At 34.1% G+C, this 72,089-nt stretch overlaps 2 protein-coding genes across 5 annotated transcripts; one reads left to right on the forward strand and one right to left on the reverse strand.

Annotated features, from left to right (window-relative positions):
• Positions 1 to 32,332: 32,332 nt before the first annotated feature.
• Positions 32,333 to 40,470, reverse strand: LOC149544307 (protein TOPLESS-RELATED PROTEIN 2-like). Of its 4 annotated transcripts, none has more exons than XM_089798779.1 (16): positions 40,047 to 40,470; positions 38,315 to 38,430; positions 38,016 to 38,195; positions 37,466 to 37,579; positions 37,203 to 37,361; positions 36,559 to 36,730; positions 36,287 to 36,422; positions 35,974 to 36,086; positions 34,738 to 34,884; positions 34,519 to 34,629; positions 34,240 to 34,419; positions 33,805 to 33,939; positions 33,603 to 33,692; positions 33,317 to 33,505; positions 32,985 to 33,154; positions 32,333 to 32,787 (listed from the first exon to the last, which is right to left on the reverse strand). In XM_089798779.1, exons 2-16 carry the CDS (start codon positions 38,395 to 38,397, stop codon positions 32,655 to 32,657), a joined length of 2,112 nt encoding a protein of 703 aa, XP_089654905.1. In that variant the 5' UTR covers positions 38,398 to 38,430; positions 40,047 to 40,470; the 3' UTR covers positions 32,333 to 32,654. The 4 variants fall into 4 exon arrangements, with proteins under 4 accessions (XP_089654905.1, XP_089654906.1, XP_089654904.1 ...); XM_089798780.1 differs by having other exon boundaries at positions 35,974 to 36,083; positions 40,047 to 40,355; XM_089798778.1 differs by having other exon boundaries at positions 33,317 to 33,469; positions 38,315 to 38,490; positions 40,047 to 40,266.
• A 27,426-nt stretch (positions 40,471 to 67,896) lies between these two features.
• On the forward strand, positions 67,897 to 72,072 carry LOC149544308 (uncharacterized). Its single transcript, XM_089795951.1, has 2 exons — positions 67,897 to 69,423; positions 69,919 to 72,072. The coding sequence occupies exons 1-2, from the start codon at positions 67,897 to 67,899 to the stop codon at positions 72,070 to 72,072; spliced, it is 3,681 nt and encodes a 1,226-aa protein (XP_089652077.1).
• The last annotated feature ends 17 nt before the right edge of the window (positions 72,073 to 72,089 follow it).

Below are 72,089 nucleotides of genomic sequence, written 5' to 3' on the forward strand. Positions count from 1 at the left end.
AGAATGCAATACAAGGAAATGTTACTGTCTTTGGCCCTTAAAAGGACAACATCAATGTGAAATTAAACTAATTTCTTAAATAATGTAAATATAGATTCTATATAAACACAATTAACCCAATTAAGATGTAAATCTAGGGAAAAGTTATGAAAGAAAATAAAATATAAATGACACATCTTGAAATGTATAGATGAAGATGTATTTTTGCTCCAAAACTCATAGATATGTATTATATCTGAATAACCATCTACAAATCTCTGATTGAAACAAAGAAAGGGAAAAAATCCAAAAATATCCTCATAATATGAGACTAAAGGACTAGGTAAACTTAGGAAGAAGTATTATGACTAGGTTGACGTAGTTCAATGATTTGCAACTGACGACTCTAGAAATATTTCAAACAATAGGTTCCAAATCTGTAATCCTTTTTACTCCCAACCTATAAATAAAAATAGAAAAGAAAGGTTTGACGATTGGGGTTTGATGAGGGCTTTCCTTGGTCAAACCCTAGTTTAATGAATTAACCATAATTGAGAAATTTAAATGTAAATAACTGAAAGAAAAGATAAATATTAGGGTTCACTTTTCTTGTATGTGTGTAAATTTAGTGTAGATCTCAAATTAGGAATGTAGGGTATCTCCACTCTTTGCAATAGATCTACCACAATCCCATCATGGTGCCATGGATATAAAAGTGCATCGATGAAGAAGATGATGAATGCTTCAATGTACATCTACTTCCTTGATGGAAAACAACGAGCCAGATCTTGAAGAGGAAATTCTTACAAAGGATCCTTCAATGCTAGATAGAAATCTCGTTGCTTAAATACTTGAAAAAATTGAATACTTGAATTCCTTGAATGCAAAATGTAGAATTATTCACTTGAGAGAAAGAGTTTTAGATGTTAGAATTGAATTGTGAATTTGATTATGAAAATGAAGCCTCTAAGTATCCTTATAAATGATTTTTTGGGTGGGAAAAATATATAAGTTGATTGGGTAATGGTAAAAGACTAATTAAACTCATGAGGCCTTTAGGGCCTCGAGCTTTGGAACTATTGGGGACTAGAATGACTTGGTCTAGGACTAGGTTGACCTGGGAGGACTAGGTTGACCTAAGTTGACCTGGTCCTGGAGGTCATGTCCTAGGTTCCATAGAAAGAAGGGGTAGGTTTCAAAAAGATAAGGGTGGAAAGAGGAAGAAGAGGAGGCAAAAGGAGATTGAGCACAACCATATCCATGGTCCATAGAGCTATTTATGAAGTGGGAGATAAAAAGGTCTTAAAAGGAAATTGTATCCATTTTAATAAAATACACGTAACATGACTCAATGTTTTTAATCCTCTAGTGTCCTTTAAAGATTCAACAATCTCATCAACTTTTTCAGGTCTCTTTCTTCTAGCCACTCTAAATTAGTTGATGTCATCTTAGCTAGTCTTGTCACTATCTTCTTTAATAATTAATTTTTGTCTCCTTATTTTTATTTTTTGGCTTGAGGATGCGTGTCCATCCTTCCTCATTTGATACATTTTTTTTTGTGATTGGGTAGGTTTGATAATAATCGCAACTCCTTTTCTAGTAGGTGGGTTCGTAAGTGTGGCATCTCTTTTCCTAAAGCATGTTGCCTTTAGACTATGTGGTGTAGTTGTTTGTTTTATTTTCCCTGTCTTATCATCAAGTACTACCACCTCATGTTTTTTCCATCTAACTTATTCACTATCATCTTCTCATTTTTCATTGGTTAACATTAGTATCAACTTACCTTATCCTTTACTAAGTGCTCCTTCCAAATTATCAATCATTTTCCTTTTCTTCTTTTCAATTATAGAAGCCAATATATCAATTTTGATTCTATTTATATCTTTCTCATGTGTATCAAAAGGTCTAGCCTTCCTATTCACAGGATCATTCAAGAAAGCTTCAATAGCCTTTATTGTTTGATCAATGTCAGTTTCATACTACATGGGTTCCAACTATGCAACCTTTAGTTCAATAAATTGAATCAATGTAGTGTCATTAACCTCAAGAAAAAAATGTCATCTCTATATTTTTCAAGTAGTTGTGGAGTAATCCTAAACCTCTAATGCATTCTCTTTTTGAATTAATTAAAGTGTCTAGACATAACACTCTTAAAGTTTTCATCCAAAATTTCAATATATCTATTTATTTGATAAATAATGAACCTATTCACATCCCAATTAATATTACCAATAGTGGGGAAAATAGTTCTACAAATAGAATCATATACATACCAATAAAGAATCATATCTGCAAGAGTTGGTCTTTTCTACCCAAATAGTTTTCATATTTTCTTCAAATTTCCTCAACAACAACTTGGCTAAGTCTAGCTTCAAACACTTCTTCACAACTTTATATATGAGATCAATGACATTGTATGGAACACTATTCGACCAGATAGATTGGTAGATCTTGTATGCCATAACAAAGGTTCCAAATCTTGTTTTAGGATCGGTTATAGTTGCAACTTTCAAACCTCTTCCATCCCATATTGTACCAATGTGATCTTATATTTCTTTCCTTGGAGAGACCCTAATTTCTTTGGCCTTCTCGATGACTAGATAATTGGTGGCCATATAGATAACACATTTTGTGATTTTGACAGGCTCATCAAGCCACATTGTTGAATTTTGCACTCTATTCAATATAATTTGTATCCATTACATTTTAAACACCTTGGGAAAATGAAGAACATGGGTCAATTCATTTGTCTCTAGATGTTCATGCTTGTCTTTGAGCCAACCTTCCACACATAGTTTATTGTAAATCTATTGTAGTTCATAATCACTCACTTTTGCTATCTTGAAATGTATAAATTCTTAAATATTTTAGACCAAAAAAACCCTTGAGGGTGTTGATGAAAAAGCTCCAACAATTTTTGTGGCTACTTTAGGGTATAAGTTATATTTTAGCTACTCACAATATTCATTATAAGTAAACTTCACTTTACTAAACTTTGAGGTCTTTACATGTGCAGAGATGGATGTCATTGTAGAAATACAAGAACTTGGTTTTCAAAAAATGTTAAAACTTGTTCAATTTTCTCACATCTTCTACCAAATTCATTTGCACAAAGAAACTCTTTGTCAAATTCACCCACTTAAGCTCGAAATCTAATAGTACACAACTATAGCTCAAATTCTCTCAATTTTCTTTGTTAACTCATAAATGCAAGGTGAAGAATAAATAGTTTGAGCCCTAATTTATAGATAAAAGTGACTTTATGTGTTAGGTAGAGAATAATAAATCCTTTTTAGTATAAATTTGATCTACACACTAACTTTCCAACTTCCACTCAGCCTCTATCTAACACTCGATCAAGAAACACTTCCTTCATCAACTCAATTTACTTGTGATTCATTATATTTACATCATATTCTTGGTTAACTCTCAACTTTGACTGACTATCATACTTTGTAGAGCTCACTTCCTTCACTAAATTTCTCCTTTACATGAGTTTTCCTTATGTATCTTGTAATATTTAGATACAAACTTCATTTCAACATTACAAGGAACTGATGTGCAATATAACAATTATAATACAGTTCGCATACCTTATGATATAATTTAGTTGGTAGTAGTGGCTTTTCCTAATCCATTGGATGAGGTGTCGCCAACTATTAAAAAAAATTGTTTTACTTTTATCTATCTTCTTTCTCCATGTCTTACCCATCTAATTACATATCTCATTGGTATTAACTTTTCTCTTGCCTCTAGTATCTTCTTCGTTAGATGTTGATACCTAATACCTATAGTCTTTATTTAAAATACTAACCTTATGATAATGAAAACATCTCATTCTTATGTTCCCCTAGTTTTTAGGTCTTCCTTCAAAGTAAAACCTCACGCAATTGGTTGCAATGTGATCATTTCTTCCACATGGTGTGTAGGTAATCCTCGTTTTGTAGTCCCAATTGTTAGTATTACCTTTATGGCTTGGTACCTAGTTATATTTCTTCTGAGATCTATAATCTTGTGACTTGTGTCCAAACTTAGTATGTGTGTAAAAATAGCTATTAAACTCATATTACTTAGAAGAGTTATTAAACTTGGATCTGAATTCATATTCTTGATGACCATACTTATTGCAATTATAGTAGTAGCCATCAAATTTAGGTGTAACAATAGTCTTATATACCTTGATCTTGCATAAATTAGTTGTGTGTCTAGGTTTTCCATAGTGATAGCATGTAGGCTTCTTTGTCTTTGGGTTTTCATATGCATTCCTTTGTTCAACTTATTTTAATGACTCTCCTTTCTCAATTGTAGAGATCTCAGTAAAGCCTAGTCAAGTAGTATCTCTTGGTCTTCTCTATTCTCTCAACTATTCATCTAGTCCCCTCATACTTTCTTTTGATATTTTCATCCTTTCATTTGTGTGCTTCTTAATATTCAATTCATTCCTTAGCTTTTCATTCTCACATATCAACTCAACAATTTCTTCCATCTTTTCTCAATCTCATGGTTTGCACTAAGTACCTGATTTACCAAATCATAGTGATTCTAGGTCAATCTTATGATTTCATCATCCTTTGCATCTAGTCTTGTATTGATTTTTCAATTATCATATTCAACCATTCTTTTTTCATCTTCTACTTGTCTTTTTGCTTTAATATTTCACACATCCTTTTATATTAGGCTTCTTGTTCTATTTTCAATGATTTCATCTACTTAGTTAAGTTTTTATTCTTCTCCATCAAATTTGATATTGCAGCTTTAGATTCATCAAACATAATTCATCAAAAAGTTCCTCAATCACTTCTTCCTAATGTGTTGTGTCACTCATTTGATGTGCTAATTCCTTCCTTCTATTCAATGACTACTTTAAATTTTCTTTCATTTCATTGATTTGACCTAGGGCATTCCTTAGTTCAAACATCTAATTCTCAATAGTTTTATCAAGTCAATGCCTTTTCATCTCTCAGATATTTCCTCTAGAGTGATAGAACTCCTTAACGAAAGAACTAGCTCTTATATTAATTTCTGTAATATATAGGAAAGGCGGGATGCTAGGGAGTGGGGGGTTGAAGTAGTGTCCTTAGAAACTTCTAAACCCTTTCAAAATGGATTAGCCCTTAAATGATTTTTTAACTTGTTAGTCATGCATAATATAACATCATAAATTGAAAGGAAATTTAACATGACTATTCATAAGCACATAAACATAAAACCATCACACATGACACAAAGATTTTGGTCACATAGAAACCCTTTCTTTGAGGGAAAATAGTGGTTGGGATGGTAACCAAAAATCCTTTACTATTGCAACAAGAGGTTTTCTATTAGGGATTTCAAAAGGTGTCACTTGTGGTGACTTACTTAATTAGGAATAATATAATAGGATCTGTCAAAATCCACCTTTCTCAAGGATTTTGCAATACTTATACAATGTATGCACTCAATTTAGAGATTTACAAAAATATTATTAGGTCTACCCTATTAAAGGATTTATATGCTAAAATTGTAAGAAAGTATAAATGAATCTAATTTGATTGAGTGCAACTTATTTTTCTTTCTAAATCTCTCTTTTTCTCAGCACTTTATACCTCATGTGACTGATATATCCAATACTTTCCTTTGTTATTGCATGGTACTCTTCCCTATAGTATATTCACCTCTTCATTCCATCAACTTAACCCTTCTCAATATAACAACAACAATAACAACCTTAAACTTCTTCTCTATAGGCCATTATAAAGAAATACTTTGCATCTTCAATCCATGACCTAATTAGGGTTTAAGAGACTTTTGGAATATGTCATTGATCAAAATCTATCCTTGTCATCTCCTTTACCTTCTTTTTATTTTGTTACTTGACATTCTGCCTTAGGATCATCATTAAACAAATCTCTCTTCCCAATAAATCTTACCAAATATTCTTCTCAATTTGTGTAGAAAATTTTTCCCACTTAGTAGAATTTAAATACATAGATTTATATGGAATTCTAAGCTTTTAGTTTCTTCCTATATGACTTAGTAAACACTATATTCTTTCTTGGTAAGGGTATTGACATTCAGTAAACATAATGCTTAGTTATGCTCATCTCACTTGATCAAGCCTTCACTTGACATATACATATATGCTCGCTACATATAGTGCTCAGTTATAGCTATTCCACACTTATTTTTTTGTTCCCTCTTGACTCAATCATTACACTATGGCTCAGTAACAATGTTCACTGATCAATATCCTCTATACTCACTGACTATCCTTTTGCACTAATGAGAACAATTGATGTATATACGAGTAATACCTTGTTGCTACTACTTTGGAACTTCACCAACAAGAGAATGAGATAGGTTTAGGCTCAGGGGATGAGGATAACTCCAAGAGACTATATAGGTTTCTTGATTAAACATTACATGTGGATGTTGCTATCTAAGTTGTTGTAATCCAAATGCAAGGAGAAATGAGGTCCTTTCCTCTAGTCATTATAGTTTCCATTTTGTTATGTTTAGCCTTATTGCCTTATGTGGTTGGACACTTTTGACTATATGATGATGATGAAATCTCTTAGTAGTAGCAGTAGTATTAATAATTTTTTAATCATCTTTAGTAGTAAAACGAACTATGACTGTCATGGTTTATAGTTTGTTAAACTTGTTGTTCATGGTGGTTGATGTGATGTTTTTGCTCCTTTTAATATCAAAAAATAATAATTAAACTTATCTATTGTAGATATATTTTGTCATGAATAATTTAAAGTAGTTTGATTATCACATGCTATATAAATTAATTTTTTATCTAATATATAAATTATTTGAAGATATATAAATTATATACTTTTATTAATATAATTATATAATTCTTATAATATATCTTTATACAAAAAAACTTATAATTGCAAACTTAAAAATAAATTAGAATATAAATATTTCCTTTTATATAGCCTATGTTAAAATTATTTAATCTTATATAATATAATTTTATTAATAAAAATATTTTTAATCTTATAATCAAATATTATTGTATCAATTCAAATCTTATCTAATGTTTAAACCATATTCTTAGAGTTGTGTATTATCACATTTAAGAATTTTCATTTACTATAAAATGTTACAAAAATTTGAAAATATTTTTTAAAATTTAAATATTTTTAAACAATTGAAATAATGTTCTATTTTAAATGTTTATACAATCCCTAATTTTTTCTATATTATTGTATAGTATATTGCTATTATATTATATTTGTTGTATAATAATTTTCTATATATTTATGATCATAATGTCATTAAGCTTCAAAAAAATGATTTATCCTTATTAAGTGGAGAGGCTCTCTAAATTGGTAGCAATCTTCAATGTAAACATTTTTCATTTTTTTAAAAATTTGACATTCATTTACTTATCAGAGAAATAAAGTAGAATCTTAACAGTTACAAAGACTAAATATAATTAAAAACTAGAAAGTTGCATGTAATGGATAGTTTAACTCAATGTGAACTGGTGGTTTTTTTATTTATAACCATGCATTTGTTCCACTTTCCAAAATATGGTTTACAATCTTCTTATGATTATGCTAGCATAAAATAAAAATAAATTCAAAACATTTATTACCATTGCTTATTTTATTTCTATAAATTTTTTATTGCTATAATTTTCTTTAATTTGTATATTTCATGTTTGGATGTGATGAAGTAAATCATTCTCTAAATTTGATTTGTTGGAGTTTTTCAGTCTCATAAGACTAAGAAAGAGTTTTAAAATTTAAGATTTCTATGTATATTTTTTTGGATAGATTTAAGATTTCTATGTATTAAGGGATAATATATATAAAACAAATAAACTTATACTAATTATGTTGAAATTGGATACCTCTTGGCTTATTTTTCAAAAAAAATGAATTAAATTTTTAGGTATGCTAGTTTATGTTCCTTTCTAAACAAAGAAATATTATAATATATATTTGCATTTATTAATATTGGTTAAATTATTTATTTCAATTGATTTTAGGATTTTAATTTATAAGTATTTTAAATTTGATATATAGTATTATAAAAAAAAATTGAAATAAAAATTACAACCTTGACTTTTGGAAGCATGTTTTATTTGAAAAGATTAGAAACTATATGTCACAATCTTCAATTACATGTCACAAAAGGTAAAAAATTGTTGAAAATGATGCATTAATTTTGTGTCGGCAAGAGACCACTGCCATTGTCAATGTGAGTTTTTGATAAGACCTTTGGGATGATCACTTCTTGACATCAGCTAAAAATATGCTTTAACCTAAATTATAGGCACAAAAGCTTATGCCCCCAATTTGTTGATTCTTAGGTAGGGGACACATGGGCTAGGGCTCTATCTTTGTGAGGTGACCCCATGATAACTTTTTAAAGGGGATAAAGGTTTATTTGGAATCTTTTCCTATAAAATAGAGCCCCAACTTTTTAGCCCTCTCAGGTTAAGTGGGTGAAAATGGGGCGGGTTGAGAATAGACCAGCTTAGGGAAGGATTTTTCCATTTGTCAACAAGCTCTTCAACTTCCCACCAAAATGAAATAGTCTTTTTATTTTTAAAATTTATGAGACAACTAGATTCCTTTATTTTAGGAGCTAATTTTCTAAAAAGATGATTCAATATAAAATTCATAGGACCACTCCCTATAAATATTCTTAAAAGCTCATAGTAGCAACCACTCTATTTTTAAGGAAGGGCGTGCCCATAGGACCCAACCTTATTTCTTAATTTTCCTACTCTTCCTTCCTTAGAGACTGGAGATGCCAAATGGTTTATTTGTAGTGTTCATTAGCGGTTGATTATCTACATATTCCATCATTAGGTCTATTTTAGGATTCTACTCTAGGCATGGGTTGGGTATTTCAAAGATATGGGCATGTTGTAGGAAGATGCTTTCGAAGCACTCCAGCCTCAACCTGCCATTGAAAATTTATCTAATAATTGAAAGAATTAGCTCCTTAGATTTCTCTCTATTGTAGGGCTTGTTTGATAGGATATCTCCTACAAAGTTGATTTTCATGTATAGGGACTTGTGAGGAGTGTATGTGGAATCACATATGAATTTGATTGATGGAAATCTATGTGGCAATTAGGAATTTTAAACAAAATCTTCTCACATAGTGCTTTTAATGAATACATTTTTTCCCTCCATGATGGAAGTCAACAAACGTGTACGTATAAGCTTCATAGATTCACCATTTTTGTACGTGTTATCATGTCTAGGTTCTATGTCCAAGTTGATCCTAGCCATTAGAGCTATATTTGCACTACTAAACATATTCATCCCCTATTCCAATGTCTTAGACTTCCAGCTAGTGCATTTATATAGTAGCTGAATATGTAGATGCCGCTAAACAATACAATGAATGCATGTGTTGCCTATGTTCTTTTCAGTCTGACAATTTTTATTTAGGGCAAGAAAATAATATGAAGACATACAGACTTATGATAACTATTAGGGAATTGGATATCTGATAGTTTTTATATAGGGAAAGAAAATGAATATGAATCCATAAAGATTTATGACCAATGGTAGGAATTGAATGAAACTTGTCTTTCCTTAAATGTTTATTGTAGAATTTGTTGTTGACATGATAGAAAAAAATTGATTTAGTTGTTACACACTAATGGAGGTTAGAATAATATTTACAGAAACTTGTTGAATGACTCAAAAAGGGTGAAATCTATTGTTATAGTTGTGGAGCATCAACATGCATACCTTTATGTGCTAAACCTTCAAAATTTATTGCAATGATATGATGTTATTTCATACTTCAAGTTGGCCTATGAGTTAATTTGAAGACCTTATACAAAAAGTTGCTATACTTATCCTATCAAATAAATTAACAATGTCTATTTTCCTTTATTTTATAGACTACTATTTGTAAATTCCAATCTAGTAGCTTCTCAACTCACTGCCCTGTGACACAAAAGGTCAATTATAGCATATGCACTAGTTCAAAAAAAAATTATTTAACTAGATTCTATGTGCTTGATTCAAAAATCTCATAGAAAAATTTACTCATTCAACTTCATACACAAAATTTAAAGCTAGTTTCTATTTAGTATTTTCTTTTTTTTGATGGAGGGTTTAGACCTACGAGGCAACCTCAAGATGCATGAAGCCTGTGAGTTACTAACTAGTGAAGGCCACCACATAGATGATTTAGGGACCCAATACGGGCCCACTCATGCCTAAAACCTCTTTGGCTTAGAGCCAAGGACCAAGGGGCATCCACCCCATCAAAATCACCTAGGGCACGATCCTAGCCTCATCCCTTATAGTGTCAAAGCCTTGCACTCATAAAGAGTTGATCCCTAGTGGGATATTCACTATTTTCATATTTCATATTTTAGATAATCAAATTCTAGGTGTTGCTTCTAAAAATGCATATTAACAATAGTATAAAAATCAACTATGACAGAAAAAATGATTATACTACACACACAAGACCTGAATAACCAACACAAAATACTATTAATCAATGACGCTGACATATGCATGGGAGGATGTCATTCTATAGAAATTGATACAATATGTGAACCAGACATTGCACATACGAGCCAATGTCATAATACCACATTCATTGTGATCTCTTAAAGTCATCATGCATAAGACATGCAACTAAGATAAATTTTGTGCCAATCCAAAATGCTAACAAAATGAGCATTTTTTCATGTCATGTGGTACTATAGATGAGAGGCACTAATTATGAACAAATGTCTTCAAGATAGAATTCAACCAAAGAATAAATCAATGCATACTTGTGCACCATAACTGCACTCACCAAGCCATACACCATTTGTGAAACACTACATTTCCAAAAAAAACATACATAAGATAGATAGAACATTTCTAGATGCTTTCTCTTCACTACCAATTGTAAGTGACAAAGAAAATTGAAATAGGACAATTGATTTGTAGACAATGTTTGAAAGTTGTCTCATGTGGCAAAGTACACCTCTTTTCTACATCTTGGAACATAAGGCAACCCACGAATAAATGTTGTTCACATGTTAACTTTACTAGAGGAAATACTTGTCTCTTTCCATATTTTTTTAGATTACGATAAAAATAGGTTTTGAAGGGACCCCGAAACCCTTTAAAAAAAGAAAAAAAGATAAAGCATTAAAGTCCACTAGGCTTTACAAGGACCTGAAACCTACTAAGAAACAACATCAAAATTAGGTTTTACAGGGACCTAAAACCACATAGAATATCCAATAAAAGTACCTAGGTTTTACAAGAACCTAGAACCTAGTTTAAAGACCAAAAAAAAACCAATAAATAGGACCAAAAACACAAACCATTAACTGTAACTAGCAAAAAAGACCAAAAGCTGAGACAAAAACCAAAGATCAAAACCCAATGAGAGCTACTACTATAGCTCTTTGATCATTTTAACAACCTCTTTTCTAATCTTTGCAGTGTCTTGAATGGAATCAATAATTGAAACACTAGCAGCCTCCTGAGCCTGCTTCTTAGAACTCTACCTGGTTCTCTTGCTTGGACCCCTTAGTGATATGATCTCTTCATTTGTGTGTTTTCCAAGATTGGTAGTAGCAGCACAGATACTTGAAGTCACCTATTCCATTTTATTACCACTTTCCTTAATAAGCATTCAGAGGTTTTGTTCATAATCCTTGAGTTTTTTTGGGATGTTTCCCACCTGCACTTCTAGCTAGCTAATTTTGGCATGGTCAGTATCATGGTTTTGTTGCACAATATCCATTTTCTTTTTCAAGCCCATAATTTTGTTATATATCCATGAATCAACTTGGAGAATGGAATTGACTTTTTTCTTAGCAGAGTGCAAAAAGGAAAGCATAGTTTCCCTCTGTAGAGAATCATTCTTGTCCTCTTCCACAACCTCTCTAGTAGGAGAAGCAATCTTATCTGTCTGTTCCTCCTCCCTTATCACAGTAGGGTCCTCATTTTTGTCCTATTCCACAACCTCTCTGGTGGGTGAAGCTATCTTAATAGTTTGATCCTCCTCCCTTATAGTAATAGGGTCCTCTTTAGCCTTTTCCATCTCTTCTTCACTAGCATCAATATCACTTTGATTACCCTCATCACCAGTATTACCCTATTCTATGTTTTCTTCATTGTTTTCTTCCTTATCCTCTTTCCCACTTTTTCCTTTTCTCTCTGAGTAACCTTCCATATTAGAACTAAAATCTCCAATATCTATGTTTTCCTCTTCCTCTAGAGTATCATCCTCTCTCCTTTTAGATTTCTCAGACTCAGTGTTTAGTTCCACCTTGTCCTTTTGAGAATGTGAGGATTTTTTCCTGAGAATCCTCTTCTTACCCTTAACATTCTCTTCATTCTTATTCTTTTTAGAATGAGAATTAGTAACAGAGCCCTTATTTTTATCTAATGAAGGAGTGGAAACAATGGACTTGCTTTTACAGTAACCCTCAATAAGGAGAATTAAACCTTCATGTAAAATAGGACATTACTCCTTCTTCCTATGAGCATGCAGACTTTGAAGCAATGAAAAACACAAATATAAAGGAAAAGAAAGTCTACCCCTGTGTTTGAAATGATTAAGAAAGACAAAATTAAGTTTATGTACTCTTTTATTTCTACTATCTAGAATGAAATGCTCATGGGTATAGGAAAGCACATCTCGCCAAATTTCCTTTATCTGCTCCACATTGTAGAAATCTCCACTTTTTTCTAGATTTTTCTCCTCACCATCTATTTTATGAAATTTTTTGAAAGCAGCATTAGAAATGTTGGTTTTTTTAGTGACTTTATGCCTTCTGTGGGTAAACTCGTGATCTCAGCTATGAAGTCCTTCATCAATTTCATAGCAACACCATGCAAAGAGACCCTATCCTCAGTCCAATTTTTGAAAAAGGCCATGGTGACATGTAGTTTGAACTTGTGAAGGCATTCCAAATAATTGGTCACCTTCCCCTTCTACAAAATCTTCCAAACATCTGTCCTAGCCTTCCATTCATCGTAATTTTTGGGTTCTTATTTTCATGGCTCACCTCCCATTTTTAGAGAATTATAGAGAATGCCTAAAACCAAAAGCAAGTGAAAGCCAAAAGCAAACAAGTTAAATAAATACCAAATTTTCATCACATCACATGAAACCTGTTTTAGAGATGATACGTACAAATCCCACCTTGTAATCACATAAATGTACCTCCTCGAGGAAGGAACACTAACAACCATAGGCCCACTACCAAAAATTATTAAATTTCTAATCTTGGCATATCTTTCCCACCTTCACATGAGTAACATCATAATTTATAAGGGCTTTAAGTTCAACGTTCTTGTATAGCTCACCAATCCACATCATTTTATAACCCATCTGGACTACATAATTGGCAACCCAATCAGCTACCCCATTAGCCTCACGATAAGTGTGGGATATTATGACTTTTTCAAATGTATTAATTAGAGATTTAATCTCCATGACCGTTGCCTCAATCGACCAAGTAATTGAATTTTTTTTATTGAGTATGTTAATTATATTTAATGAGTCACCTACCAACCATAGTTTAGGGTAACCTGAATTAGTTGCTAACTTCATAGTGCATAGAGCAACAATAGCTTCAGCAATATGTCTATTAGAATTACCTATAGGAATTGCAATGGCATCAATAATATTGCCAACATGATCTCTTAAGACCCCTCCACATCCTACTCTTCCCAGATTGCCCTTTGCAAAGCCATCAAAGTTCCCTTTAATATATCCATTAGGGGGAGTGTTCCATCTAGAAATTAATCTTGGGTTATCAATTTTCAAATTAGGACCTTGTGATCACAAAGGATTGTCAATTTGAAAAGTTTGAATAGCTTTCCTCTGAGATTTGAAATTTTCCTTTATTGCTTTAACAATATTTTATCCAAGCACCCATCCTGGAAAATCTTTATTTCTAAAGATTCTATTATTTCTTTCTTTCTAGATACCCCACTAGAGATGGGGAAGAGTTATTTTCCATAGCAGTTAAACATCAGGATCCCTAGGACACTTCCAACTTTTAGAACAAAGTTCAACATTATTTTGATGAACCCAAGATATATTCCAGTAGTTGAGAATCTCAACCCAAACTTGTTGACTACAAGAATAGTTCAAGAACAAATGGTCTCTGTCTTCAAATCCATTTTTACATAAGGTACATCTATTTACCACATTAATACCTCTTTTTTACAGATTATCTTGGGTGAGAATTTTATTTTGAAGCATAATCTAGTAAAAAATGTTTATTTTAGGTATGAAACCATTAATCCAAGCTTGTGACCAAAAAGGATGATTACCCTTCTCCCTAGAAGTAAAGAGAGTAGAAACTTTGAATTGACTACTAGGATTAGCATTCCATATCATCTCATCCTTATAAGTAGGATATAGAGAAAAAGCATTCAAACTTAATTGTATGTTATTGAAGCCTTGATCAATATTAGTCAAATTCACCCAAGAATTGTTATGCCAGTAATGACTCACTAAAATGTCATACCTTTGCTTACATATGTCAATTTGAGTAGTATCTTGAAAGTCTTCCAGTAGAGGATGATCCATTAACCAAACATTTTCCCAAAATCTCACCTTTTGCCTATTTCCAAATTTTGAGGAGCAACCCTTTCCAAGAGTATTCTTTGTCCCCTAAACTGCATCCCATATGGCAGATGGATGAAGGACATCGGGAGAAGAAAGGAAATCAGCTAGACTATTAACATTGAAAAGGTACTTATGTTTCCATATGGTACTCCATTCATTGTCATCATGATAAGTTCTCCAACCTCGTTTAGCCAATAGAGCTCTATTCATACTTCTTATTGTCTTGATTCCCAGTCCACCTTCTCTGATAGGCTTACATACTTGGTCCTAAGTAATCAAAGGAAACCTCTTTTTTCCTTTGTCCCAGTCCATAAAAAATTCCTCTAAATTTTTTCAATAGTATCTACAAATTTCACTAGAATTCTAAAAAGGCTCAAAGCATAAGTTGGTATACTTTGAAGACAAGCTTTGAAAAGAGTTAATTTACCTCCTTATCTTAAAAGATTTCCTTTCCAACCTGCCAACTTCGTATTGAATTTATTTATGAGATCTTCCCAAAAGGAATCATGAACTTTCAAACTTAAAGGTAGATCCAAATAGATAGAAGGGAAGGATCCAATAGAACACCCAAGGATATTAGCAATTTTATTCTATCTAGGAATAGGGGTGTTAATAGAAAACACAACACTTTTATTCCAATTAATCAATTGACCCGAAGTTGAAGAATACAAATTTAGAGCTTGCTTTGGGTTTCTGGCTTCATTGACTTCAGATTTACCCATAAAGATTGTATCATCAACAAACTGACCATGAGAGCAAATAAGAGGTTGGAAAGAAGGCTGCAAACCTTTAATAGCACCGTTTTGAACCAAATCCCCTATGTATCTCCCCAAACAATTAACCATAATAACAAAAAGAATGGGGGATAAAGGGTCTCTCTGTCTCAGACCACAAGAAGGATTGAAAAAATGAGAAGAACTACCATTGACCAAGACAGCTATAGAAGAGGTTGAAATCAACTGATAAATAGCTCCAACAACCTTATGGTCAAAACCAAAACCATATAATATTTTAGATAGGAATGCCCATTCAACTATATCATAGGCCTTAGCAATGTCTACTTTCATAATAAAACCGTGATTATTGGAACATGACAAAGAATGAATATTCTCATGGGTTGAGATAACAGAATTAAGAATTTGTCTACCTGGGATGAAGCCATTTTTCTAATCAACAATAATTGAAGGAATCACCAAAAGTAATCTAGAAGTAAGGACTTTGGAAATAATCTTATAGAAAGAATTACAAAGGCTGATCAGTCTAAACTAATCAGAAGAATTAGCTCCAACCTTCTTGGGAATCAAACAGAGTAATGTCGAATTGATTTCCTTTAGCATTTGTTTTGCTCCATAAAATTCCTTCACATCATCATAAACATCTTTTCCAACAAGTTTCCATAATTTCTGAAAGAAAAACATGGGAAAACCATCTGGACCAGGTGCTTTTTCTTCTCCTAGAGAAAAAACAACTTTGAAAATTTCTTCATCTTTGGGAATAGAGCTTAACAATTTATTTTGTTCCTTCAAAACTAAAGGTGGAATCACTTTGAGAAAATCAACCTAGTGGTCTAGATTAATATTAGGATCAACTGTCATTAAAGAAGAGAAAAAGGCAACCATTTCTTCCATAATGTCTTTATCCTCAGTAATTTTGAGATCCCCCTTTTTCAGATGTGAAATGTGAGTTTTAGCTCTATGCTTGAGGGTAGAGAGATGAAAGAATCTAGTATTTTTGTCACCTTTGCTCAACCATATCAATCATGATCTTTGTCTCCAGTAGATTTCTTCTTTAGTAATGATGTCATGATATTGGGCCAACTTATCATTTTCTTCTATAATAAGGTCAGGAGTGTATCCTTCCTTCTAAATTTTATCCTAAATTTTTTGGATGTCTTCTTTGATAGCAGATTTATTCTCAAAAATATTACCAAAATAATTTTTGTTCCATATTTTAACTTCTTTTTTAACATTTTTGAGCTTGGAAGCTACTCTATAGAGAGCAGTACCTTCAATGTCTATATTGCACCATTTAGCCAGTTTTCTTTCAAACTGAGGATGCTACAACCACATATTTTCAAATCTAAAAGGAATTTTTTTCTTGAAGTTTATCTTTACATCATTAAAGATTAGAGGAAAGTGATCTGACCCAATCTTCTGACAGGCTTCCAACTTACAAATAAAATATTTTTTCCAGTCAGGAGAGATAAGAGCATGGCCAAGAGGAGCCTAAATACATTCATTACCAACTCTCTTGTTACTCCAAGTAAACTAGATTCCATGGAGGTCCATATCCATTAAACCCTCCTTGTTAATGAAATCCATAAGATCCAATCTACCTTCCAGTTGACTCACATTTCCTCCCTTTTTCTCATGGTCATAGAGAGGAACATTAAAATCACCCATAATGATCCATTGACCAAGATAATGCTTACTTTTTATATTGGAGAGAGTTTCCTAGACCTTTTTTCTAAGGTTCTTATTGTTGGGAGCATATATATTGACAATATACCAATCTTCCTTACGATCAATGCTAGTGATTTTGGCTACCATTAGATATTTACTAGCATTCAAAATGGTTCCCAAATAATAGTTTTTCTTCCATAACATCAGAGTTCCCCCTGAAGCACCTTCTGAACTACTAGCATTTATTGAGTAATTTTTAAAGGATTTAATCTATTCAACCTTCTCTTTATCCATCTTTGTTTCTTGCAATAAAAGTAAATTTTACTTTTGCTCTCTAACAAAATTCCTAACAACATCAACCTTTTGGATGCTATTCAACCCCCTAATATTCCAAGTTATAATTTTCATTACTATTTTTTAGGGGTAAAATCTAGAATAGTTGCTTGTCTTCCATCAGCAATATTCTGCATACTCTCTAATTCTTTGGTTTTCCTAGAGGATCTTCTTATAGGTTTATCTAGGATACCAACATTTGGTTTCACCTTTGTTTGCTGATCCATTCTACTTCCAGATTTTTCCAGGGTATGATCAATAGGTTTCAACTTAACTTATTGATCCACTTTAGTTCTTCTAGTCTCTACCCCCTTAGAAACTGTATTGGTCTTTTTTTCATCCTTTTTCCTTTGATTTGGTTTATGCTTTGAGTCTTTTCCTTCCTCCTTTGAAACTTCTAGGATAAGATCATTCCTAAAAGGAACAATATCTTTACACTCAGTAATATCCGTCTCCTCTAACAAATCTCCAGAGTCAACCAGGATTTCCCCTTCCTCAAGAATCTCCTTCTCATCTAAATCTCCCCATCGATCTTCCATCCTTTGATAAATAACAATTTGTTTCGATAAATCTGCCAAGTCTTCTATTTTTTGTTCTGGCCTCACAAATTGAAACATGGATCCATTATCACCTTTTCTAGAGTTCTCTTTCTCAAGTTGTAGCACAAGTTTATTCCCCATAGATCTATTCCTTTCCTTTTGACTATTCTCGAAATCTTTATCAATGGCTTCATCTTGAGCTTTTGAAACCATGATCTCCTCCTCTTTCAGGTGAGAAACTTTAGGTTTACACACTTTCTTCTAAACTTTAGCCTTCTTCACTTCCTTTTCAGTTCTTGAATGATTCTTACTTTTATTGGGACAATTTTTAACCAAATGACCCTATTTTTTATAGGCATAGCAAGAATTTGGAAGATCTTCAAACATAATTTCTTGTGTTTTCTTTCCAAGCTTGGAAATTAATTCCACCTTTTCTAGAAGATGATTCAGATTTGTCATCTTAACATAAAGTCTAGCACTATGAAGTTTGGTTTTGGCAACCGTAGCATTATCCAAAGCCACTAGTTCACCAAATGAGCTAGCAATACCTTTAAAAATATCTTCATGCCAAAATTCTAAAGGGGGGCTAGGGAGTCTAGCCCAAATTAGGGTGGTTAAGAAAAAAGAGTTAGATAAATCCATATTAGGCTCCCATTTTTTAATAGTGAGAGAACTTTTCCCAAATGATCATAAGCCTCCATAGTGAACCAGATTCATATCTTCCTTATAGTTGAAAATAAATGAGAAAAAGTTATTCATCATGGGAGCAGTATCAACATCCCCTTTAATAACCCATTTTCGTTTGACCATTTTCCTCAGAGAATCTAAATCTGGTCTAACCCCTAAAAATTTGCCCACTAGGGTAAAATCCATGGAAGACAGAAAAATCAACTAAAGGATTCGGGATAAAGATTTGAAACTCACCTTTCTGCCAACAAGATTTAGCGGTCATCGATGGAAAGGATGATTTACCATTAGGTTTTTTTCCAAAAAGAGAAGACCAAGTCCTTTGCTCTGAAAACCCTACCTTTGGCTCTTCAGAAAACTTTTCCTTATTGGTCTCAACAATAACCAAAGGGGTTTTATCCTTCTCGAAAACCTATCTCGGTGCATGAACTACAGAAGGGGAGTTCAAGAGAGGGTCTCAGACCCCACAACATGTGCCTGAATCACATATAGACTTGTCCATATTGGCCATAAAGATACTTTTTGTCCCATCATTCTTTGGTAGATTCTTCTCAGTACCCCCTCCAGTTCCTCTAGGATCTATACCTATTGCCAAATTCTCCCCAACCAGTTTCCCGCCTTCCTACGAACCAAATAATTCAAAAAATGTGAGAGCACCCATCCTCATTCATCCTTTTGTCTCTTTCCATATTGCTTTTCCATAAATCAAATAATTAAAATACAAAGGATTGTGATTTGACTTAAATGGAACAATCATTAATGTACCTATAGGCATTGATAAAGTGCAACCAACATCACCCAAAAAAATAGATGAAAACAAAATAGTTGAAGCCAAACTAAAATAGAAAATGGAAAATTAAAAAATGTGTATGCTCAAGGAAATTTCAGACATTCTTGTGTAATGAATGCCCCTGAAAAGTTTAGCAACAACACTATTGCATAGAGAACAAAACATATACAAAAACCAAGATTGGGAAACTTTTCACCAAAGGATAATATGAAATATAAATAAGTATTCAAGAAAATCCAAAACTTGATGACATGTCTAAGCTTAAAGATAAATCAATATTTGAATCACTTATCCATCAATCAAAGACCTAGACTATTACATCCCAAATTTTGACCTAATTTTAAATTTTCTCATAGCCATTAGATTGAATGGATTTTTTTTTTCATAATCATGTGAAGTAGGTAGTTATTTATATCCGTTGTATTTGTTTTTGTTTTTTTTTAAAGAGGGATAAATGCTTTGACCTAGAGCTATGAACCAGTGAGGCCACAAAAAAGGGATCTCATCCCCATTAGATTTGAACATTGATGGCAAGGATAACAACTCAACAACTTAACCATCACAACATGTCACTATTTACCCATTGTATTAATTGTTAATGAAGATGGTCGTTATCCATTATTTGTCATGTGATGTTTAGCAATTGCTTGATTTTTGAATTATGGTTAATAATTAAATTCTTTTAAATATTTATATGAAAATTTATTATTATGGAACTTGTTATTATGGTGGAAGCATTTCACTAGTGATTGCAAGAGAAGATGAAAGGGGAAGCATTGCTAAATGGGATCAACGAAATGGGATACTAGCTTAGTCTAGTCAATAGAATTGACAAGTATGACCTTAAATTACCTTGGTAAGGACCTAATGACTTGAACTTCAAGATAAAACTGAAGGACCCACATGAGCTAGTGAATAAATAATTTAAAAAACATAAAATAATATATACCTAAGTACACATAGATATAAACATAAAGTGACACCATAATATTATTGTCTTTACAATAAAATTATCCTACCTCATTAATATATCTATGTGTAAGTAGATAGATATAAACCATAATTTTTTTTTTCTAATTTATAGCCTTCAAATCTTCTTCCATCCTTTTATTCTTTTTTCCTGTTTGAAATTGATTGAACACTTCGCATTTTAATTGGCATTCAAAAGCCAAGATATTTCTTTATGTTATGGCTTCTTGGAAGCCAAGGAGTCATGCTACTCTTTATATTTTGAAGTCAAAGGAGATGGAAGGCAGCATTACTCTTATTTTCTTACATCACCCGACTTCCTTGTTTATGCATACGACTTATGTATTCATCATTGCCTTCTTACATTTAATCGACAACCTTTTCTTAGTGTCGATATCACTATTGTTATCAATTTATAACCATAACATTTTTCCTTCCCATAATTTCTTGAACATATAGTTATTCTACCAAAAATCGTGAGCAACCTAATACTAGGATTGCATTCAAGATCTTTGCAAGCAAAGGTGAGGTAGGTTGCTAAGTGTCTAGCAAAACTCCATTTTTAGATTAATCTAGGTTATGTGGATATCCAAATCCAACATTGCAATATGATTTTTCTTGATCAAATGTTACAACGAAACTAAATCTTCTCTAAATTAGATTTGTTTATGGCAGTTTAAAGCCAAGTAACCATGTTATGAAATCATGATTTATTATGCCATTGGAGATTAGAGTTTAACAATATTTTATGCAAATCTTTAAGAACATCTTCAAATCACAGATTGTGATAAGTTAGAATATATATATATATATATATATATACATATATATATATATGTATATATATATGTATATATATATATATGTATATATATATATATATATATATATATATGTATACATATATATATGTATATATATATATATATGTATATATGTATATATATATATATATGTGTATATATATATATATGTATGTATATATATATATATATGTATATATGTATATATATGTATATATATGTATATATATGTATATGTATGTATATATATGTATATATATATATATATGTATATGTATGTATATATATATATATATGTATGTATATATATATATGTATGTATATATATATATATGTATGTATATATATGTATATATACATATATATATATACATATACATATATATATGTATATGTATATACATATACATATACATATACATATATATATACATATATACATATGTATATATGTATATGTATATATATATGTATATGTATATGTATATATGTATATATGTATATATATATCATAAATTAGTTGAGAATCAATAGATAGAGTCGATTTCTCTGAGATTTGGGCACCTAAGACGTACCAGATGTATAGCTATTAAAAAGGTGAAGAGATGAGACAAAATTTGTAATGACATAGAAATAAAAGTCAGATATGATGAATTAAAAAACTAAAATCATTTTATTAATAGCTCATACTCGTCCTTATTATTGTCTCTTGTTGTCAAGTCAAACGGTGATGATCAGGTCACTAAACCCAGTAGAAAACCTTGGCCATGTTCATTTAAAGACATGTTTTTCATCTATGATCACTTGATGTCAGTGGTGTCAGTTATGCAGACATGTCAGTCCATAACTATGTGGACATTGTAAACACTAGAATGCTCAATTGGATGAACTAAAAGTATCCCAAGCCTGATCCTGGGGTAGAGAGAGTCTTTCTAATTCAATAGATTGTGTGGGGATAAGTACGGTACAAGGTTGGGAGGTTAAGCTTAAGTCAATGCTTCTCCTCTTACCAAAATTTTAGGCTTGCAAAACCAACTAAAGACCCATTGGATAATACTTGTATGTTTTCTTTCTCTTCTTTCCATGTTAAGTATTTAGTTTACTTGTATGTAGAAAAAGATAGTTAATCATTATTAGATTTGTAGTTAAATTTAGTTAAGCTGATAATTGCTATAGTTATTTTAGTGAATTGATATTTCAATTGATCATTGATATAATTATTTTAGTTAATCATTATTCTAGTTATTTCAGTTATCATTGATACAGTTATTCTCAGTTAATTGTTAATTGAGTTATTTCAATTGATCATTTATACAGTTATTTTTAGTTAATCATTAATCTAGTTATTTCTGTTAATCATTGATATAGTTATCTTAGATGAACATGGTTATTTCAGTTAATCATTGAAGGTTAAAATTGTTAATGTCCCATGAAAAGGAATTCAATTGTCTATTCAATAATTGTTGAGAAAATCTCATTATAAATCGTCTTTGTTTTTATTATGAAAAACCATTTGTTACATATAGTACCAAAGCATGTTGTGTTTGACATTGAACCTAGGGCACACTACTTACTAGTAAACCTTAAAGTTGTTATAATAAATGTACAAGATGCAAGTACATAAAACACCTCACAAGAAGGCTCGACATCCCATCTTCTTGTACTTAATTAAAAATATGCCAAACTTTGATTATACTTGCTGCTCTATGCCCAAAGATAATGAAACTCTGAACCAGGCCTTGCAACGAAAGAAGAAGGAAAGAGTCAGGTGGACTCCTAATAAACCAGCATATAAGAACAAACTAATTCAAAATTGGAATGCTTGGCAGGGCAACTCTCTTCTACATTTCCACAAATCTTGGATGGTGCGAGATATGTACAAATATGAATCGGAACTAAATGCTGAAAATTAAATTCCATGATGTAAACATCCTTAGTAGAGGAAATTTTTGTAAATAAGGCTGTCATGAATGTAGCAACAAAAAGTGCTAAAGTTAATTAAATAAATTTATTTATTCATGTGTTATATGCACTTGCAAAACTCTTTTAATTTGTTGTAGGCATACTTAAAAATATGTATACAATAAATTAACAACAAATTTTGTAAATTTCCAGGTTAAACTAGTAAACAAACAAAATGAGCAACAATGAGAATGTTGCAGGTCATGACATGGTCCATGAAAATACACAATCATCCATTGATTTATTACTTCAAATTTCGCAAGAAACACAATTGAAGTTGGGTAATATAGAAAAAAGAATGAATGAGATAGTAGCCTAAATGGGGCATAACCAAGAGGAAATGTAGTCATTACCTCCTCTCAGAATAGAGATAGAAGTCTTCGAATACAACAAGAAAACCTCTTCACCCACTCAAACTAAAAAAAAAGAAACAATAAATAGTGAGTGATCTATTCACAGATACTAAGAAGATCAAACCACCCAAATTTTTTCGTTCTAAATTCAAAGAGGATGCAAAGGCTTCGTTAACTGAAATGGAACAATACTTTGGAATTAGAAGCTTTTTAGAAACTTCAAAAGCAGTTTGGGGAACATATCACATTACTGGAGAAGCCGCTACATGGTGGGAAAACCCCAAGGTTGAGCAAAACATTAAAACCACTGAAATTACCTAGGAAAAATTTGTAACCATTTTTAGGAATCATTGATTACCTCAAAACTTTTATGACAAAAAATTGTTGGATTTCCAAAACGTGAAGAAGGGAGATATGACTATACACAAGTACTGAGAGAAATTTACCTGACTACTGAAGTATGTACCACCATGTCAACAAGATAGAAATCTAAAAGTGAGAAAATTCATCGTGGGTCTAAATAATAGAATAGGAGGAGCAGTTGATGTTCTCACTCCTCGAACCATGGAAGAAGCTATAGAGAAGGCTATCCAACAGGAATACAAAATCAAGAGAGATGACACCATTCGAGATAATAAAAGGAAAGCAAATTGGAATACAATAGGTACAGATACTAGATAGCAGAAGAAACAGTTTAAGGATTATAAGTTTGGTAAGCTAGAATCAAAAGGAAATAGAATCAAGGATTTCAAAAGTAATTTCAGTACAAGTAAAAATAATAAGAGCAATCAAAAGAAGGGGCCACCTTTAGAATGTTACAATTGTAGGGAGATCATTATTCTAATAAATGCCTCATCAAACCCAACACCAATCACCTGCATCGACCACCTCTTCCACAACAACATCATTTTTATCAGCAAAGAATCCATGCAACCCTTGACAATAGACAAGTAAAACAACAGGTAGGCCTAATTGAAACTCTAGGTAAGATCTATAGGAATGCTACCTCTATTTTAATTGATATTGGAGCTTCTAAATGTTTTATATCGCATAAACTATTAAGTAGATTTCCAAAGAGATCTAGTTTTATGAAAAAACCATGGACAATTGAGTATGCAAACTAGTCAAGGGCTAAGGTAGAGCAATGCATGTTTGAGGCTCGGGTTGACTTTCCAAATTTCTCCACTGAATTGAATTTGTATGTAGCACCTCTTGGGTCTTACAACATTATTATAGGCATTAATTGGCTCAGTGAGCATACGGACAAGGTGGATTGTCTTGTTAACATTATAGATTGCCTGGATGACCAAGGCAAACCAACAAGCATTATAGGGATTAAACATGAAATTAAATCAAAATAGATTTCTACCATGCAACTTAAGAAATGTAGAAGAAAAGGCTATGAGATTTTTGCAATAAGAGTCAAAGATATGAGAGATCCTATAAACACCACTTATGGAGATGACTACATTTTTGAAGATGGGAAAATTAGAGAAAAGTGAGAGGAATCTTTCAAAGAAAAATATCCCTACTTAAAGAATTATCAAGATGTGTTTCCCAAAGAACTCTCCAATCTACCACCATCCCAAGTCTTTGATTTTACTATAGATTTATTACTAGGAGCACAACCCATTTCTCATGCACCTTATCGAATGACCACCATCGAATTAATGGAGTTGCAAATACAATTACAAGATATGTCAAATAAGAAATTGATTCAGCCCAATGTATTGCCATGGGGAGCCCCAATATTGTTTGTTAGGAAGAAGGAAAAAACCATGAGCTTATGCATAGATTACAAAATGCTCAATAAGGTTACTATCAAGAATCGGTATCCACTTCTTAAAATTGACAATCTCTTTGATCAAATGAAAGACACAATACCATTTTCAAAAATTGATTTGAGGTTAGAATATCACCAACTTCATATTAAGGAAAAAGATATTCAAAAAACTGCATTCAGAACCAAGTATGGGCATTATGAATTCATAGTGTTAACTTTCGGGTTAACCAATGCTTTAGCATCTTTTATGAACTTAATGAATAGCATATTCCAAGATTGCCTAGATAAGTTTGTGTTGATCTTTATAGATGATATTCTAATCTTTTCAAAGAATGAGGACGAATATCAAGAACATCTGGAAAAAGTCTTACAAAGGTTAAGAGAACATAAATTATATGAAAAATTGTCTAAGTACACTTTCTATCAAAATAAAATTTAGTATTTAGGACACATTATATTAGCTCAGGGAATAGCTATAGATCCATCAAAAATCAAAGCAATTAAGGAATGACCTATACCTTAAAATGTAATAGAAGTTAAAAGTTTCATGGGATTGGTAGGGTTCAATAGGAAGTTTGTTAGAAATTTCTTCAAGATAGCCTACTCGATTACATCACTTCAGAGAAAGGAAGGAAGTTTGTATGGACAGAAAAGTGTCAATCAACTTTTGAATACTTGAAGGAAAAGTTAACCGCAACACCCATATTAAGAGTATGTGACCCACAAAAGAAATTTGTTGTTATAACTAATGCATTTGGAGAAGGAGTAGGAAGTCTGCTAGTGCAGGATGAGTAGGTAATTGCATATGAATCTAGGAAATTAAAGAATTATGAATAGAATCACGCTTCTCATGATTTGAAATTAGTTGCTATTGTTCATGCTCTTCAACTGTAGAGACATTATTTGATTGGAAAACCTTTTGATCTATGATATAACAATAATGGCCTAAAATATATTTTTACTCAACCAAATCTTAATGCTAGACAAAGAAGATGGTTGGAATTTTTAGTAGACTATGAATTTGACATAAGTTACATCAAAGGCAAGGAAAACAAAGTGATAGATGCCTTAAGTAGGAGGAGACACATTTTTGCAATGGATACTATAAATTTCAGATTAAAGGACTAGATTTTACAACATCTAGAGCATGATGAATTTTATGCAAAGATCAACCTAGCTCTCATCAGAGACCCACAAGACTCCAAGTATTCAAAATTTAGGATAAAAGAGGATGGCTTGTTAAGATATTATAATAGGATTTATATACCTAACAAAACATAACTTCAAAGAATGATTTTGGAAAAATCTCATTTAGCTCCATATTCAGGATACCTTGGAGTAACTGAAATGTTGTTAAATATAAAACCTCTATATTTTTGGAAAGGAATGAAAAGGGAGATAACAGAATTTGTGGTAGGATGCTTGGAATGCCAAAGAGTAGAAGTTGAACATTGATACCCAGCCAGTCTTTTGCACCCAAACAAGGTACCATAATAGAAACGACAGATAATCTCCATGGATTTTATACAAGGATTTCCTATGACATGGAATAGACACAATACCATTCTGGTAGTAGTAGATAGATTGACAAAAGTTGCTCATTTTATACAAAGAAATCTAACAGATGGAGCACTAGAAATCGCTCATAAATTCATAAAGGAAAATTTCAAATTGCATGGAGTTCCATAGAAAATTATTTCAAATAGGGATGTTAGGATAACTTCCAGATTTTGGAAAACATTATTTCCAACATTAGGTACTAAACTAAACATTAGTTCAACTTATCATCCTGAGATAAATGGTCAAATAGAAAGAGTAAATTGAAAATTAGAAGATCTTTTGAGAGTACCGATGGGAAATGTATTTACCTTTGGTAGAATTTGCTTATAACAATTCCTAGCAATCCACCATTAAAATCGCCCCCTTTGAGACTCTATATGGTGAGAAATGTAGAACTCATGTGAGCCAGAATCGATTGGAAGATAAGATTATTGTTGGGCCTGAAATGCTTAACGAAATGGAAGAACAAAAAATCCAAATTCATTAGAGATTGAAGGAAGCCAATGATAGAGAGAAAAGTTATGCATATGCAAAAAAAACATCTACGAAATTCTTAGTAGGAGAAAAGGCATTATTAAGAGTAAAACCTTAGGAGAGTACTATCAAGTTTGGTAAGAATGCCAAGTTAGCCCCAAGGTATGTGGGACCCTTTGAAATATTAGAAATTGTAAACCCAGTAGGCTATAGAATTGTCTTACGACTAGCCCTTGCAAGAATGCATGATGTCTTCCATGTGTCATACATTAAAAAATACATTACTCAACATGATCATGTAATTGATTGGAACCTATAATAGGTGTGAGAACCAAGGGTGGTGGAAATAGAACCACTCAGAATACTCGAAGTGTGCAAGCTATGCTTACAAAATCGAGAGGTGACTCAATGCAAGGTCCAGTGGGATCAATATGCAAAAGATAATGCCACCTGGGAAGATTATCATGAAATCTTTTAAAAATACCCTCATCTTTTGTCCAAGGCTAGAACCTAAACCTTTGCTTCCTATAAATAATCTGAATAGATATTGTTTAAGTTTTTTTGTGATATGCGTAGGGGATGATGAAAAGTTTAAGGGGGAGGGTATGTTACATCCCAAGTTTTGACCTAATTTTAAATTTGCTCATAGTCGTTAGATTGAACGAATTTTTCTTTCATAATCATGTGAAGTAAGTAGTTATTTATATCTATTGTATTAACTGTAAATGAAGATGGTCGTTATCCATTATTTGTCATGTGGTGTTTAGCGGTTGCTTAATTTTGGAATTATGGTTAATAATTAAATTCTTTTAAATATTTATATGAAAAATTATTATTATGGAACTTGTTATTATGGTGGAAGTATTTCATGGGTGATTGCAAGAGAAGATGAAGTGGGAAGCATTGCTAAACGGGATCTATGAAATGGGATACTAGCTTAGTTTAGTCAATAAGATTGGCAAGTATGACCTTAAATTGCCTTAGTAAGGACCTAGCGACTTGAACTTTAGGATACAACTGAAGGACCCACATGAGCTATTAAATAAATAATTTAAAAATATAAAATAATTTAATTAAAATATAATACTTACCTCAAAGGCTTTTGAATGATCTTTTACCATATTATCATAATATATACCTATGTACGTACACATAGATATAAACATAAAGTGACATCATAATATTATTTTCTTTATAATAAAATGATTTCACCTCATTAATATATCTATGTGTATGTAGATAAATATAAAGCATTATAAAAAAAAATTCGATTTATAACCTTGAAATCTTCTTCCATCCTTTTATTCTTTTTCTTGTTTGAAACCAATTGAACACTTGACATTTTAATTGGTGTTCAAAAGCCAAGATATTTCTTTATGTTATGGCTTTTTGGAAGCCAAGGAGTCACGTTGCTCTTTATAATTTGAAGTCAAAGGAGACGGAAGGCATCATTACTCTTATTTTCTTACATCACCTGACTTCCTTGTTTATGCATACGACTTCTATGTTCATCATCGCCTTCTTACATTTTACTGACTACCCTTTTCTTAGTGTTGATATCACTACTGTTATCAATTTATAACCATTACATTTTTCCTTCCCATGATTTCTTGAACGTACAATTATTCTGCCGAAAATCGTGAGCAACCTCATACTAGGATTGCATTCGAGATCTTTGCAGGCAAAGGTGAGGTAGGTTGCTGAGCATCTAGCAAGACTCCATTTCTAGGTTAATCTAGGTCATGTGGATATCCAAATCCAACATTACAATATGATTTTTCTTGATCAAATGTTACAACAAAACCAAATTACATAGTAGTAAGCTACAACTTTTATCATGATGAATACCATGTTTGATATTATAGGATAGATATTCTCTAAATCATATTTGTTTATGGCAGTTAAAAGCCAAGTAACCATGTTGATTTATTATGCCATTGGAGATTAGAGTTTAACAATATTTTTTGCAAATCTTTAAGAACATCTTCTTCAAGTCACAGATTGTGATAAGCTTATATATATATATATATATATATATATATATATAATGAATCAATTGAGAATCAATAGACAGAACCAATTGCTTTGAGATTAGGGCACCTAGGACTCATTGGTTGTATAGCCATGGAAAGGTGAAGAGGTGAGATGGAATCTACAATGACAGAAATAAAAGTTAGATATGATGAATTAAAAAATTAAAATCATTTTATTAATAGCTCATGCTCGTTCTTATTATTGTTTCCTATTGTCAAGTCGAGCGGTGGTGATCAAGTCATTGAACCCATCATAAAACTTTGGCTAAGGTTGTTTAAAGGCATGTTTTCCATCTATGATCACTCGATGTCAGTGGTGTCCGCTATATAGGCTTGCCCGTCCATAACTGTGTGGACATTCTAAACACCAGAATGCTCAGGTGACTAGACTAAGAGTATCCCAAGCCCGATCCTGGGGTAGGGAGGGCCTTTTTAATTCAATAGATTGTGTGGGGATAAGTATGGTCCAAGGTTGGGAAGTTAAGCTTAAGTCAATGCTTCTCCTCTTACCAAAAGTTGAGGCTTGCATGACCAACTAAAGACCCACCAGATAATACTAATATGTTTTCTTTTTCTTCTTTCCATATTAAGAACTTAGTTTACTTGTGTGTAGAAAAAGATAGTTAATCGTTATTATCGTTATAGTTAAATTCAGTTAAATTGATCATTGATATAGTAATTTTAGTTAATCAATATTTCAATTGATCATTGATATAGTTATTTTAGTTAATTGTTATTCTAATTATTTCAGTTGATCATTGATACAATTATTCTTAGTTAATCGTTAATCTAGTTATTTTAGTTGATCATTGATACAGTTATTTTAAGTTAATCATTAATCTAGTTATTTTAGTGGATCATTGATATAGTTATTTTAGTTAATCATTTCAAAAGTTAAAACAATTAATGTCCCATGAAAAGGAATTCAGTTATCAGTTCAATAATTGTTGGGAAAATCTTTTTATAAATCATCTTTGTTTTTGTTATGAAAAACCGTTCATTACATGGACACAACTATAACTGAGATTGCACCTTTAGAAGAAATTAAGCCTCTAGGTATTTTCCAAGATGCAAACTCAAAGGAAATGAACTTTTGAAATCTCTTTTATGCATGCCCACGTCTAAGGGGCATTACAAATAACTTATCCTTTCAAAATTTGTGAAATGGGAGTTGATGCACCAAAATGATGACTTTGCAATATACAAAGCACTCATTTTCTTCAAACCTCTTAAGCTAATTATATAATAAATATCGTCCCTAACATGGGTTTGCATAAGGAAAGTCAAGCCAACAGGTAAATAGTTGCTAGCAAAAGATGTACATAGTTCCATGAATCTCAAGGGATTACTAAGATTAGATAAATGTTCAAGAAAAGTTATCTTCATACACAATGCACGATTTGAGAGTATTGTATTCATGCTTAAAATTCCAAAATTGTTGGGGAAAGAAGATAACAATCTAGAAAACATTATGCATCTATAATTAAAAAATACATAGAATGACCAAAAAGGTGAAAAGCACATATCATACATTGTAATATACAATCCTCAGATTGACCTTGAGAATTACTGTAGGGAGAAGCTCATGCTCTTATCAAATCCTTGGAATAGTAGGTGATACCCCAGTTCCTACCAAACAAAATTCCTCCACTATTAAGCCATATCACTTACCTTCTTTCCTAAATGGTAAAGGTTAACCTATAAGCCATCAGCTGAACTAACATTGCTTAGGGGCTGCATTTGATTTAATAGAGAGCACTCGAGTTTCTAATCGAGGTAAGATCATAAAGGTAGTGCATCTAGGTCAGGTAAAGATGAGGGGCTAGGGCCGCTTTCAACAATAGGGTCCCCACAATGCACTCTTGAAACATGTACCCTAAAAAGTTAGTGATCAAACATTGTTAATTGGTCATAGAACATGGAGAAAAACATTCAATGCTAATAAGACACAAATAACAAACACTGAAGAAATGTTCTATGCACAAATTGATTGCAAATGGGACGACATTGATGAGGCCACAACACAAGATGACATTGACAAATATCCAAAAATGATATTTGAACATAAAATAAATAAAAACAAACAAACATCCATACCAGAGGAATATGACGTTATATCTGACCTAACACAAAAAATTCAAAACCAATACATGATCTTTAAAACTCACTTTATTCAAAGATCACACACCCATTTCTTCTTAGTAGTCATAAATACTTCAATTTGTGAAGAAAATTAAACAAAGAACAACAAATAATAGTCAAGCATGTGCTAATGACAAAGAGACACACCAATAAAAACCTGATACCTTCTTATCACAAGCAGTGCCAAAAACTGATACAAAAAAAATGCTTTGAACCTTTGATTTGACTATATGACAAAAAACTAGACACTGACCCACTATTGCTTCAATAAGAAAATTTTCATTTCATGTAAGTGGCTCATTGCTCATTCCATATTTCATCTACCATACAACTCTTCCAAAATGTTTCCTTTGAATTAGACACACGAGATAGCTTGAGCAAAAACTTGACCAGCTACAAATTCTACTAATTGATGAAACATTACTAATTAGCTCTACAATGTTATATAACATAGACAGAAGGTTGCGTCAAATTAAACACACCGGAAAATCCATTTAGAAATGTAGACATCATATTCTTTGGTGACTTCTCTCAAGCACTGTTGTCTATGATACTTGGAGATTTGAAGAACAAATAGTAAATAATGAAAATATCTCATACACGTTTTGGGTTGATATGATCAAATACTTTGAGCTACACACTGTTGTCAAACAAACAAATGCACATTTCATTATAATGCTTAATTGAGCAAGAAAACAAGATGCTATAAGCCTGCACCCAATGATCCAAGATTGCCTTATTTGTTCCAAAGAAATTCACTACTTGACCAACACAACAAGAAAATGTTGGACTACTTTCCCACTAACGTCTTTGTACTAGAATCCATTGATGAAAAAGAACCATTGACAATAGCCACTAATAAATAGAAAAAACATCATTGCTTAGCACAATCTAGTCAATCTAGGAATCCTAGTTGAGCTCATAACAGGTTATCTTGACACGCAAGATAGTCTTCAATGATGCTGTTGAATAGCATTGCAAAAGAATCGTTAACATAATATTTGCAGTGGCTTAGGCCAAACAAATGATTTTCACCATTACAATAACTTGTGATACGTACAAAATAGTAGTAGAACCTCATTGAATGAAATGAAAAATGGATTAGAGTTTGCATGCCACTGATAAAAGTGCCACAAGTATCGATGTCATAAATGAATTAGAATATATAATTTGTCATATCCTGCTTGATATCTGTCCTGTCACATCCATGCTACTTTGGTAATTCAGAGCCATGGTTGCTTGTTGAGGGATCTGAACTACCCTCTCCATTCTTAAGTGAGCCAGGCTCCCTCTCCTTGTGATTCTACAACCTCAATCAAATACACTTCCCCATCACTGAAACCAATTACCAATTCGTTATATTCCTGAGGGTGTGCTGCAATTGCAAGTGGATAGATATTGTTCCTGCAGATGGGAACCACAAGAATTTCCCTTATTTTTCAATGAATCGTAGCAGTTTTCATTAAAATAAAATAACCTGTGTTATTCAAAAACGAAAAAAAGTAGGGGAGATGGGATTGCTCTCAAGATTCAAATTGCAGTGCCTTGGCTAGGTAGAATTCAAGAAGTTCATGAAAACATTTGCATAAAAGACGCCACACCTTCTCATGCCTGATAGAAAAAATGCAGGAGTGATGTTGAAAAGTGGCTTTAGGACATCTGCATCAAAAACCCCAATTGCACAATCACAGAAACTGACATAGACTAGTTGGCTGTCACAGGAATATTGGGCACTCGAAATTGGTGCAGGAAATGGATCGTGGGGTTGCCACTGCAAAGGAAAGTAACAAAGTAGTCCTCAGTTTGTTTGTTCAAATGTTAGATCTAAATTTTCATGTTTGAACTTAGCATAACTATAGATAGAAATTTTCAATTTCTGAAACCAAAGCCCAATAAGTAAATCTTAGCATTTTATACAAATGTAGCATCTTACATTGCATGTTTGATCAAATGTAGAACAATCATGGATTGCAATTTGGTTCTCCTGCACAACTAACAAGTGAACCTGATCTCTGTGAAAAATTATTTTGCTAATTCGAACTGGTGATGATGACCTTCCTCCATGTGGATATAGAAACTGTTCTTTCTCTATAATCCATTCATTTAGGCTCCAGGCACAAAGCTACCACCATAATATTTATCTCAATCAAAATTCTGTGTTCACGACTTAAATACCAAAATTATAAATTAGTTAACTTGTGGGGAGCTGAAGCCCTTACCAGACCATCAGCTCCAGCTGATATCAGCAGATCCAAACATATTGAGAATGCCACACAGGTGATTTCCTTTCGGTGTTGTCCTTCCAACATCTTTTCCAAGTATTGAACAAATGCAATGACATTATACACCCAGGTCATAAATGAAAATCGGGATAAACTGTTACCTACTCAATGTTCATAGAAACTAATATATCCATGGTACCTTAGATGTTCCATTTTTCACATGGAGTATTAGAATTTTTGAGTTCTCCAACCCAAAAGCAATGATATTGTTATCCTCTGGATGGATAGCGAAAGATGTTGCTGGTGGGGAAGGGAGCAAGAAGACTGATACAAACTGCATTAAAGTTTGCACTACTTTGTTTAGGAATATTATATCAATCAACCAAGAAATCATGAATATAAGATTGAAAATCATACGAATGCATAATTCTACCTACATAATAATGTTCCTTAAAACGTTGACAACATAAAACAACAGGGATTTTATTTAACAGGATAAAATATAAGTAGAAACATTGGCAAATTACCATCTTTTCTAACCTGATAGATGTTTAATTGAAAAGGAAGAAATTTAGTGAAGCAAACAATGAAACTACTAATAAACTTATTCATTATAAATGAGCAAACCAATCACCTCAAATGTTTGTAATTTGCATAGGGAGACCTCTCTGCCAGAAATGGAGATTACGTACTCATCATTGTTTGACACAACCATACACGGGATCTGGTTTTCTGGATCCTTGCAATATGAATCATGTGTTATTGAATGACTAGCTGACTCTAAGGGTAACCCGGTTGAAATGGTAACTGTCACCTGGAAACAAATTCCTAGTACGGTCAAATTAAATGTATACATTCATTTAAAATAAACTGGGTTCCATTGAAGTCAAAGTAAATGTCTGAGAATCTGAACCTTCCCAGTTGGATTCCCCTCATTACATCCCCAGTCCCAGCGCTGGCAACAAGCATTGGAGTCCAAAGCTAGGAGACTAGAACCAGAGTTTGTAAAAAGTATTTGAACAATCTGTAGAGCACAATAAAGGAAATTAGAGGTACAGAAGAAAAACAAGTAAATGAGATTCTGGATTTCTCCTTGATAGTTTTATCTAGCATGTAGAGGACGAAAGCTTGCCTTTCCCTTGGAAATTCCTTGTAATTTGCGAGTCTTACAGTGGATTGGATGAGACACATTTTCCAGGCACAATTTTTTTATCTTGTTTGCTTCCTCGTCTCGAACATTTTGTTTGGCATCTGTTGGCCACTTGCTATCAGCATTATTCTGTATGTGTAACAGCCATTGCAGTTAATTGTGGACTTCAAGAAATGGCTATTTTAGAAGCTTATACATACAAAAATGGATAGAATATCATATTGTATTAAATCTGTTAAGAATGTAGAACAATTTCACATGACTAGCTTGAAATAGTCTGCCCTTTACTTCATGTCCCAATTTTGCCATATACTAAAGAACCCCTTAACATGAAAATAATTCACATCCCCCTTAATATAAGTTTTCAAACATCAGACCACAATCAAGGGTTGGATCACAACTGCATGTTGGATACTGTCTTATATTAGGTCAGGTTACTATCAAATTGCACCAACATAAATGTTGAAATGGGTGCTGTGTATTGTAATCTGGTTTTCCCCAGCAAATTTAGAGATATAAGCAGTTCAAAATTCCAATACACCACACAGAATCAACATGAAAGGCATCTGTAAAAAGTGCAGATAAATGTCTTCCCCTAAGTTTAAATAAGATAAAAACTGTTTGCTTTTAAATGCTCAATGAAAACCTTAATTAAAATCTGACAGTCCAAAGTATACATTGTGACTTGATCTTATAGCAACTGATTATTTAAGCTTTGAGAGTTTACCAAATTGATAGTGTGGCTAAATCCCTCAATCCTTATCAATAATTTTTGGTAGGCAGGAAGTAGGGGAAGGCATGATACAGACAGTGAGGGCTCAGAGACACGCTGATCAAAGTTTGAGGAGAAACAGACATTCTAAAAGCTATCTTCCAGAAATAAACATTCTTAACCTTGCTTAGGTACTTAAGTTATTTATGTCTTATAGTAAGATACATTAACATGTTCTGTTTGTCAGTCATGTAAATTTTGAAGATCTTCCTTGAAACAATATCTATTCTAATCTATTGATTTTACTGTTTGACTGTAAAATTTTCATGTCACAGTATACTCAAAGCAATATCAATATTTTCTACTGAAAATACTATGTAAAGAAATATATGGGAGGAGAGACAATGCATCGAAGGACACAAATCATTGTGTGCAATTAGGACAAGATTGGAATAAGTATTAAGAAACTTCAAAAACTACACCATACATGGAAAGCCATTTCTTACCACATCAGATGGACCAATACAGGAGCACTTTGTAACATGTACAGGACTCACAAATTGATAATCAGATCCAGTAATATTTGCAGTGCGTGTTCTAATCTGCTTTAGCAAACCTGCTGAAGTCATCACACAAAACATATAAAAACAATGCATTGTTTGGTTGATTATTCCTTGCCAGAGGAGGGAGATCCTATTAAAATTCAGATACTAAAAAATGAAGTAATTAAGAAACCAACACCCCATAATAAACATTCATAAATGGCTAAGAAATTGACTGGTTGAAAAATTAACATTTTATAGACCACAAAATATTTACCTCCATTCTGGGGTGGGAAAGCATTCCCTGTGCCTCCAGGTACAGGAGGATGTGGTATGGAAGGTTCAGAATTTGCCATCCATCCTGTAAGAGACAACCTGCATCTACCAGAGAGATCAACTTCCTTTGAAAATGACTGTAATAAATCACAGAAAAGGTGTGTTACTGAGAGAGGGCATGATATGAAGAAATATCTAAAATTTAAAGAAGAAAACAGTGAAGATATGGATCGCGTGTTTTATTTTTAAATATTGGTTGGTAACACAACTTACAGCATGTGTAGGAACAGGTAAATAAGGTAGACATTGATGACTCTCTCCAACAATAGAATTACTTATGTGGTTTTGAGATCCACCAAGAGGTGCACATATGTGATCAGAAAACAAAGTTCTGATATCAGGAATAGAAGATGGGTTTTTGCAATGTCGATGCTGCCAATTCAGACTGGAAAAATGGGCATATAAAACTTATGAGCCAGTTGTAAGAAAATTTAAAACAAAATTCAGAAACAATCCCTGCCTAAAGTACAATATCTGACCCTTAATGGGTTTCCTAATTCAAAAATTGCACTGTCCAAACTGGTAGAATTGTTTTCAAACATTTTGCAGATTGTTAATTAAAAAAGTGACTAACAAACATGAGATTTTCTCCATTTAATGAAATTCTTATCACATTAGTTAAGCTTTATCATGATTCAGCTCTGGAATAAGGTAATTGGTGTTAGATTAATTCTTAATTATTATTAACTGGTTTCTTAGGTAAGTCAATCAAACAACTCTCATTTGAAGATACAATTTTCCATGAATGCAATATATTTCCAGCAACTCTACAATGTGACTCTTACAACTGTTCAAAAGCAATAGTTTATCTTTAACCAAGATTTAAAACAGTGGAAAAGTAAGGAGAGAAGTGGGACCTTTGGTTTATGAGGACCCTTAATCTAGAAATGTCAATATGTGGAAATTTCAGCTTATTGCAAATTTGAGGGTTGCCCCTTATAAACATTTGCAGGTCCCGAAAAACTAGTTGCCGTTGGGATGTTGTATCCCCATAATTTGAAAGCTGCTCATTTTCCCTACATTGAACCAAATTATGCTTAAAAATTAGAATCAACATGGAAAACAGAAACAGTGGGACAGCTTGAAAAAGTAATAAACAAAACATAAAACAGAGCACTACCTGATGTTTCCTAGAGTTATTAAATCTGCAAGCTCTTTGTAAATGTCACTGTTAAAATGCTCAAATACTTTGAGATCCTTTCTAAGTATTTCCACAGCTCTTGCATAATCTTTCCTGGAAAAGTGTAAAATTAATAAGAAAATTTGACCTAAACAACTCTATGCTGCATTATAAAAATATAGCCGAGGAATTTATAACCTGAAACCCATAATCTTGATATAATTGTCTACAATATCACAAATATGAAATGACTAGAAAATTTCAAATGGACAAACAAAATCTCCAAACATCTGGAATTTGAACCATGAAGAGTTTGGGAATGCATTAACCTACATTGAAATACAACTCAAAATCAACATTTACAAACAGAAAGGTGAAAGATAACCCAAAAGCCCAAATTTCATAATGAAATAGGACTCCGCAATCTCAATTCTTAATCATTAGAGGATGATAACATAAACCAGCCTAATGTTCATGTAGGAAATACATTTCACAACACCTCCAACAAGCACCGATACAGCTCAAAACTCCAATAGAGAATATTGCTTACTTGTCCAATGCTTCTAAATATTTCTGTTTCCTGATCTCAAAGATAGTTTTTGTAGAGTGGGAATTCTCTTCAACTGTTATAAAACTGGAGAGGTAACAATCAGCTTTATCCCATTCTCCAGCCAGAACTTGGGATTCAAAATATGGCATGTTAAAGTAGCAACGAGACTCTTGTTCCAACCTAGGCAATGCAAAATCACAGTATAGTAAACATCAAAAGAAGACAGAGAGTAGCGCTATCTAATTCCAGGATCATGCTAAAACAATACCATGTTCAAAATTACCAGAAATAATACTTACCTGCGAGCTGTTTCACTAAGCCTGTTCTCATTCAGAAACTGCAAAATGAGGAACACTAAATCGCTGCTCAATTTGGTGTCCATTGTGACTGAACTGCAAAGATCTGGCCCGACAACCTGGTCCAAATAACTTATCATGAACCAATTCAACTATTCCTTGACAAGAATCAATAGCACCTGTGCCCTCGGACACCCAACAATCCTTATGATCAGAAAACAGGAGCTAATTGAATCTTTTTCAAAAGAAGTGTCAGAAGAGAAAGTGAACAATTCCTAAATTACAGATATAAACAACCAAGAGAAATTTAGTTAACATGGGAATTTTTTAGAAGGGCTAATCATTTTCACCCCTTTGCACGGACCATGGCAATCAGATCTTTGTGAATTCAGAGCAAGTTTGAATAAATAAAGAACTGACAATAAAACATGGGCGAAAAGTCCCATGAAAACAGCTGTATGCTTAAGGCTTTTACAGTGGAGATCTCAAAAGAAATAGAGTACAATAACTCATTATTTGTAAAATCTGCTCGCCTTTATATTGGAGATCTCAAAAGGTAAGTTGCATATTCATTCAGAGCTCTCATAGGTCAAATCCCGGTTGACATTTTCAAAAGACATTTTGGTCACTCATTAATATATTCAAAACTCCCTGTGCTTTACTCAAACTGACCAAGCGAGTGCAGACTCTGGGTAAATTTAACAGGACATATAGGATACAGAAACAGAGCAGGTCAAATGAAGGTTCAGACTATATTTAACCTGTCTCAGAAGGTAAGTTGCATATTCATTCAGGGCCCTAAGAGTAAAATTTTTTTTTTTTAAAGAGGGGTAAACGCTTTGACCTGGAGCTATGAACCAGTGAGGCCACAAACAGGGGACCTCATCCCCGTGAGATTTGCAAGGATAACAACTCAACAACTTAACCATCACAACATGCCACTATTGGCCTTCCAAGGACATTTTACCTTCTCATTAATGCAATCAATTTTTTGTGCAGCTTACTCCAACAGACCAAGCTAGGTGTAGGCTCTGGGTAAATTTAACAGTGCATATAGCACAAAGAAACAGTGCAGGCAAGGTGAAAGTCAAGAGTATTTTTTCATTGAAGGTTCAGAGAACCTCTTCAGCTAAGAGCCAAGGACATAGAGGTATTTCTTTTACCAAAATCTGCCTGTGGCACGACCCAGACTCATTTCTTATAATGGCTTTAGAAAAGTATAATTCATCAGATATATTAGGTTTCCGCAGTCCGTAAATAATGATAACTAATAACTGTATCATTCTTCTATAAATTTTATGTGCATAATATTTTATGCCGCACTCCTATATCCATCCATAGAATGAGAGAGCTATAAAGAAGAAAATGGATAAATCCTGACTATAGATCATGGGGTGTCTCAAACATTAAACAGATAGATTTCATTCAATTGAATTCAAAAGCACGATACAGCAAATATAATCCAGAAGAATTAACTTGTGCAAGTCCTAGTAAACCTAAGTTTATGATCTAAATCTCACCCAACATCAAGGCATGACTATCATTCTAAGCATGGAGATATCCATCCTAACTCAAAGAAGACTCCACCAAAACCTAAAAGAACGGAAACAGGAAATAAATAGACAAAACTAAATAATTGTTTCAGCAATTCCAGCACACCTAAAGCCCACAGAACAGAACACCAGAAGAAACATCAAGGCATATTAGAGAAATTGAGCAACCCACACGAACATACCTAAATCTAAGTTCAGTTGTCTTTCGCGTACAATTAAAAAATGCAGTAGGTGAAATCAGAATTCTCCTCCTTTTTTTCTTCCGCCGCCTTTGGTCTTGCTTCTTTCTTCTCCCCACAGAAGTACAGCCGGAACATGAAAATAAAGCTTGTTCAAACACGGTGAATGAATAGAAGAAATGGATCGATGCCAATTATATAGCGAAGCCAAATTTTAGATCACTCAGCCTCTGCAAATCAATGACACTTAAATAGTCTGTGGGTTGTCTCGGCCAAAAGGGCTATTCAGGGTCCTGATAAGTTTGCTGACTTATCGTTGATAAGTCCGAGGCATATCTGATATGACGGACGAGTTTTTATCGTGGGAAATTCTGAGCGTGACGGCTGTCAGGGACAGATATTTTCGCCCGAAAAAACACACGCTTCTGCTTTTTGTTTTTGGTTTTTTGTTTTTTAACGTTTAAAAGAATTACATTTCCGAGTTCATTTCGATAACCTTGGTTTCGAAAGCATGTTTTGTTGGAAAAGATATATATAAAATTGGTCTTATTAAGATTTGATAAGCATACGTTGTTTTAAAATATTAAAATGATCTTTTAAACTTCAATCTATAGAAATGGGCAAGAGGGAGGTTTTTTTTGGAAAGTTCCTCTTAACATTTTAATACATTTAGAATTGAAATTATGAATAGTTCTTTAGTTAAGCATTCTTCAAAATCAATTAACCATCCTTGTAAAATAAAAATCAACATCACAATTCGATTTGCTTAGAAATTATCTCCTATTTATCAATTAATTAAGTGTATTTCAAAATTAAAATAATAATTAAATGTGAAAATAATTTAAGGAAAAAAATAAGTATCAATAGATAAAAACTGTCACACATAATATAGTATAGAAATAGAATTGATTTTACGATTATAGTATGAAAGTAATGACAATATCAAAATATAATATAAATATATAAAATAATAGCTACTTAATATCTAAATGTATGCATAAATTGTCAAACACACAAACTATATATATATATATATATATATATATATATATATATATATAAGTTAAATAACCACTATGCTCAACACATACTACATCGAATATGTTATGAAAAGTTGACAAATGATCAAAATGAGTAGCGATTATATTTCAGTTAGATGCAGAGTTGACCTTTCAACCAAACTGCATGGTCGGAACACTCAAGCCAAGATGTTATGGAAAAACCTTGTTCGGGTCAACCAGGTGGGTTAACTAAACCAAATTTGAGTGATGAGATCATGTTCGAGGGTATTTAAGTTTCCTTAGTTCTTCGTTTGAATTCGGATTAAATTTGTTTTGGTTTTAATTAGGTTAAGTCCAAGTAATTCATGTTCAATCATAATTCCAAAATTACACCCTTACCAGGGTACATTCATGTTCAATCCCTAATTGTTGACTAAGTCAACCTTACTTTGACCATTATGTATGTCACATTATTAAGTTCATGTAATTTCATAAGTTATATTAGGTTATCAAGTTATTTCATATTCATTTGGTGTGTCAGTTCAATCTCCTAAGTGAACCAGTTTTGCATCTTTGACAAGTTCATCAAATACCTTAATACTTAACTCTCATTATTAAAATGAACTATTATACTAATTGAAAACATTAAATATTAATTATTACATTATTCACGACATTCGTTTCATCCTTAAATCATATTCCTAATCTCTATCAGGTTATCAACCTAATGTTCTTTCAATGCCCCTTCAATCCTATAACCCTTGCAATTCGAATTAAATGAACTTTTTAGTAAATGTACAAAAATATTAAAATGCAACATTTAATTACTTATCAAATAATATAATATAGTCTCATATGTTAATTTAATGTATAATATTAATCCAACCTTTAACCCTAGTTATCTATCATAACTTTCTACTTGTAACCCTAATCTGACTTAGCCTAATTACTAACTCAATAGACTATTGTCCCTAATTCTTTTACCTATTTAATTAAATTTATTATTTTCAATCATAATGATGAAATTCAATTTTCTAAAAGTTTATTAAAATATTTAAATCTTAAAACTAAATCCCAAACATATAACTTCTAACTATCTCTTAAACTACTAAGTCTATCCCTAACTAACAACTCCTTCCTTTACAGCTATTTTTGTCTTTACTCATATCCATGAATTTCAATAACTAATAAAATATTAATACAATTAAATTTTTTTTATATATTTTAAATTAATCTAAATACCATTACCTTTTTCCAAATGATGTACAAATTACATTTTAAGTCCTAGTTAACCCACCTTACTTCATCTAAACCTCTCCTTAATACTACCTAACCCATCTCCCTATGTCAACTTGGCCACTTGGCTACATGCACCATCCCTTCCCTGGGCACATGGTTCCATGCCTCGATGCTACCCAAGGTTTCCTCTTAACTCTTCGACATGGGAAAATGCAAGGGGAAAGTTGACTTTGTATTAAGGAAAGGTGGGTGTATGGTTTGAAATTGTGTGGGAGGTGTTGAGCTATTGTTTTGCGTGATGCTTAATGGTAGGAATCCTTTTGAATTTCTCTCTTGAAAAGATAATCTAGGATCAACTCCAATGTTATGGGTGATTTTGCAACCTACTAAAGATAAGATGTTTAATCTGCTTGTTGTTTCAAAATGTAACCACAAAAGAGATATATTTTTGGTATTTTTTGGTTTTATGATGAGTGCAATCTAACAATGCAACTATATGAATTCCTAATTTAACCAAATGTTAGCAAAGGAAATAACAAAGATAAGGTAACGAGAGATTAAACAAATAACTTGAAAGGGAAATTCCTAATAGACATAAACCATGGTAACAAAACGTCTACAAGTTAAATAATTGAAAAGATGGGTAGGAAACCAATGAAAATAGGAGTGGTGCTTCCTTAAATCCATTAATGCGATCATCGATGGAAACTATAGTGCCTCTCCCATTTGATTTCTCCAAGTCATCCTAATGGATGCAACCTTATTGATCTCTCCTTGAGATGGGATCGTGATTGGGACCATGAGTGGTCTACACCCTTGAGGTGATTGGACTTGTGTTATTGTATCAGTTGCTTTGATTATGCTTATTGCTGATTTATGAGATTATGATGCGATTTATGATTCATTGAGGTTTTTGCTAGTGGTTACTAGGATCGATGCGGTATCCTGATGTTATTCCATGATTACCCTGAGATGTGTGCAGAGATTGCACTGTGTACTATTACCATGCTACACTGGACTAGGTTCCTATAGTATTCGTTAGTCATGTTTATGATTGTGTTTGCTTATGTATTTTAAGTTCTTTTTTGTTGTTATTTAAACAACCATTATTAAATTCTTAAATAATTAGAAATGAATTGTCCATATTGAATTCATTGGTTATGTGCTACTCATATTTACCTTGTTATATTTTGATCTAAGCGATACTTGTTACTTATGTTTTACATTTGAGATGACCTCAGGGTCAAATGTTATACTTTGATTTAAGTATCATTGATGTTAGACTACTATATTGTTCAATTGATCATATTGCATGATGATGCCATTTTGAGACGACAGTGTGTTTTATGATGATATTTGATTATCTAGTATTTGGACATATCTTTGATTATGTTATGTGATGGATTTAATGCTATAATTATTTACTTCATTCCTACATTGTTATGCTATATGCGAACATGAGTGATGTAAATGGACTATTTTGTTATGATTGAATAAATGGTTAAATTAGTCATTTAATACATTTATTGCTTTGACTATGTTATTATATGCAGTTGTACTTGATCATGTTGTTTAGTGTGCAGGATTTATATCCCTGGTAGTGACACATGGAGTTAGTGATTCAGCCATTCATATTTTACCAATGCCATCCCTATATGGTCAACGTATTCTTATTTTAATTATTTAATTAATCCTTTCGATGATTATTAAATCTGAACTCATTTGCATTATGTGATTAGACCAGTGACCATGTCTGTGCATTTAGAGGTTCGCATTTTTGTGAAAGTGTTAGGATAAACCACGGACAGAAATAAAAACTACATGCAAATATAACCAATAACAGAAAATAATAGAACACACAGAAATGAACACAAGGCACCAAGATTTAACGTGGTTCACCCAATCCCTGGGCTATGTCCACCAAACAGCAAGTTCGATCTTATTACAATCCAGTGATTACAACTTGATTATAATCCGTAATCCCTTACAGCTCAATACCGCCGCAAGAACCAATTTTGTATCACAACATTATAAAAAATACCCAACCCTAAGCCCTTTTATACAAGTATTAAACTGCTTTAGGGTTATAACATGTCGGCCATAATAAGTACTTTCCTGATCAGTCACCACAATCTAACAATCTCCCACTTGGGGATTGATCAGGCTCCACACTAAACAACAATCTCCCACTTGGAGACTGATCTTGTAGCAATACCACTACCACATGGGGCTCCCACTGGATCAAACCATCCTGGACTCTACTGTTCTTTTATTCATGTTCAGTCTAAAAGACCAACTGAAGCTGAAGAGGAGTTCAGCTTCTCCCTTGTTACAACCTTTGTCAACATATCTGCTGGATTATCATTGGTATGTATCTTCTCCAGCTTTAACTGTCCATCCTCCAAAACTGACCAAATGAAATGGTACCTCAACTGTATGTGTTTGGTCTTAGAATGCAGAGCTGAATTCTTAGCAAGATGAATGGCACTCTGACTATCTGTGAACAAATAATTATCCTTCTAAGGATGTCCCAATTCTTTCAAGAAGAACTGAAGCCATATCATCTCTTTGGCTGCCTCTGTAGCAGCAACATACTCTTCCTCTGTAGTGGAGAGAGCATTAATCTTCTGTAACCTAGAAACCCAGCTCACGGCTGCCCCACCAACAGTAAAGACATAACCTGTAGTACTCCGCCTGGTATCAATATCCCCAGCCAAATCTGAGCCAACATAGCCCCATAAATCAGTAGTAGAGCCCCCAAAGTGTAAACACTTATTAGATGTTCCTCTCAAATATTTGAGAATCCACTTGACAGCATTCCAATGCTCAAATCCTGGATGACTCATATACCTGCTAACGATTCCCACTGCATGTGCAATATCTGGCCTAGTGCATACCATAGCATACATCAAACTTCCTACAGCTGAAGCATAGGGTACCTTGGACATCTTATCCTCCTCTTCCTGTGTCTTGGGACACATCTCCTTAGTCAATTTCAAATGACCAGGTAAAGGTGTGCTGATAGCTTTAGCATTCTCCATAGAGAAACGTTGCAACACCTTCTCAACATAATTAGCTTGAGATAGCGTCAATGTTTTGTTCTTCCTATCTCTACAAATCTTCAGTGGCCACAAGACTTAAAACAGTACGAATAGAATTCATTTTAACAACAGGAGAAAATATCTCATCAAAATCAATTCCCTTTTTCTGTGCAAATCCTTTTACAACTAACCTGGCCTTAAATTTTTTCTTACCTCCTTCCTCTTCTTTCAACCTGTAAACCCATTTATTCTGTAAAGCCTTTTTACCTGCAGGCAACTTGCACAAATCCCATGTCTTATTTTTTAGCAAAGAGTCCATTTCATCTTTCATTGCAGAATCCCACTAAATCTTAGTATCTACCAACACAGCTTCATCATAACTTTCAGGTTCACCAGCATCAGTAAGTAAAATAGAATACAAAGAGGGAGAAAACCTTTGTGGAGGTCTAATTTTCCTTGTTGACCATCTAACATTCACTGGTGTGTGTGGTATTTGTTGTTGCAGTTGTTGCACATCATGAGGAATGGCTGGAACATCAGCTTTTGGAGTATCATCCAGCACTACATAATCATCTTCTTTCTTCTCATGTTGCTGCAACAGATCTTTGTACAACACTTTCTCATTGAATATGACATCCCGACTTCTAATAATTTTAAGATTTTAAAAATCCCAAATCCTATAACCAAATTCATTAACTATGATTTAGCTTCTAGCTTGGTTCTATTTTTAGAGTCTATATGAGCAAAAGCTTCACAACCGAAGGTCTTGAGAAAAGAATAACTCACCTTCTTACCAGTCCATGCTTCCTCTGGAATACCATAGCCCAAAGGAGTAGAGGGACCTTTATTAATCAAATATAATGTAGTATTGACAGCCTCCGCCCACATGTCTAAGGGCAACCCAGCATGCAACCTCATGCTCCTTGCGCGCTCCATTATAGTCCTGTTCATGTGTTCAGCCACTCCATTTTCCTGTGGAGTCTTTGGAACAATTTTTTGTCTACGAATACCATTAGCGGAACAATAATCTTCAAATTCATGACTGCAATACTCACCACCATTATCAGATCTGAGACATTTTAATTTCTTACCAGTCTTATTTTCAACCAAGCATTTTCATTTCTTAAAAGTTTGAAATACATCAGATTTCTGTCTAAGGAAATAAACCCATACTTTTCTAGTTGCGTCATCAATAAATGTAACATAATAATGAGAGCCACCAAGGGAAGATACCTAGGCTGGTCCCCATACATCTGTATGCACAAGCTCTAATTTCTCCTTTTGTTTTCCTTCCCTGTCTTTACAAAACTCACTCTCTTTTGTTTTCCATACACACAACTTTCACAAAAATCCATATTCACACATTTTAGACCTAGTAAAACTTTCCTTGAATGAAGTACTTTCATACCTTTCTCACTCATGTGCCCAAGTCTATTGTGCCACAGCATTGTATCAGAATCTATAGCAGCTATTTGTTCTCCCTGCTCAACTGCGGTAATTGTTCCTGAATATTCATTTTTCTCTGAAACAATCAAAGTAGAAGGAACAATATGACCTGTACAAAGATATAAGGTGCCTACTTTCACACCTTTTTCTACTACAAGGGAACCTTTTGAAACCTTCCAATTTTTATCATTAAAAGTAACTACACAACCCTCATCACCGAGTTGCCCTGCTGAAATTAAATTTTTACTTAGTTTTGGAACATGTCTTACCTCATGTAGTAGCCAATGATTCCCATTCTGCAACTTAATCTTAATTTTTCCCTTTCCAAAAATCTGACAGGGTTCATTATCCCCCAAATAAACAAGCCCAAAATCCCCTTGGACATAATCAATGAAATAACCTCTATGAGGTGTAGCATGAAATGAAGCACCAGAATCTAAAACCCATGAATCATCAACACTCTCTAAAGACAAAAGCAAAGCATCCTCTTCGGATTTGTTACTTACCACATTTGCCTCCTTGTCTCCATCTGATTTATCTCCTTCATTTTTCTTTCGATTCCAGCAATCTTTCTTTTTGTGCCCTAGTTTCCCACAGTACCAGCAATCATTTGGTCCTCTCGATTGAGACCTCCTCCCCTTTGACTTTCCTCTTGATTTCCCACGATTTCCAGAGTTACTTCCTCTTTCAGTCGTTCTACCCCTACTTTGTGCATTTAAAGCACTTCCTAATGTAGATCCACCTGAGGATTTTCTACGAGTTTCCTCACTTAAAATAACACTGATCACATCATCATATTTTAGGGTACTAGATCTAGGAACAAAATTACTCACCGCCATTACCAAGCTATTCCAGTTTTCAGGCAAAGAACACAAAATCAAGAGAGCCCTAATTTCTTCATCAAAATTGATACCCATAGAAGATAATTGACTAGTAATAGTATTAAACTCATTTAAATGATCTGCAACAGATCCACCTTCTTCCATTTTCATATTAAATAAACGCTTCATGAGAAATACCTTATTTGAAGCGGAGGGCTTTTCATACAATGTCGCTAGGGTTTTCATCAAATCTTCTGTCGTCTTTGCTTTTGTAATATTAAATGCCACCGATGGTGCCAAGCATAACCGAATGCTTTCGAGTGCCTTTTTGTCCAAAAGATCCCATTCAGCCTCTGACATAGTTCCCTGATTCTTGGCTTTTCCTTCCAATGGCTTCCATAAATCCTTCTGATATAAATAGTCTTCCATTTGCATCTTCCATAATTGGAAGTTCTGCCCATTAAACCTATCAACCCTCAACTTACCCTCATCTGCCATCGCTCCCACTCAACTGTGAGACTCCCACTTAACCGTGAGACTTTCCTACAAAGGATAACTGAAAGACAACCTTGCTCTGATACCACTTGTTAGGATAAACCACAGACAGAAATAAAAACTACATGCAAATATAACCAATAACAAAATATAATAGAACACACAGAAATAAACACAAGGCACCAAGATTTAATGTGGTTCACCCAATCCCTGGGCTACGTCCACCAAACAACAAGTCCGATCTAATTACAATCCAGTGATTAGAACCTGATTACAATCCGTAATCCCTTATAGCTCAATGTCGCCGCAAGAACCAATTTCATATCACAACATTATGAAAAATACCCAACCCTAAGCCCTTTTATACAAGTATTAAACCGCTTTAGGGTTATAACATGTCGGCCATATGTCGGCCATAATATGTCGGCTACCATGTCGGCTACTACCCAAATTTTTTTTTCTTATGAAGTATGTACAGTACTTTCCTGATCAGTCACCACAATCTAACAGAAAGTTGATGAAGAAATTTATGTGTTTTTTGGCTTTTAGTTTTATTGAATTTAATTTCTAGCAGCTTTGCTATAGATGAATTTCTATTTCTAAGAATAGCCTATTTTTGTTTGGGTCAATTCGAGATTTAACTAGGTTGGCTTGCTATTTGCCCTAATCGATTATTCACTCAAAAAGTGAATAAGTATCCAAAAAAGAATTTAATTTCCCACTTCTCATTTTTGAATTAGAAAGTTTTGAGAGTAAAACCCAAAATCCTCTTCTTAAGGATTTACTATTTTGTTCATTGTGGGAGCTATGAGCATGGGATTGTCACGAGATTGGGCTCATTGGATCAACCTTGGGGAGACTTTGGATTGCTGCAATTTCTAGCTACTTCTATAGGGTTTTTATTTTATGGTTTAGATTCCCATTTTGGCCCTTTTGACTGTAAGGTAGGGCTCTCTCATTTTATTGTTTATGCTCTGTTTCAACTTTTATTTTTGGTAGCCATTTGTTAGGAGGCTAAGAACTAGTGTTGTCATCTATTTTTGTTTACTAGTTCTACCCAGTTGGTTGGGTATGAACATTTTCCCTATTTTCAAGATGAGGGTTTGGCACTTCATGTTGTTATACTTTCCATTTTCACATACGATATCTGAACCCAAAATTTATTGGATTTTTGGGGTTTTTGTGCCCAAAGACCAAATGGGTTTTAATTTTGAAGTTTTCTATTTTGGAGGGGTTTTTACCTCGATTTGTGTGCTATCCTATTTTCTTGGGTGTTCTTGGCATGAGTTTGGTTGTGGACCTAGATCATTCATTTGGATGTCAATAAAACTATTGTTGCACTTTTATGTTTGCATTGGGATGCATATCACATCTGTACTCCTAACTTTGTGTTTAGTTGAGTGATTTTATACCTGATGTTATTATTCCTTTTGGACCTTTGTTATTGTTTTGTGGACACTAGGATTCTTGTAGAAACCATACTACCAGATTGAGATTAGTTGAGTGAGTTCATGATGTATGGTTTTATTGTGTTTGGGATTTGTGTAGAATTTGTCTTCTCAAGTTATTTCCAGTTGAGTGATCTTTTGCTAGTGTTCTCATCCAGTCCTTGTGTTATGATCTTCATGATGGTGGTGTGCTACACACAAGTATGTACGTGTACATTTGGTTGGTGACTTACAAGGCCTAATCTTCTGTGGTACTTCTAAAATTTATGATAATTGGGGTTGGGTTAGGATTTTGAATGCCTTCAAGTACTCATCGTTGGATGAGCATGGGTAGGGTAGGGTAGCATTTAGAGGGGGCTTCTATCTCATAGCTCAGTGATCATGGTGCCATGGGTTGGCAGAGGGAGTTTTATATAAGTGATAACTAAATAAAACACTGGGTGGTAACAAAATTTAAGATAATGAAAAAAGTTTTGTGCTTGAGCATTCCATTAAGGGAGTTGATTTTGCATGATCCAAGTTGGGGCTTGTCAATGCCAAGTGACTCTCCATGATGTCAACCCCTACTTAGTATCCCATTGAGTGTTTGACCAGGACCTATAGTTTATGCATTGTTTATGTCTTGGATTCAATCATCATACTGCCTAGCATGTGTACTAGCCATAGACATTTTCTTTGTGTGTGTTTGTGGTTGAATCATTATCTCCATCAACACAATAGGAGGAGGCCTATGGGTTCCATGTGGTTGGGAGGTGTAGCTACCTATACCACTATTGGGGGCCGGTGTACAAAGATGATCTTTTTCCCTAGTGTGGCTGTAGCTAGATGTTTTCACTTGGTACTTTGAGTTCCAGACTATGCTTTCTTTTGATTTATGCTTTCATTGGAATGCTTGTATATCATGTTTAGATGATGTTAGTTATTGATGCATTTCCTTGTTATGATGATTAGCCTATGATAGATGATGTTATCCATATTTATAGGATTATCTTATGCTTTACTACTAGCATGTTAGATTTCTTTATGCTTATGTTGTAGCATATTTTAGTAGTGACGTCTTTATATGATAGTACTGATGATCTAATCTATAGCTTGGGATGTTATGCATAGGGGATGGCTAGGGCCCATGATGGTCTTATCATGGTATTATGGTTGGGATGAACCACATACTTAAGTTTGGTTATTCAATTATTGTGATGTTATTTCTATACATTGCAATGTTGCTTATGTACACTATGATGTTTCTTTTAGTATGTTCTTTTACTACTATGGTTATATGGATAGATGTTCCTCTTTCTTGTTTCATGGCATCTTGTTGTTTATGCACTTGAGTGTTTGTTCCTCGATTTATGTGGATTTGGTACTCCATGGTGTGGAGAAACTTTATTCCTTAGCTTGTTACCTTTTTATTTTCTAGTGTGCTATCTTGGGATCTTGCATGAAATCATTCTTTCACGTGCGAGAATGTAATATCTCGCATGGTGTATTGGGTTTCCTCGTGTGGCCTTTGGCACCTTCTCACATGAAACCCATTACCAAATTTAGTGTCTTGGTTTTTTGGGCTAGGTATCTTCTCACACCATTTGGTGTACATCCTCACATGAAAAGGTATTTCTTCGTGGGGCATGTTACACATCTTCACACAAAAATTTGTCTACTATTGGTCCTCACGTGAAAAATAGGGGGCATCTCCACTGGTTTTTGGGGATCAATTTTTGGTGATTCTAGTAGCCATTTGGTCTAGTTAATTTTCCATGTCTTGACAAATCTTAGATTCTTTGTGTTGTTGTCATTTTGGATTTTTGTTTTCTATTTTGAGTGTGTCAATTTAGGTAGTGGCGTTTGGAAATTTCTTGGTTGTTGGGATGGTGGTTAAGTCTTCCACTGCGATCTATGTGATCCATGTATGATGTTGTTATGTGCACTCGTACTTGTAAAAAACCAATTATCTTAGCTTGTATTTCATCCTTGTTCCAAGGATCTCCGGGTGGGGCATTACAAACTTACTATAAACTGAAATATGTTTCACTTCTTATCAAATCACAAGGCCACAAAAAGTGCAATCATGTGAGACAAGATGTTATATAGGAACAATAAGGTGATCTCTTCTCCAACTTGGTATGTCAATGAAATTTGTCAACACATGGAAAACACTAGAACTAAAAGATCACACAATCAAATCAATGCAACAAAACTATTGGCTCCATTATTATTTATGAACAAGGATTCACAAAAATAACACACTCTGGCAATAATAACTGCACTCAGAATGAGAGCACTAATAAAATATATTATTGCATCAAAATAATGGCTTAGAGTACATATTACATCCATTTATTTATAAGAAATCATCTCCTTAATTATGTTGAGAGTGAGAGATCTCCTAATGCAAACATATGCTTCTAAACTAATAAAATAAATCTAATTATATACAAATTGACTCTATGAATGGTGCGAAGTAGGACTCTACCATTTTTTTTTATCAATTAATGGGTGCATCAGCCTTTACATGTCTTAAAAAAAGAAAGGAGTAGATAATGACATAAGGATAGAGAAAATTAGGGCCAATGGCACACCCAGCTCTCCGAACCACCTTGCAAGAGTTAACACAACGAAAGAAAACACAAAGAACAACAACCAAAGGAGGAAGAATAGTAAAATAATTTGATTGATTCTTCAAATATTCAACATACATGCCTAGCTGTAAGGCCTTTTGGGTTACAACCAGATACAAAATACAAAGATCAACAGCAAATTCACACTTTCTAGTTCTGCTTTGCAGTCCACTTCAAAATTGCCTAAAACTCCTTACTGTCCTAAATCCTAGCCTAAAAAATCTATTTATACTAGCCAAAATGGTTTATAGATAATTCTAGAACATGGAGAACCCACAAGTTGGCTCTTGGAAAATATTAAATGAATATAAACCTAACATTAAATACATAAGTCAGCTTGCATCAACAATTAATTGTCCTGAAATCAATGTCCGAGTAAAATCATAATATCTCCTAGCTCTGATTCAGTTACAACTCATACTTCAAACTATAGGTAGATAGCTAGGTCCTCTACAAACTCTTAAGTACACAAATTCTGATTCATCAAGGAAAAGTGTGCGTCCATTCTGAAAGTTGAGTACAGGAAATTATCGCAGAGAACTACTAGAAAATTGATATCCTGGGAGAATTTCCATATCTCCCAACTCATAAGGAGTTAAAAATTGTTCGTTAGATAATAGATAGTAATCTAGGCCCTTTTCAATCCATAAAGTTAAAAGCCCTTCATTTGTTATGAAAAATTAGTTACACAGTTTGCAACAAGCATCCATAAACCAGAAATCACAGATTTAGTAGAACCCAATTTCAGCAACAAGATAAGAACTGAAAACATGTAGGATAGCAGTGCAACCCAAGATGCTACTACATTTGACAACTAGGGTTAGAAGAAATGATTCTCCTAAATCATTGAGATGTCACGACCTGAGCTAAATCCAACTCAGATTGAAAAATCCATGAAGCATCTTCCATAGGTCTATTCTCCCACTTCACCAGATATTCATAATAATCTTTTCCTCTTGTGCTCTTACCAATTCTCTGATCCAATATCTATTCAACTTCTTTAATCTACCTTTTAGGATAGTCCTCTAACAAAAAAACTTCATCATCTGACTCATGATACTTATACAAATTAGCAATATTGAATATAGGAGATATGTCCATGTCATCAGGTAACTCAACTTCATAAGCATTTCCACTATCATATTTCTTCAAGATCTTACTGTTAGGATTAAACCATGGAAAAAAATAACAATTATATACAAATATAACCAATATTAAAAAATAATAGATCACATAGAAAAGAACACAAGACACCAAGATTTAACGCGGTTCACCCAATCCTTAGGCTACATCCACCAAACAACAAGTTTGATATTATTATGATCCAGTGATTACAACCTAATTACAATACATAATCCCTTACAACTCAATACTGCTGCAAGACCAATTTTTGCATCACCACCATGAAATAATCCCTAACCCTAAGCTCTTTTATATAAGTATTTTTATCGCTTTAGGGTTATAATTAATAATTACATGTCGGCCCAAAATTCTGATAAAATAGGGCCCAATTTTTTTGTTTAAAGAATTTATGAAGTATGTATAGTACTAAATCCTAATTAGTCATCACAAACTAATAACCTCCCACTTGGGGACTAATCAAGCTCCACACTAAACAACAATCTCCCACTTGGAGACTAATCCAGTAGCTATGCCGCTACTCCATGAGACTCCCACTGAATCAAACCACCCTGGACTCTGTTGTTCTTTTATTCATATTCAGTCTAGAAGACCAACCAAAATTGAAGAGGAGTTCAACTTCTCCCTTATTACTACCTTTGAAAACATATCTATTGGATTTCCATCTATATGTATCTTGTCCAGTTTTAACTATCCATCTTCTAAAATTGATTGAATGAAATGGTACTGCAACTGTATGTGTTTTGTCTTTGAATGTAGAGCTGAATTATTTGCAAGATGAATGGCACTCTGACTATCTTTAAATAAATAATTATCCTTTTGAGGGTGTCCCAATTTTTCCAAGAAGAACTAAAGTGATATCATCTCCTTGGCTACCTCTGTAGCAGCAACATACTTTGCCTCTACAGTGGATAAAGCATTAACCTTCGGTAACCTAGAAACCTAGCTCACGGCCACCCCACCAAAAGTAAAGACATAAGCTATAGTACTCCACCTGGTATCAATATCCACTACTAAATTTGAGTCAACATAGCCCTATAAAGAAGTAGTAGGGACCCCAAAGTGTAAACACTGATTGAATTTTCAAATATTTGAGAATCTATTTAACTGCATTCCAATGCATGATTCTTGGATGACTCATATACCTTCTAACAACTCCCATTACATGTGCAATATTTGGCCTGGTACATACCATAACATACATCAAACTTCCTACAGCTGAAGCATAGGGTATCCTGGACATCTTATGCTCCTCTTCTTGTGTCTTGGGACACATATCCTTAGTCAACTTCAAATGACTAGGTAAAGGTGTGCTGAAAGCTTTAACATTTTCCATAGAGAAACATTGCAAAACCTTCTCAACATAATTAGCCTGAGATAGTGTCAATTTTCTATTCTTCCTATCTCTAGAAATCTTCATACCAAGGATTTGTTTTTCTGTCCCCAAATCCTTCATAGCAAAAACATGTGCTAACTGGCATTTTAGCCCCTTAATATGATCCATGTTAGATGCTACAAGCATATCATTAACATATAAACATGAAATAATGTAGCTATCATCATCCAACCTCTTAAAATAAACATAATGATTTGAATGACACCTATTGTATCCATGCTCATGCATAAAACTATCAAATTTTAGATACCATTGCTGAGGTGCTTACTTCAAGCCATATAAACTTTTCTTCAATTTGCACATTAAGTTCTCCTCACCTTTGACCTCAAATCCCTGTGGCTAAGCCATATATATCTCTTCATCCAAATCATCATGAAGGAAGGTTATTTTAACATCAAGCAACTCCAAATGAAAATCTTCAGTAGCCACAATACTTAAGACAATATGCATAGAAGTCATTTTAATAATAGGAGAAAATAACTCATCAAAATTGATTCCTTTTTTCTATGCAAATCCTTTAACAACTAACCAGGCTTTAAATCTTTTCTTACCTCCTTCCTCTTCTTTTAACCTATAAACCCACTTATTTTGTAAAGCTCTTTTACCTACAAAAAAATTGCATAAATCTCATGTCTTATTCTTTAGCAAAGAATCCATTTCATCTTTCATTGTAGACTCCCACTGAATCTTAGTATCCACTTACATAGCTTCATCATAACATTCAAGTTCACCAGCATCAGTAAGTAAAATAGAATACGAAGAGGAGAAAATCTTTTTGGAGGTCTAATTTACCTTGTTAACCATCTAACATTCATTGGTGCGTGTGGTATTTGTTGTTGCACATCATGACGAATGGCTAGAACATCATCTTTTGGAGTATCATCTAGCACTACATAATCATCTTCTTTCTTCTCATGTTGCTGCAACAAATCTTTGTATAACACTTTCTAATTGAATATGACATCCTTGCTTTTTACAATTTTATGATTTTCAAAATCCCAAAGCCTATAACCAAATTCATTAATGCCATATCCAAAAAATACACATTTCTTTGACTTAGCTTCCAACTTGGTTCTATTTTTAGAATCTATGTGATCAAAAGCTTCATAACCGAAGGTTTTGAGAAAAGAATAACTCACCTTCTTAGCAATCCATGTTTCCTCTAGAATACTACAACCCAAAGGAGTAGAGGGACCTCTATTAATCAAATATATAGTAGTATTGATAGCCTTTTCTCACATGTGTAAGGGCAACCCAACATGCAACCTCATGCTCCTTGCATGCTCCATTATAATTTTGTTCATGCATTCAGCCACTCCATTTTCCTGTGGAGTCCTTAGAACAGTTTTGTATCTACGAATACCATTAGTGGAGCAATAATTTTCAAATTCATTACTACAATAATCACCACCATTATTAGATCTGAGACATTTTAATTTTGTACCAGTCTCATTTTCAACCAAGCATTTTCATTTCTTAAAATTTTGAAATACATCATATTTATGTCTAAGAAAATAAACCCATACTTATCTAGTTGCATCATCAATGAATGTAACATAATAATGAGAGCCACCAAGGGAAGATACTTGAGCAAGTGCCCATACATCTGTATGCACAAGCTCTAATTTCTTCTTTTTATTTTCCTTCCTAGTTTTTGCAAAACTCACTCTGTTTTATTTTCCATCTACACAACTTTCACAAAAATATATATTAACACATTTTAGACTTGGTAAAAATTTCTTTGAATGAAGTAAATTCATACCTTTCTCACTCATGTGCCCATGTCTTTTGTGCCATAGTTCTATATCATAATCTACAGTAGCTATTTGTTCTCCCTACTCAACTACAACAATTATTCCTGAACATTCATTTCTCTCTAAAAGAATTAAAGTAGAAGGAACAATATGACCTATACAAAGATATAAGGTGCCTAATTTCACACCTTTTGCTACTAAAAGGGAACCTTTTGAAACCTTTCAATTTTTATCATTAAAAGTAACTACACAACCCTCATCACTGAGTTGCCCTACTAAAATTAAATTCTTACTCAGCCTTGGAACATGTCTTAACCTCACGTATTAGCCAATGATTCCCATTCTATAACTTAAACTTAATTTTTCCCTTTCCAGTTCAATCTGATAGGGTTCATTATCTCCCAAATAAACAAGTCCAAAATTCCCTTGGACATAATCAATGAAATAACCTCTATGAGGTGTAGCATGAAATGAAGCACCAAAATCTAAAACCCATGAATCATCAACACTTTCTAAAGACAAAAGCAAAGCATCCTTTTCAAATTTGTTACTTACCACATTTGCCTCCTTGTCTCCATTTAGTTTATCTCCTTCATTTTTTTGTCAATTCCAACAATCTTTCTTTTTATGACCTAGTTTCTCATAGTACCAACAGACATTCAGTCCTCTCAATTGAGACCTCCTCCCCTTTGACTTTCTTCTTGATTTTCCATGATTTTTGGAATTACTTCCTCTTTCATTCATTTTGCCTCTACTTTGTGCATTCAAAGAACTTCCTAATGTAGATCCACCTAAGGATTTCCTATGATTTTCCTCACTCAAAACAAGACTGATCATATCATCATATTTTAGGGTACTAGATCTAGGAACAAAATTACTCACAGCCATTATCAAGCCATTCTAGCTTTCAGGCAAAGAACACAAAATCAAGAGAGCCCTAATTTCTTCATCAAAATTGATACCCATAGAAGATAACTAACTAGTAATAGTATTAAACTCATTTAAATGATTTGCAACAGATCCACCTTCTACCATTTTTATATTAAATAAATGCTTCATGAGAAATACTTTGTTTGTGGAGGTTTTTTCATACAATTTCGCTAGAGTTTGCATCAACTCTTCTATTGTATTTGCTTTTGTAATATTAAATGTCACCGATGGTGCCAGGCATAATCAAATGCTTCCAAGTGCCTTTCTATCGAAAAGATCCCATTTGTCATTTGACATAGATCCCTAATTCTTAGTTTTGCCTTCCAACAGTTTCCATAAATCTTTCTACTAAAGATGGTCTTCCATTTGCATCTTCCATAACTGAAAGTTTTTCCCATTAAATCTATCAACCCTCAGCTTATCCTCATCTGCCATCACTCCCACTCAACCGCGAGACTTTCCTACAGAGGATAACTAAAAAAAAACTTCACTCTGATACCACTTGTTAGGATTAAACTACAAACAAAAATAACAATTACATGCAAATATAACCCATTTCAAAAAATAATAGATCACATAGAAAAAAACACAAGACACCAAGATTTAACATGGTTCACCCAATCCCTAGGCTACATCCACCAAACAACAAGTCTGATATTATTATGATCCAGTGATTACAACCTAATTACAATCTGTAATCCCTTACATCTCAATACCACTGCAAGAACCTATTTTCACATCACCACTATGAAACAATCCCTAACCCTAAGCTCTTTTATACAAGTATTTTTACTACTTTAGGGTTATAATTAATAATTACATGTTGGCCCAAAATCCTGATAAAATAGAGTCCAAATTTTTATTCCAAGGTGATGTTGTGAGCCCCAAAGAATTTATGAGGTATGTATAGTACTTTCCTGATCAGTCACCATAAACTAACAATCTCCCACTTGGGGACTGATCAAGCTCCACACTAAACAACACTTACAAGGTCCAAACTTTTTCATCTTCTTGTATGTTCCAATTGGAAATCTCCCTTTCTTCAAATGAATCATCACCTCATCATCAATTTGAAAATCATGATGTCTTCTAGACTAATTAACATTCTCCTTATACTTCTGATTACTTTTTCTATCCTCAACTTCACTTCCTTATACAAAGACTCTATAAAATCAGCAAATTCTTCTCCTGCAACACTTCTCTTTTCTTCACTAGCAATATCTCTCAAATATAATACTCCTCTAGGATTCATTCTAGTAACAATTTCAAAAGGTGTCTTTCCTATACTACTATTCACAGAATTATTATATGCGAATTCAACTTGTGCCAATACCATCTCCCAATTACTTGGCTTATTCCCAACTAAACATCTTAGTAAATTATCCAAGCTTCTATTCAAAACTTCTGTCTATCCATCTATTTGTAGATGGAATATAAAACTAAACTTCAACTCAGTACCCATCTTCTTCCACAAAGTCTTTCAAAAATAACCAACAAACTTACTATCTCTGTCAGGAATAATACTTCTTGGTAATCCATGCAATCTCACAATCTCTTAAAAGAAAAGTTTAGCAACATGCTCAACATCTGACTTCTTCTTACATGGTATGAAATGAATCATCTTAGAAAATCTATCCACAACAACAAATATGGAATCATACCCCTTCACTGTCTTAGGTAATCCAAGAACAAAATCCATACTAATGTCACTCCAAGGTTTCTCAGGAACAATAATAGTTATATACAAACTAGTATTTTGACTCACTCCTTTTGCAACTTGACAAAATCTACAACTCTTTACAAAATTTTGAACATCCTTATACATTTGTGGCCAATAATAATTCTCTTTCATCAAACTCAATGTCTTATCAATTCCAAAATGTCCAGCTAATCCACCACTATGCTTTTCTTTAATCAAATTCAACCTCATAAAACTTCTAGGAATACACAACTGAATACCTTTGAACAACATACCTTCTTGAGTGAAATACTCATCATACTTACTTATGTGATTGGTTAGATTTGGTGCTCTACAATCTCTCCACACCTTAGAAAAATTAGGATTAGCATCATACAACTCTTTCATTTCATCAAAACCAAGAACTTCAACCTTCATTTCAGTCAACAAAGAACGTATTCTACTCAATGCATCAGCAACTCTGTTAGTAACTCCAATCTTGTGCTTGATTACAAATATAAAATTCTGCAAATACTAAACCCACTTCATATGTCTCTGATTCGATTTATGTTGACTTCCCAAGTATTGTAAAGCTTTATGATTAGTATACAACACAAACTCCTTAAGAATCAAACAATGTGTCCACTTCTTCAATGCTTGAACAATAGCATAAAATTCTTGATCATACACAAAATACTTCCTTTTAGCATCATTCAACTTCTCACTAAAGAAAGCAACAGGTTTACCTTCTTGACTTAATACGACTCCTATTGCATTGCCACTTGCATCACATTCAACTTGAAATACTTTGTTGAAATCAGGAAAAGACAATATAGGTAATTCAACAACCTTTTGTTTCAAAGTTTTAGAACTCTTATTAGCTCCATGTGTCCACTTGAATTCCTTTTTATCTCGTCTCATTGTCTCAGTCATAGCATTGTAAATAGCATTAAAATTCTTTATAAACTTTATGTAAATTCTAGCCAAACCATGAAATCTTCTTACTTCACCCACATTCTCAAGTGTAGGCCATTCCAAAATTGCTTTAACCTTCTCAGGATCCATCTTCAATCCATCAGTTGGAATCAAAAATCCCAAATACATAATCTCCTCTTGCATAAAAGAACACTTTTTCATATTAATCAACAACTTTTGCTCTTTCAATCTCTGTAATAATTGTCTAATATGCTCAAGATGTTCTTCCTTAGTCTTACTGAATATTAGAATATCATTCAAATAAACAATCACAAACTTACCCAATAATTTTTTAGAACTTCATTCATCAGCCTCATGAAAGTACTAGGTGCATTAGTTAAATCAAAAGGCATAACCAACCATTCATACAAACCATCTTTTGTCTTGAAAGTAGTCTTCCATTCATCACCTTCTTTGATTCTAATATGATGATAGCCACTCTTCAAATCAATCTTGGTAAAATACTTGACTTGACTCAAACAATACATTATTGTACACTCGAAAGTGTCCCACTCTAAACCCTTCTATCCAAACGATTCCATGAGTTGGAATACTTGGATGCCGGCTTAGAGCTCCCTATCCACGGAGTGCAAGAGAGTATATTTCAAGAATAAGAAGGCTCTCAGATGAGCCTTAGAGATACTCTTCTTGCTAGTAAACCATGCAATGGGAGGTTCCAAAGACAAGATGCAAGAATGCAAATGTCCCAAGGAGTTCCTCAAGGATGCAATGCAACTAAAGATTAAGCTAGCATGAATATGAAAAGTGCAGCTATTCTAAGCATGGATGAGAGTGTTACAATCCAAATATTAAGCTATGTGAGATATATTATTGCAAAATAGAAGCTAAACTAACATGCAACATGAATCTAAGTTAAAATGCCATGGTATGAGAGAATGTAGACAAGAAAGAGAAGTTCTCCACAAAGCTCCAAAGAAACCTGTTAGAAAACCTGCAGCATAACAATATTCAAAATGAAGGATCGATTGAGGGGGAAAGCTCTCTCCCTTTTAAAGATGTATGGACGGTGGAGATCAAGATGGAGATAGTGGACGATCAACGGTGAAATTCGAAAATAGGAGTGATCCATGTGCACACACAAATCAACCAATAGAATATAAGTTGACTTGTCATATAAGAAAAAAGTCACAAAGCCTTTTCTTTTAATTGCAAAATAGAAAAAGGACTTTATGTGTGCACTTTAAGTGGGTTAGAAGAATGGGGTCTTTTATTTAATTAAAAGGGGACATGTTCTTTTAATCAAATAATGAACTTAGGATAGCATAGTCAAACTCTAGGTTATAATCAAATAAATTGATTATTAGCAATTTGGCTTAGGTAAGTGATTAAATTAATTTAGCCAAAATGTTGAAAAGGGGGCTAATAGTCTAGATGACCATTTTTAGGTGATTACATTTTCCCCTCTTTGACTAATGCGTGATTGATCTGGGAACACATTATGTCAAAGAAAATAGAAAGCCAAGTAGGTGGTGATAGATATAGATATCTGATTTTGAAGAACGAAAGGTAGAAAAAGATAGCAAGTCCTAAATGTACAGCCTGATAGTGGTAGTACTGAACACTAGGAAAAGATGATGTCAGAATTCAAGAAGAATGCTAACACTTAGAAAAGTAGATAGATTGAGAACAAGTGAGAAGATCAAACAAATGCTCCTAAGCAGTGATAGAGTATTTCTACCCCCTCGGGATCGAAATCGAAATGAGGCAAGGGGATGCAGAAATCGGCTAGACATGAGAAAATTAGAATAGAGCAATGTCCAAGATGACAGATAAATGATTAGAACCCAAGAATGACTATAAGAAATTGATAAAATGCCCCAGTTTGACTAGAGTTGACCTTGAAGGATATAGCATAAAAATTAGGTCAAAATGAGTAGAAAGGTGATTTTAGACATGAAACATTGAATTGAAGTAGATATGAAGTATGGAAATGATGAAGACATGAAGAAATGAAGATGCCCCAGTGATGATTCGGAGATTAGACCTCAAAAGGTCAGCTAACTGCTTAGAAGAAAGTAGAATTTTAAAAGACAATTTTGACCATCAAGATGAACTCGAATTTGGATTTCGATCCCAAAAATGAATCTAGGACGTCAAAATTATTTAAGAGGTCAAAACTTTATATAATGTGATGACAAGATAGAAAAGAGATGAAGCGAAAGATTAAGAAGGTGAAAAGACATGAACAAGAAGAAAGTAAAGAAATATATGAAAGGAGTTAGCTGATATGTCCACAAAAAGATGAAGAAAGAGAGCTCTCCCCATATGCAAGAATGCAAGACTAAGCTAGAAAATGAACCTAAAATGCAAGCTAATATGCAAAGTGGTTTACCAGCAAGAAACGCATAACATTTAGACTCTTAATTTCATCACTGAGCATTTATTAGGGACATCATAAGATCATACAACCATCACTAGTATAACTATGAGGATATGAATATGATCGATATTAGATAGGTATGTGGAAATCCAATCTAAGCATCAGAGACATGTAAGTCAAGATAACTACACGATTAGATTCCCTAAGTTTAATTTAGCAAGATTACACCTGTATCAAGGCATAAGCGCTAGGATAAACCCTGAGTGCAGTCTTGCAAAACAGTCAAGGATGATACATTTGTAAGTCAACGTGTTGAATAGGACCAGCATAAATGCTTACAACACTATAGAAAAACAAAAGTATACCCACAAGCAGAAATCAAGAAAATATGTCCCATGCCCCCAGTCTTCTAGTCAATGACATCCTCGAAAGACTATTAGGGAGGTAACACATGGCAAAGAAATCATCATAGACATCACAGAAAGTAGATAAAGATCAGCATAGCTCAGTCGTTTAAGTGTTAAAGTGCATGTGTGTAAGTCACTTGGCCATTTCTTCCAGACTTGATTCTGATAGTGAGAAATATTGTGACATCGAAGATCGTAGGTAAACTATCTGTAAAGTGTTGAAAAACACTTGATGTCAAGGTGGGGGAAGTTTTGAGAAACACTATGTTGTGAGTTGTCAAAGAAACCCTAATGCAGAAGAATACCTCAATAGGCTAAGTAGCTATGCCCCCAAGATGAGGACAAAAAACAATTCCAAGCTAAGAAATGTGTAGCGAAGTGGATGATTGAGATTGATAGACATAGGTGCAAGGGTTTCAAGTAGCGCCTGTTTCCAGGTTTTCACCACTTTGACAGATTTTTTAATTTTTTAATTTTTTTTAATTTTTATTTTTAATTTTTTGAATTTTTAGAAAGAGCTCAAGCTTTTTGAATGTAGATAGTGCTCCTATAGGAAAGATAAGTCATGATAAACCAAGACCATAGAAAGGTATGCTCAAAGATTTTGATAGGGTGATGAAAGAGAAATGGTAGTAGAAAGAGTATATGGAGGATAAGAGTTCATGTATGGAAAGTAAGTGTAAGCTTTAGAGGATTTCATGAGGATAGCTGAAATATTGGACAAGATCAACATTGACACACACCTTGAAGAGTATTGGAATGATGGAGGAATCATGGATGAAGTAGCTTGAGGTTTAGATGTATGAGGTGGTAGAAGAGATTTGGAAAAAAGTGGAGTGGAAGGCTTTGGAATATTTCTAGGAAGATTTTTGGAAGAAGATGGAATGGAAGCCTTTGGAAGCTTGAATGTCAACTTTGAAGTATTTTCAATATTCAAGTCTTTTAAAAGAGACTTGGGAATCCACATAGCTTTAGATTTTCCTCGTTCTTTGGGTGCTTCAGAGTGCATTTCTTCAATGATGGATTTAGGAACCCACATTTTCTTTGATTTAGCTCTCTTAATAGTGGACCTTTGCAGTCTCTTTTGTGCTTTCTCCTTCTTAGCATTCACATGTCGATTAGATGGGACACAATGATCTTTCTTTTTCAATGGATTCTTATGTTTATTCTCACTTCCAAAGGACTTGGGATTTGTGAATGAATAAGGCTAATATGAATGGTTTAGGTGGATAGATGGGTGAAAAGTCATGAAGGATGAGTGTCTTTGTTGATCTTGAGGTATTATAGGAGAGCTAGGGGTGAATGTAGGAGATGGAGGAACATAAGGCCCCAAAATGGATGGAAGGTTTGAATGTTGTAGCTTAGATGGATAAGGACCAAGAATAGATTTAGAAGATACAAATGGATAGTGAAAAGGGATATCAACATCTTTAGAGTAAGCAATGTGGTCAAAGCCATCAATAGACTCATGAGTACCTTTGATAGGAACAACATTTTTAATAGAAGCACTTGAAGCTTGAGCACAATTTTGAAGTGGATGTGGAGAAGTAGAACATAAGGGGATGCTTTGATCTTGACAAGTAGCTTTGGATAGCATATGAAGAGAACTTTTCTCATAATTTTCAGTAAGCTCAAGGGAGATAATGGAAGTGGTATCTTCATCATACTTAGGAGGTGGAAGAGATATAGGATATGGAGGGGAAAAATCTTGAAAGAGATGAAAGGGTGCTTGATCTTGATCTTTCTTGACATTTATAGCTTTTTCTTTTTGAGAGTCCTCTTGACATGGAGCCACTTCTAAGGACAAGGGAGAATGAAGAATGAATGGAGTAGTGATTGGATTAGGCATAGTAGTGCATGAAGGTTGAGGATGTTTAGGATTAGTAGCATGGAAAAGGTTTGCAACCAAGTGAAGGTTAGCTTGAGTTTGTTTTAGAGGTAGCCCTTGAGGATACACTTAGTCTATGTGGAAAGCATTAGGTTCTTTATTTGATAGAGGCATGTTGGAAAGATTTGAAGTGTTGGGAGATGCATGAGTGTTGGAAGAAGTGGAAGATGTAATGGAGACACTACTAGACATAGGTTCATCAACGTAATCTTGCTCAAGAGAAGTATCCTCAAGACATGAGTCACTAGAGGTTCCAATAATTCCATTATCAATAAAATCTTGGATTTTTTGTTTTAGCTCAATGCAATCTGAAGTACTATGCTCATTATGTTGATGATAAGAACAATAGATATCCAAGAATGGGTTTCCATATGAGCTAGACTTAGGTAACATGATGATCTTATTGCTATGATGTTTTTGCAAAGTGTCATCATAAGAATCTTCCAAGGGAGAAAAAGTTCTATTAGAAGTATGTCTAGGATCTTCTTGTTGTTTCTCAAGTGAATAGAATGCATTCATGTCTTCATCATTATCTTGGTCAAAGATAGGTCCATCATGAAATTTTGGCATAGGCTCAAAGGAGGTATCACTTGCTTGTTCTCTAAAGAGGTCTTTAGATCTAGAAGATGAAGACATTTGATGTCTTAAAGTAGAGCATGTAGACCTAGAAGAAGAGGATGACCTCAAAGAAGGTGACTCGCATGCATGTAAAGACCTTAAGGAAGATTCATGTAGTGATGCAATCTTCTCCTCTAACCTTTTCTTAAGTTTAGACTTCATTTCTGTCATGCGCTTAGAGAGATGAAGGTAAGAAAGATCATTTGTCTCTTCTAGTTCTTTGTATTGTGCATATAGATCTTGAAACTCTTTAGTGACATGGAGGATATCATGATCATCTAGATTCGGTTGAAGTTTGGCAGCACAAGGTTTAGATCCCATAGTTTTAGATGCAAAGCCAAGCATAAAATAGTCTAAAAGACAACTTGATGTTGAAACTATAGGAGATAGAGTGTTCACTTGCCAAGATATTAGAGAGAGATTAAAGCGACTTGTCAAACAATATGTCCAAAAAACTTACGACATGAATGACTCAAGTCAATAGCTAGGCAAGATGCCCAAATAGCTGGTGCAGAGCACAAAGCTTGGTATTAGAGGAATGGATAAAAACTCCATCTTGTCTTCATTCTTCCTTCCTCATACCTCTTTGGGTGTAATTAGAGGTTTTATGAAGTTTTATGCAAGGTTTGAATAAATATGAGCCCATTTGTGTAGGCACTTCATCTTAATTGGTGACCCTATAAACCAAGGATGTAAGTAGCCTATAGGGTATATATGTTTTAGGTGTTTAGGAGGGTTTCATATGGCCTAAATAGCCATGATGCTCAATAATATCATGTTTAGAATGTGTTTTGAAGTCTTCATATGAAAAGTTGCTCATATCGGCAGTTTTGAAAAAAAGTTGCTGACAACTTTTGCAAGAAAACTGTGCAACTTTTGCAAATCAGTTACATTCGACCTCTAACTGCCTTGGAGGTTGGTTTTTAGGTGTCATTAGGCTATAAATATATTGATCCTCTTCCCAAAAGAACAGAGGAACTTCATTTGTACGGATTTTTCATTGGATGAATAAAGAACTCCCTATTTTTCTGTTTAATTCGCTGTTTTCAGAGGTTGCACGTGTGGTACGGACGTGAGACTAGAAGTTTAATGGTGGATTTGCAGAGTTTTATGTCCCACTGACTCTTTGCATTTTATTTGGAGTGATTTGAAGGAGTTTGGACAAAGTTAGAGCAAATTGGGTGAAACCAGTCCCAAACCCTCCATAAAATTAGGGTTTTGTGCAAATGAGCCATTAGAGTGCACCTAATTGGCCTCAGGGGTACAAAACCCAATAATCTGAGAGAAGACATGTACCATTTGTTGATTCTAGAAGTAGGAGTAGTTTCCATGGTGGGAGTCCAAGTTTCAATGATGCCCTAGTTCAAGTTAGGCATAGGATTTGAACTCGGAATGCAGATTTGGAAGTAGAATTGTGAAGTTTGGTTGATTGGAGTGCAACCAAAGGTTGAATTGGAAGTCTTAGACCTTCCCTAACACCATCCAAGTCAGTATCTTTTTCCGTGTACCCATTTCCTTGCACTTGCTTAACAAACCAAGCCTAATTAGGCCTATTAGGACTGCGTGTTTTGCATAGGTTGGGATATGCTGGAGTGGAGTGAGATTTTAAGATTTGGAGGTCTTTAAGGGGAGTCAAAAGGGTATCTGAAACTCTATTTTATTTGCCAAGTCGTTTGGGAAAATCAAAAGATATGGCTGAAACTCAGGTTTTGCTGACCTACTAGGATTCACTAGGTAGGTATTGGTTGGGTGTATTACAAAAGTGTGGGAATCTGAAAAGCTGTTGATTCAGAGTACATTGGGATATGTGAAGGTGTGTTGACCATCAAATCAAGTGGTTGAGAGGCCTAAAGAATAGATCCATGTTTTGGCCTAGTTGTGGGATGCTATTTCTAAAAGCAAATTGGGAGCAGACTTTGCTTACCTGTTCCTTGCTTTGAGAAGGTTGTCAAACCTTGTGAGAAGGTTATTTGCCAAGAGTGGAAGGTCCTTTAAGGATCTCTTAAGGCTAGAAGCAAGTTTGGCTTGTTTGAAGGGTCTAAGTGCAATCTAGACCAAGAGTACACTTCCGGTGTGTAACTCTGCATCAAGGTGGTATCAGAGCAGGTTAAGACCTGTTTTCATCATGTCTGAAGGAGAAGATGGACCAGAGAGGGCTCTCCCTCTGAGGGTCACAAATGCAGAACTAGCCAAGATAGTACAAGAACAAATGGCTGAAAGTAGGGCCTTTAGAGAAGAGAACAGAGCAGTCAAGAGAGAGTTGGAGAGACTCAAGGGCAAGTTGAAGAGAGGAGAAAACTATGAATCAGAAAATGAAGAGGTGGAGCAAGATGACAATGCAACAGCAGTACCACCTGATCAAAGGCCTCTCTTACAAGCACTAGAAAGGATGGGAGTCAAGGGTGGAGAGATCCCTACATTTCAAGGAAAACTCAATCCTGATGAATGCATTGATTGGCTTGAAGCCATGGACAATCACTTTGAATGTGACCATATTCCACCAAGCCAAAAAGTAAAGATTGCCAAGACTAAGTTGAAGGGTGCAGCACTAAGCTGGTGGAATTTTGTTTAGAATGAGAGGGCTGAGGATGGCAAGGAGCCCATAACTACTTGGAAAAAAATGAGAGCAGAGATTAAGAGGCAGTTTGTGCCCGAGGATTATGAAATCCTTGTGAACCAAAGGTTGCATAACCTCAAACAAAGGGATCTTGATGTGAGCACATACACACAAGAGTTCCATAACTTGACATTAAGAGCCAAGGTCAATGAGACAAATAAACAAAAACTAGCCAGATATGTAAGTGGCTTGAAGTATTCTATTCAAGATGAATTGACATTGGTAAATTTGGAGTCTATACACCAGTGTTTTAATCTTGCATTGAAGATTGAAGAGAAGCATAAGAGGAGAGGTGATTCAAACACCAACAAAAGAGGAGGTAGCAATAATTTTAGAGGAAGAGGAGGCAGATTTCAAGGCAGAGGCTCTGGTTTCAGAGATGAAAATCAGAATCAGAATATGGATACCAGTCAAAGAGGATCTTTTAGAGGCAGAGGCAATAATGGCAATAGAGGAAGGAATGGCAACAGGAGCAGAGGAGGCCAGGTCTTCACTGGTAGGTGTTTTATTTGCAATCAGACAGGGCATCAATCCTTTAGATGTCCCCAAAAAGGAGGAGACAGCAGCAGACCCGGAGATAGGAGAATTAATCTATTGCAAGAAGAAGAAGAGGATGGGCAAAGCATCTCATCCTATCACACCACAACCTCCAGACTTGCTAATCCTGAAACTGGAGAGTGCCTCATGATGCAAAGGACACTTTTGAAGGTACCACAACCTGCTGAACCACCTCAGAGGAAAACATTGTTCAGGACACATTGCAAGGTGAAAGGAAAGGTATGTAAGTTAATTGTGGATTCAGGGTCAACTGACAATATAGCATCTAAAGAAATGGTGGATAAATTAAAGTTGCCTAGGATACCACACCCATACCCTTATAAAGCTTCTTGGTTGACAAAAGACAAACAAACATTGGTAAATGAACAAGTTTGGGTGGAGTTCACATTAGGAGAGTATTCTGATAAAGTTTTGTGTGATGTCACTGAGATGGATGCATGTCACCTCTTATTAGGGAGGCCATGGCAGTTTGATGTAAAATCAAGGCATGATGGAGAAACCAACATTTATACAATAACTAAGGGAGGTGTTAAGTATACAATGAGGCCATTGCCTGATGATAACAAATCAGACCATATAGTTAGTAGTGTGACTTTAGTAGGGGAGAAGGAATTCCTCAAAACTATAAAAGAAAAGGACACACCCTGCTTTGCAATAGTGGTAAGACCAAAACAAGAATCAAGGAACCTAGTCAAGCCTAGAGCAGATTTGAAAAAAGATGATGTAGGACCCAAGGAGGTTAGGGATTTGCTAAACAAGTATCATGGGATTGTGGCAGGGAGTGTACCATCTACTTTACCACCAGAGAGAGAGGTGAGTCATTGTATAGACCTCATACCAGGGGCCACTTTACCAAATAAGGCTGCATACAAGTTGACTCCAGAACAGAATGAGGAGATAGCAAAACAAATAGAAGAGTTGCTGTCTAAGGGTCTGATTAGGAAGAGTGTGAGTCCATGTGCAGTACCTGCAGTACTTGCACCAAAAAAGGAAGGAACATGGAGGCTATGTACGGACTCAAGGGCTATAAACAAGATAACCATCCGGTATAGGTTTCCCATGCCAAGAATGGAAGATTTGTTGGATTGTTTAGGAGGGGCTAAAATTTACTCCAAAGTAGACTTAAAAAGTGGATACCATCAGATAAGGATCAGAAAAGGGGATGAGTGGAAAACAACATTTAAAACAACTGAGGGTCTTTATGAGTGGCTTGTGATGCCATTTGGGCTATCAAATGCCCCAAGTACCTTCATGAGATTGATGAATGAGGTACTTAAGCCTTTCCTTAACAAGTTTGTTGTGGTATACCTAGATGACATACTAGTGTTTAGCAAGGATGAAGAGGAACACTTCAAACATCTAGATTTGGTCCTAAAAAGATTGCATGAGGAAGATCTCAAGATCAATTTGGAAAAGTGTATATTTGTGAAGGATGAACTGATATTTTTTGGTTTCGTTATTTCTAAGGACTCTTTGAAAATGGATCCCTCCAAAGTAGAAGCTATAATAAATTGGCCATCTCCTACCACTGCTGGTGAGGTTAAAAGTTTCCATGGTTTATGTAATTTTTATAGAAAATTCATAAGGAATTTCAGTGGGATATCTGCTCCAATGGTGGATACCATTAAGGGGGGCAAGAAATGTCATTTTGTATGGACTAATGCTGCAGAAGAATCTTTCCAAATGCTGAAGCAGAAGATAGAACAAGAACCAGTCCTAAAGTTCCCTGATTTCAACAAAGTGTTTGTCATAGAATGTGATGCAAGCACTAAAGCTATTGGTGGTGTATTGAGTCAAGAGGGCAGACCAATAGCCTTCTTTAGTGAGAAGTTAAATGAAGCAAAGCAGAAATATTCAGTATATGATCTAGAGTTGTATGCTATGGTCCAATCCTTAAAAAGATGGAGGCATTATTTACTTTCCAAGGAGTTTATTGTTTTTACTGATAATCAGGCTTTGAGCTTTCTTAACAGGCAGGAAAAATTAAATCAAAGGCACATGAAGTGGATGGAGTTCATCCAAGCATATACTTTCTCAATCAAGCACAAGAAAGGGATCACAAACAAAGTTGCTGATGCCCTAAGCAGAAGAAACCTCCTAGTTCAATCAATTGAACTTGAAACCGTTGGCATAGAAGGTATGAAGGATCTATACAGCCAAGATGAAGATTTCAAAGAGATTTATAAAGTTTGCCAAAGCATGGAAGGCAGGTATCACACAGAGCTCTCTGATTTTTTAATTCAAGATGGTTTATTGTTTAAGGGGGGACAATTATGTATTCCTAGGGGATCATATAGAGAGAATATAATCAAAGAAAAACATAGTGGGGGCATGTCTGGTCATTTTGGATTAGACAAAACACTTGAGCAAGTTAGGAGATTCTACCATTGGCCAAAAATGCAGTCCGATGTAAGAAAGTTTGTGGAATCTTGTATAATTTGTCAAAAGGCTAAAGGGCACTCATCAAATGCAGGGCTTTATACTCCTCTACCTATCCCTGACAGACCATGGGATTCAATAAGAATGGATTTTGTATTGGGATTACCAAAAACTAAGGCAGCAAATGATAGTGTGTTTGTGGTTGTTGACAGATTTTCCAAAATGTCTCACTTTATCCCTTGCAAAACTACACATGATGCTTCAAACATTGCAGGTCTATTCTTCAAAGAAGTGGTAAGACTCCATGGTTTACCAAGGTCTATTGTTTCAGACAGAGACTCCAAGTTCCTAGGACATTTTTGGAGGACTCTTTGGAAAAGACTTGGAACAAATCTTAATTTTTCTTCTGCCTATCACCCTCAATCAGATGGGCAGACTGAGGTAACAAATAGGTCACTAGGGAACCTACTAAGATGCTTGGCACAACAATATGGTGGATCATGGGATAATATATTACCACAAGCTGAATATGCATACAATGATTCAGTAAACAGAAGTACTGGTTTGACACCATTCCAAATTGTTTATGGTGAACACCCAAGGGGAGTACTAGAGTTAAGGGATGTCAGTCAGATGGAGAGGAGAAGTGCCCAAGCTCAAGACTTTGCACAAGTGATGAAGGAGGTACAACACCAAGTGAAAGACAGACTGTCTAAATCTGCAGACAAGTACAGAGAACATGCCAACAAGAAAAGAAGGGATTTGCAGTTCAAGGTTGGAGACCTTGTCATGGTCCATTTGAAGAAGGAAAGGATGCCAAAGGGACAGCATACCAAGTTGATGGCAAAGAAAATTGGTCCATTTAAGATCCTACAAAAATGTGGGAACAATGCATACAAAATTGAATTGCCACCGGATGTTGGATTGTCACCAATCTTTAATGTCTCTGATTTGTTTGCTTTCAAAGAACCTACTGATATTGTGGATGCAGGTACAGGTCTGGAAGAGCAGGTTACTGATGTTGCATTGCCAAAGACACATAAACTCCAAATTGAGTGCATATTGGACAAGAGAGTTTCTATGGAGACACGAAGAGGCACATACTATACCTACTTGGTCAAATGGGCTGGGTTACCTGAGGAGGATGCAACATGGATGACTCAAGCAGAGATAGAGAAAGCAGGCTATCAATTTAACACCATTCCCAACTCAAGGGACTTGAGTTCTTTTGGAGAGGGGTAGTATGGTGCAGAGCACAA

The sequence above is a fragment of the Cupressus sempervirens genome, chromosome 8 (assembly GCF_028749045.1).
Source record: "Cupressus sempervirens isolate cs-2001-9-10 chromosome 8, ASM2874904v1, whole genome shotgun sequence".
NCBI lineage: Eukaryota > Viridiplantae > Streptophyta > Pinopsida > Cupressales > Cupressaceae > Cupressus > Cupressus sempervirens.

Bases quoted from the DNA above. Each gene is read 5' to 3' on its own strand.
- LOC149544307 (XM_089798777.1), bottom strand. From the start codon at position 38,451: ATGATAAGTTATTTGGACCAGGTTGTCGGGCCAGATCTTTGCAGTTCA. The intron at 37,580-38,015 runs GTAAGCAATATT...ACACTTTTCCAG, and splicing joins TATTTAGAAGCATTGGACAA to GAAAGATTATGCAAGAGCTG. The intron at 34,885-35,973 runs GTAAGAAATGGC...TTACACATACAG, and splicing joins GTATTGGTCCATCTGATGTG to AATAATGCTGATAGCAAGTG.
- LOC149544308 (XM_089795951.1), top strand. From the start codon at position 67,897: ATGAGAGCAGAGATTAAGAGGCAGTTTGTGCCCGAGGATTATGAAATC. The intron at 69,424-69,918 runs GTACTTGCACCA...GTTATTTCTAAG, and splicing joins GTCCATGTGCAGTACCTGCA to GACTCTTTGAAAATGGATCC.